Source organism: Parasteatoda tepidariorum, chromosome 3 (assembly GCF_982258835.1).
Source record: "Parasteatoda tepidariorum strain Cologne lab strain chromosome 3, Ptep-v5.0, whole genome shotgun sequence".
Taxonomy (NCBI): domain Eukaryota; kingdom Metazoa; phylum Arthropoda; class Arachnida; order Araneae; family Theridiidae; genus Parasteatoda; species Parasteatoda tepidariorum.
The window spans coordinates 91,460,681-91,532,769 of NC_141757.1; the positions used below are offsets into that span (position 1 = coordinate 91,460,681).

A 72,089-nucleotide genomic window follows, 5' to 3' on the forward strand; every position below is an offset into this window, starting at 1 on the left:
ATTATATATAATGTTTTTATTTATGCAGAGCAAATGTTTCATTTGTTTATTTTTAATACTAAATCTGGCTCGCGTGTTATAACGTTGTTTTACTGCTAGTTTTGTGTTTGTAAGAATAAAACCGTTCTTTTTTAAGATAAATTGTCTTTTTTGTGCTCGGCAAGTTTTGCAAATTTTCATTATATAACACGGAATAAAGCTTTAAAGTATTTATAAAATATATTTATGACATCATTGGATATACTTAAATAAGACGAAATAAAATACCATAGGATTTTACATTATTTTACACTGAGTAATTTGTACAACTACAAATAGAGGCTCTCAAAAATAATAAAAACTTGTATTTTTATCTTTTATTTTAGCTCTATTTATTTACCATTCAAATCAGAAAATCGAATTATTTATAAAAAAATGCATTATATATATATATATATATATATATATATATATATATATACAAAAACTCAGAAATTCTACCCGTCCCAAAGGACGGCTTGTCCAACATTGTACCCCGTCCTCCTTTGAAACTAACCCGTAGCTTCTAAATAAATAAAAATATAATTTTATCTTACTGCTACAAACATTTATATAAATTGCACAATGAATTAGTAGTTACTAGGATTACAAATGATAGAATTACAATATACAGTAATAAAAGAAATACTAGGTTACTAATAGTAACCTAGTATGTCTTTTATGAAATAATTTAAATGACAAAGGTCAATTTATACGAGGGTTCTGCGTTTTTTAAATGAATTAAATATAACGTTTGGCAGTTCCACAATCAAGCCAATGATTTACAGAGGTTTCGACACAGAAATCTGAAAGGGGTTTTCCATTTAGGTAGACGTTCATAATTGCGTTTAACGCTTCTTGTTTAAGACCAGTACGTAATGCGTTTCTTTTGTAAGTTCATTGCTGAAAAGCCCCTTTCCACCGCAGCAGTACTCCTAGACCGAGAAAACATCAATTCCACCATGCGCAGTATGTTGCTGTATTTCTAGATTAGAGGGTTATTTTAGAAGTGAGGCGCTAGACTCTTGTAAGATAACAAAAATTGAAAATGTATCACGAACATTAACTGGAAAATGGTCGTCCGCGCGGACGTCGGATTCGAGAAATTCGTTGTTCGCGGGGAATTTACGACCGCTGAGGACGGGCAGTTTTTCGAACCCTGTATACATATATATATATATATATATATATATATATATATATATATATATATATATATATATATATATATATATATATATATATATATATATATATATATATATATATATATATATACATATATGTAAGGTTCGCATAAGCCCAATTTTATTATAGCAGAGAATAGTTTAACTTTCGTATAAAAAGGTGGCAACATTCAAAGATGTAAATAGAACGCTTCGTAGAAACATATATTTCGCTGTTATTATTTTTCATTAAATACTTTTATAAAATATATCTTCGCTTATTTACTGCATTGCATATTAATTAAATTCCTTCTCATTCAACTTTATCTTATATGGCGCAGCCGTCTTTTGAAAAAAGAACCTTTTTACAACTTCTTCTTTGAACATCGAACTTCTTCTATCGCTACATTTTAAATTCTTTCCATGAAATTTTGACTGCCAACGAAGCAAAAAAGTATTCATCATTGGCTGAAACTCGCCCAGGTAAACCTATTTTGACAAAAAATAACATTTAACCGAAAAAAAATTTGAAAATTGGATTCCATTACATACTGATTTCTTCTCGCCAAACATACGTCGCCAAAACAGATTCGCTGCACTTTTCTCGCCAAGATGTCAACAGACGTGAATTCTGTTTTGAATGTGGAACGACTGACTCATTTAACTGTCGCCCAGTTAAAATCAGACTTGCGTTTAAGAAATCTTTCGCCCAATGGAAATAAAAATGACTTAATATCGCGTATAGTTAATGATAATATAAAAAGAACAGATGATGGAACTTTAGATGAACTTTTAACTCTTCGCATGCAATCGCCAAATAATGTCAACAATACACAATATTCCGAAGAAAATTGCTGCGATAACTCAGAATTATTGACTAAAATTGAATCACTTCAGAAGCAAGTGGAATTTTTAAGCAATCAACATATTCGTCAACTCGCCCCTTCACCTCCTCTCTCTCAAACTGATTTCAATATTGCAGCAATTCTCGCTACATTTATGGAAACTCAAAAACAATTACTGGACAGACAAGTAAGTCAACCAAATATCATTCAAATTACATCCACTAATGATACCGCAAATTCCATTTCAATATTTAAAGGAGATGCTATTGATAATGCTTCTGAATGGATAAAAGAAGTAGATAGAATTGGGTATAATATGAAAAAAGCACAACTACTTCCACTTACTTGGAATAACATTTACCTTTTAGTTTAATTAATAAACTGAGTTTTAAATATGTTTACTAAATTCATAAACTTCGGTAAAACAACAATATAAATTATTTCCAAAGGAACTAGACTAATACAATTCCAACCTGGCGAGTAGCGACTTATAAACAAGACACTTCGTTTGATGCTTTTACTTGTTGCTAGAAATCAGGTTCGCAGAAAATGCTTTTTACTAGTTAAATTTAGTAGGAATAACACGATCTGTGACGTAGGCTATAGTATACCCAATTGCGACACTAGCTAATTGGTCAGATGATCTTAAGTTAACTAATGCTATTTCTCGCCTCGCTGGATCTGCAAAAAATTGGCAAATGACGCGAGGTGAAATTTATAATGGCTGGACTGAATGGAAAACTGCCCTCGCTGCCAGATTTAAAAGGCGTATTACAATGTTCAGGAGTAGCTTGTTGGTCGTTACACTTAGTGCAAACAGGGTAAACTCTTGAACCATTACTGAACAACTAAGCGTGCCTTAATACCAGTTACTATTGACAATAACACAGAAATTCAAGCCCTCTGTGATCCGTGTGCAGATATTACCGTTATTCAATATTCTTGCGTTCCTATTAATGCTGTTATTCACCCATGGACTGATGGACATTTTCAAGTCGTCGACCATTTAATAAACCCTATTGGATGGATTTCTTTAAACATAAAGGTTGGAAACATTGACCATCTAATGACCAAGGTTGGAATTTGCTCCGAACTTCCATTTTCGCTCATTTTGGGATTTGATTGGCTACACCAAGTGCAAGCTAGATGCACTTACGACTCTAATGGTTCACTATGTATTTCTACGCCGTCTGCAGTCCATCTATACGAATGTGTTCATTCTTCGAAACCTAGCATTAATTGCATTGCTTCTAGAGAGCTCTCAGTACCATCATTAGACGACGTTGTTAAACCAAGTAAACATCCTCCTCAAATTGAACTTATTCCAAAATCTGCAGGACTATCTGAGCTTCAGCAAACTCAACTTGATGCTATAATTGGACAATTTGCAGACATATTTTATTCTGACGATGACAATATTGGACTATGTCCGTATGTGGAATTCAAAATAGAATTGCAACATGACAAGCCTATCCGTTGTCGACCATATCGCCTCACAGAACCAGATCACCAATTTATGAACACTCAAATTCAAAAATGGTTGAAACAAGGAATTTGTAGTCTTTCTAACTCGCCTTACGCCGCCCATGCCTTCATCGTTGAGCAGCCCTTCCATGAAAGCACTCCATCAAGACGAGATGTTGTAGATTTCTCACGCACTATCAACTCCATCACCAAGATTGATCCGCACCCAATCGATCAGATGGAAGATGTGATTAAACGAACAGTAGAAAACGCTTTAATTCTAAAATGGATGTAAAATCCGCATTCAATACCATTCGTATCAGAGAATCTGACGTCTGCAAAACTGGTTTTGTAACAGCCGACGGACATTATGAATTTCTTCGAATACCATTTGGTGTCACTAACGGCCCATCTACAATGACTAGAGCAATAAAATGTGCATACGACCACCTTGCAGAACATAATGTAAATACATATATTGACGACATTTCAACTTCACATGATAATTTTGATTACCACCTTAAAGTTATTTACAATATTTTTCAAGCTACTCGTAAAGCCGGATTCAAGCTAAATCCAGGAAAGTCGCAATTTGCTGCATCAGAAATTTCTCTTTTTGCTCGAATTCTTTCCCACGATGGCGAACGCCCTGATCCAGAACGCACAGCAGCTGTTGAACGTTACTCTACTCTAAAAACAATTCATGAAGTCCGCAGTTTCCTAGGATTTGCCAATCAGTTTAGAAAGCACATTCGAAATTATGCTGTTGTTGCAAAACCGCTCACAAATATTCTTAAAGGATTAGAAAAGAAGACAAGTAATGCGACAATCACTTTAACTGATGACCAACATCGAATATTCAAGACTTTGAAAACCAAGATCACTACCGCTCCTATTCTTGCGTACTTCAAACAAGGACTACCAACCTTTGTAGAAACTGATGCATCTTATTCAGGACTAGGTGCTTGTTTATCTAAAGAGCAAAATGGAAAACGATGTATCATTGAATATGCATCACGGACTTTAAAAGATGCTGAAACACGCTACCACAGCAATGAGCTGCTATACACTGGGCACTTACTGAAAAATTTCGTCTATATCTTATTGGTCACAAATTTCAGCTGATAACATACAACTATACGACAGCATATGTTGCTACGAAATCATCTCTCAATCAGAAATTCGCTCGATATTTGGTGGATTTTGCACAATTTAACCTTACAACTATTCATCGACCTGGAAAAGAAAATGTTATTGCCGATCATCTCTCACGTTATCCGAAACCAGCTATTTGTGTAACTGTTACTGCAAGCCGTGAATCTGAGATTTGTGAAAAACAGAATAGAGATGCCTTTTGTCAGTACATTTTTCGCCTACTCAAAGAAAATGACCCTAATAAAAAGACTTTGTCACTTATATCCTATTACAAGATTGAGAACAATACGCTTGTAAGACTTAAGGACAATGGATTGAAATCTGTTGTTGTAATACCGAAATCCATGAAAGACAGAACATTGATTGCTTGCCATGATGATGTCGGACATATGGATGCAAAGAAAACCCTTTACAACTTACAGCAGCGCTATTGGTGGCCACAAATGCGAAAGGATACCAAATTATATGTTCGAAGTTGTCATAAATGTCAAACTGTTAATCGTCGAACTGCCTGCGCTTATGGCTTATTACAGCAATTTCCGATTCCTACAACACCATGGAAAATTGTGTCTGTTGATCACATAATTTGCTTACCGCAATCCAAATCTGGTAACACCAACATGCTCGTTCAGATTGACCATGCCACACGTTATGTTATTGCGACACCTTCTGCTTCTCTCGCAGCACATACAGTGACTGACGCACTATATCACAATATCATACTTCGATATGGGCCGCCCAGCATGTATTTATCAGACAGAGGAACTGCGTTTACAGCGCGCCACACTCAGCGCTTTTTACAAAAGTATGGAATACAACAGTCCATGACACCACCATATTCACCACAAGCTAATAGCATTGTTGAACGCGCCAATGGTGTCATTGCATCAACTTTGAGAAAAATAATTGATGGACATCCAGAAAAATGGGATGAATTATTACCCAACGCTTTACTAGCAATCAACACCACACGACAAAATTCAACTAAAAGATCCCCATTTTATTTGCTTCATGGATATAAACCACGCCTTCCACGTGAATTGCACATTGCAAGTTTCATCGATGACACGCCACGTGAAGATCAACTTGACCTTCTTGCTTTAGCCAGGGCCGAAGCCGTAAATAATATATACGAAAAACATCTAGATAATAAGCGCAGATTCGATCTTCACCGTCGATCTCATTCGTTTAAGACAGGGGATCTCGTCTTGCACGACTGGCCTAAACAAGGGGATCATAAACTTTCTCCCATTTATAGAGAACCGTTTCTGATTGTTCGTCCAGTCGGGGCCGTATGCTACGAGATCAAGTCTATGGATCAAAGAAAGAATCTTTTGAAAGTTGTTCACATACAACATCTTCGTCCATATCACATGCGAGATACGCCAGTCACCCAGGAAGAAGAGAACTCGGAAGAAGAGGAAGAATCAGTTTCCGAATTACATCCAGTAGAAAACATCCAGGATTCTGAAAATTACTCGAACATCATATCGAGCCGCTACGATCTGCGACGCAATCGACGCCCGCCTGAAAGACTTATTAGACAAAATCTGTCCTAGAACCTTAATGTTTACGCTTCAATGTAACTATCTACATTTAGCATTGAGCGGGGCCGAATGTAAGGTTCGCATAAGTCTAATTTTATTATAGCAGAGAATAGTTTAACTTTCATATAAAAAGATGGCAACATTCAGAGATGTAAATAAAACGCTTCGTAAAAACATATATTTCGCTGCTATTATTTTTCATTAAATACTTTTATAAAATATCTCTTCGCTTACTTACTGTATTGCATATTAATTAAATTCCTTGTCATTCAACTTTATCTTATATATATATATATATATATATATATATATATATATATATATATATATATATATATATATATATATATATATATATATATATATATATATATATATATATATATATATATATAAAAGAAATACAGTACTATGCTTACTTTGCAACCTTATTAACTATGCATCTAATTTGAATGCCATTTCATGAAATTATTTAAAGCATATCAGCTCTAATTAAAACCATAATCAGAAAAACTATTGAATTTATACTTTCCAAATGAACATTGTTGATTATGAACTGAAAATGTTTAAAGTATAACCCCATGGTTTGTGTAACCTTACCAGATTTTTTCATCTAGGAATCATGCTTAAAATAGTTTTAAATATGTTAAGGACTTGCATTAAGGATACATACTGTGTGAAAAAAAATAAGATAGCAACAGCCCCATTCATTGAAACTCCCTGGCATTGAAGGTGACCAGTTGCCTTTATTGATTAACTGTTTGTTTTTCAACATTTACTTAACATTTTAAAATTCTGGTATTTATGTAAATTTAGAAATCTGGCATTATTAGTATGGAAATTAGTAATTATATTTGAATGCACAGTGAGCAAAATGAAAAAGGACCACCCTGAAGAGCTTTTGATCAAATGATTAAATATTTGAGTTCTAGAAGTCAATCTCAAAGGTTCGAATGGGTAGCCTTAAGTACGCTAATTATTTAGAGCAGACGATATTTTAGGTAATGAAATTAGACACAAAAACATATTTTTTCAGAATAAACATGTTTTTTTTTTTTACAACTTCAGATTTCTCACCCTTAAAATACAGGAGGTAGCGAAAATCTGCAAAAAATGGTCTCAATAGTTTGGCCAGGATAAAGGGCCATAGTTTGGACCCCTTAATGTTAATTTTACTTTATTTCGCCGTATACCGTTATCCCACCGTATACCGTTATACCGCCCTATACCGTTATACCGCCCTATACCGTTCGCCGTATACGCCGTTATGCGTATTTCGCCGTATACCGGGATCTTTTTTTTAAGAGAAAAGAATTATTTTTGCACACAATTATAAAATTTATGAATCGAACGATAATAGGAATGCAACTTTTAGAAAAGATTCATCATTTTCTTTTGTAATTTATATTAAAATAATATTTTGAAATATTTTGAAATATTTCGAAAATATTTTGAATTGTATGGTATGCAATTTTTTACATCATTTAAAAAAATGCTATTTTAAAAGGCAAAATAGAAAACTTGTGCGGAATTGGCTGAATAGTTCGTTAAAATCGAGTTTTAAAAATACGGTTTTTAAAAATTTGTCATTAGTAATTAATTACCGTATTTGAAGTCAACTCCTCGAACAGTTATGATTGAGTTCAAAAACGCGAAAATTCGATTATTAAATCAAAAGTTATTTAGGGTGGTATGTTTATTTTTGAGTACTGTACAATAATATAAATTATCAAACTTAACGTCAAGATTGAGTGGTCCATTTATTATTGAATACAGTGCCTTACACCAGAGTAATTTTTAAACTTAACAAGTGACGAGTGCAACTGAGATATTTATCTCTAAGAATTGCTATACAGTAGCAATACTTAGAACTATGTGCAATACAGTAGCAAATTCATTGTCGCTTAGTATTATGAAAAAAGTACTTTAAGAAAGATAAAAAGTTCGAATATAATAATCATCGAAACCCAAATAAATATATTTTTATTGAAATACGAAAAAAAAAGAATTATATTTTAAAAAAAGAGAGAAACTTAATTTAACAAAATGCATTATTCTTCACATCGCTCACATCGAAAAATACAATCGACAGAAGATGACATTTATATGCAGTATACGCAACACATATGAAACTCAAAGAAGTGTTTCTTGTTTATGTATGGGTAGTCTTGCACGCACAAATAAGTTTTCCTCTATGCGAAACCCTTCTCAAATGCAATATGCTAAAGTTAGAAAAGAAAATTTCTTTGGTTAAAGTAACCAATCCCCACTTGATGCATATTTTAGAGATTTCATTTCATGAAGGAAAAAAAACATAAATGTGTTAGGATAGTTGTAGATTTTTTTCCTGAAACATTCTTTTAAAGTACAGAATTTTTAAGAATATTTTAATACTGTAGAGTACAAAATTATTTTGAAAAACCTTGATAGCAAAATATTTCAGGGATGGTTTAAAAAAAAAGTTACAATTTATTTAATTTGATTCATCTTAACGCAGATGCAATAATAATGAATTTTATAATATAATTTTTTTTTAAAAATTTACCGCCATTATTTTATAACATTTAATTTCAAAATAAATATGGGAAATTATATTAGATTGTGCGGAATTTTTTTATTATTTTCATATGGAGGAATTCTCCATCTTTTTTTTAACTGAATACAATACTTTCTTTTAGAAACCAAATATATTTTAAAATAGTTCAAAGGAAGTTTGACTTAAAGAACAGATTCCAAATATGAGACACTATTTTTAAATTAATATAGTAAAATAACAAGTATTACGATGTTTATCATCGAAATATATTGTGAGCATTCAATCAGTTGTATATATATGTATATATATATATTTATATATATATATATATATATATATATGTATATATATATATTTATATATATATATATATATATATATATGTATATATATATATTTATATATATATATATATATATATATATATATATATATATATATATATATATATATATATATATATATATATATATATATATATATATATATATATATATATATATATATCGTTGCAAATTCCTCTTCAGAATTTATCGTAAGGATCCCATTTCGATGAAAAAATGGATTGCTATTTGAAGTTTGAAAATTGAGAGCTAGATAGTTCTTTGTTAGACACTATTCATGGGCCTATAATTTATATCATCTACACTGTAAAAAAAACTGATCAATTTTAGGTGAAATCCATTTTATCCATATACCTTAATTTTTACAGTAATAATTTCTGAACCATTCTAATTAAATAAATATTACTGTAAAAATGATGGTATAATATTTTACCATAAAAATTGATTTCACTGTAAAATGGATTTTTACGAATGAGGAACTCAAAGTGCTGGCTTTACATATTTTAAACCGGATTTTTTATCATGAAAATAATCTCATATCTCATATCGGTATCATGAAAATAAAATTATTTAAATTTGAAATAAGTCACTCAGCGATAAAAATTTTTATTACTCAAGTTTACCTGCTAACCTCAAATTGATATTTTTTATATAAAATCAAATAAATTACCTTTAAAAACTAGATAGTCTAAAATTTATAACATTAAAATTTCTAGTCAGACGAATTTCAATTTTGCGATAAAAATGAATAATATTCAAATGTTATGATATATGTCCATGGTTATAAATGGTTTTTTCCCCACAGTTTTAATCCAAATCAAAATTATTGTTATAACTTTATCAAAAACTGTTCATATTAAATTCGCAATAACTGATGCCAAAAAACTGAAACGATAAGAGTTTATTGGTTCACTTCATTCACTTCAAGAATACACAAATTGAAAATAATTTTCAATTTATATATTTTAGACACAAATCAAGTTTTCAATGAAGTAACATTGTTAATATGTAATTGTATACTTAAGTTCATATAGTTTAAAGCATAGGTGATTGTTTCAAAATTCAAATTAGGAGGAAAGTTATACCTTTCTATTTAATGAATATAGAATGATGTGGCAATCAGTGTTAATCTTAGTTAAGTGTATTTAATGTTAGTGTAGGTAGATGTTCCTTTGGGTAACAAGACCATTAAAGACTCGGGATTACACTTTGCTAAAGCTCGAAGTAATCGAATCATGAGCTATAAGATCTTGCCTAATTACCTGCTGGACAGCGCTTCGGCTATATACTCACGGAGCATCTGATGTATATCCATTCTCTTAAATTGTTCGAATTACATCGTTTTAATTAATCACTAAGCATTCTAGTACTCTAGTTCAACGCTACATTAAGCAGCTAATGTCTCGCGTCTAAAACGTCTGTTTCATGCTGCATCAGCTTTATAAACTCTCAGTTACATTAGATGCAGATGCTAAGTAAGCAACTATTACAAACTATTTCGAAGTTGTTGACGATTTTTTTTTTGTCAACTGGTCATTCCTATATACATGTGTAAAATTCAGCTGATTGCAGCAATACCATCAAACGTCATTCAAAGTAAATGAAAAAAAGCTAAACATATGAAAAATAAGATTAATTATTGAAAAAAATGCTTTTTTTTATACTTATTTATAGTTTAAAAAATAGAAATTAGGTATTTAGTTGTGGTTTGACGTTTAGTTTTAGTAATTTGTACAATATCAATAAAATTTATGAAAAAGAATCAAATTAAGGAATGAAAATATTATTTAAGAATATTATTTAAGAAATGTTATTTAAAAAAATTTTAAAATAAATCGATGAAAATGAGTTTTTAAAAAGCCATTTTATTTTTGTCGAATTTTGTAATAATTATTTTCGCTGAATTTTTGTAATAATATAATTTCAAATGATGAAATCATTGTAATAACATCTGCAGTTTAATTTGTTATAATGCCATATCCTAAGAGTGAGAAAACTTTATTTTTTAAATGCCCCTTACGAAAAAACATAAAAATTTTAGATCAATTTCCAGGATCTTGAACTAAAATTGTCCCGATCACCAAATGAATCGTTATCAGAATTTTAACACAGATAGTTCTAGAATTGTAGGAGAGGTTCAATGTCAAACTCAACCTTTTTTATAACAGATTTTTTACTATCACGAAGAATATATTTAGTATTTAAATAAATAAACTAATATTATAATTAGTATAATCCTCCAGATTTCACAGTTTAATTATATAGTATGTCGAGATAACCATCTTAAACATTCCAGGAGACATAATCGTGATTGTTCTGTAAGCTCTATTCATTAACTATTCTTCATCTCCTTCAGTTCTACTTTCGAAAGTTCCTTGAGTTAATATTAAAAACTCATACGCTGGAAACTCAAAACACATTAAAAAAAGATACCCAAAAATAATGTATATACTTTTACATATAAAAACAATTTCATTTTTTAGTTACAAATTACATTTTGCATTCTTACATTTAAAATTTTCAATAGTCCATTCAAACTATTGGCAACCTCATTCTGTGTCATTTAAAACTATTTTAATAGATCTTTGCTCATTATACACTCATTGTCATTAAGACATAGCCCGCTTAGAAAGAATTGTCAAAATAAAACAGAATTTTATCTTAATAACAGCGTTTAAATAAATTAGATACTATAAAAATCAAAGCAACGTGGCATTTTATTGCTGGAAAAAATACAAATGAATGGATGTTTTATAACCCTCTTGGGCCATCTCCAGGGAGAATAAAGGATGCAATGCAATAAGAGTTGAGGTATACTAGTTATTTACGATGCTATGCAACATCTCGTCCTACAATTGCTGCAAAAACACTACTAAATCTACTGAACTCGGAACTCGGTTAAACTTAACGTCCCAGATATGCTCCTTCGGTGACAAATCTGAGATTCGAGCTGGCAAGGGAAAAGTGTTAATGATACAGCGACATTCTCGTACACCTTTACTATGTGTGACCAAACATTGCTTGTTGAAAAAGGGCAAATGGATGCATTATCATCGCATGTGACTGAAGGATGAAATAAACGTACCGTTGGGAATCCATAACTCATTAAACAATATTAGGGGTAACCGTATGGCGTATGCAATGCCCCCATACTATCTCACTATAGAAGTGGTGTGCAGATGTACAGCGTAGGCAGGATTGACAAAAATCTCAAGTTGGAACCAGATCTTTCTCAGTGACGAATCCAGACTTATTTTGGACAGTGATGACTATTGTGTACATGTGTGTGGGCACTGTTGTAAATGTCTCAATCCTGTTTTTGCAGCTGGTTTAATAGTATAGAATGCCTTCACATACCGCACACGGTTATCTCCAATATTCATCCAAGGTGGCATGACCGCCAGTGGTACATTCGTGACATCCTTAAATCACACATATTGCCTCTCATGTGCTGGACTCCTAAGAACCATTTTTAACTAGGTAATACTTGGCCACGGCCACACTCAGCAATGGTCTTGCAGAAATGTCTCCGCTACATTGCCACCTCTCTCTGGCCAGTTCGATCACCAGGTTTTTGTCCGAACGAGCATATTTGGGAACACTTGGGACGGTAAGTTGGCACAGCTCCAGGATTTAGTCGATTTAGAAGTTTTTACAACATTTGTGGAATACCCTTCCGCAAGACATCATAGAAGACTTGTAGTTCACATTCAGCATTCGTGCTCGAAGAAGCCCAAGAGCGTATTAAAACCTACACTCATTTGTATTTTTCCCTGCAATATATGATCATTTTACTTTATTCTTCAATCACTTACTTAGATCATTGCTGTATTTGCATAGGTAAAATTTCTTTTCGTTATGACAACTATTCATAGATAATTTTTATGGCAATGATAGTATATTGTTGGTGGGATTTATGCTTGCATTTTTTCTAATTTTTAAGCAATAAATATTTAATTTATGTTTCTAACTTTAAAATAATTATGAACTTAACATTTACTGCATTAAAAATTTAATTTTAATACTGTGCATTAAATCAATTCGTGCTGGACATTTTAAAGGTTTTCAATGTATTTAGAGATTGATTTTTACAATAAATAAAAGATTTAAATAAACATTTATGCATTGTTGAAGTTAATTATAATCATAATTGATCAAAGGTTAATGTTTGTAACAATTGGCATCTAACTAATTATGGATTTTAATTATTACTCTATTAAAATTTTACATTTTTCTTTAAAATAAAGGAAATTCTTGTGTACTTTGACGTTATTCTGAAACACGCCTTCTGGTAGGGTAAACTCTACTGTAACTTTCTAAGCAGTTGCTTAGTTATTGATTTTTATAAATAATTAAAGATTTAAATTAACATTTTTCACTTTTATTCTTAATATATGGCATTTTAAACATTAGCATAGACTAGAGGGAGTTTTTTAAAACAGGGAAATATTAGAGGTTTAAAGTTCCATGTCCTCAAAATATGTCTTCAACTTTTCAATTTTGAACCCTATACTAAGTATGTGAAAAAATTTCTTTCACAGAGGAGAGTTTAGAGTAAGATTTAAAGAACTTTTCTGGTGTAACATGAAATTATCTTCATGTCTCAACTGAAAAGCTTTTCAAAACAGATGTTAGTTTTCTCATAATTTTCATTGAGTAAACTTTCTTTTATCCCATGCAAACTTTTAAGAGTATAAAACTTTTATTACCATACATTATGAGCTTGAATAATTCTAATTTATTTGTCTTTATATTGCTAAAGAACTACTTTTTCAGCTGGGAAGGTTTTCAAATATTCAAATTTCATTATGAGGATTTAATTTTTTTCATTAAGTTAGTGTTTGAAATGAAAATATTTTTAAAGAACAAAATATTTTTATTATAAAAGCAATTTATAAAAATTAAAATGATACATCATTTATTAAAAAACATTGACATAATACATTAAACTTGTATAATAAAACATTGAACATATTTTTTATAAAATTAATATCAAAATCTATTCCATGCTGAATTTATTTTTTCCAGCAATTTACAATAAAATTTCGCAGTTTTTTAATTCATGAATTTTTAGTTAGTTATGCATTAAGTTCTTTATTGAAATGATACAAAGTCTAGGAAGTTTATTTATAAAACAGATTAATATTAGTTAAAATCTTACGACTTTTATGCATGTTTTTATACAGATCACGATTTTTATATAAGTGTCTTTTTTTGTAGAATTGTACGTGTTTGTTACAAACACTAGATGTTTAATATTTATAAGATTTTTTAATAATGATATGTTCTTCTATGCGGGGATTTAAATTTTCATTGATGTTCAAAAAATTACTTTTTTTAAATTATCACTTTTAAATTTTTGATGATTAATTTGGAAAATGCAAAAAAATTTTTTATTCGATAAAATAAAAAAACTTCTGAGTATATATATATATATTTAAAAATCTGTTTTGTTCTAGAAAACAGGATTTAATAAACCAAGAGCCAATACAAATACTTTAAAGAGTAACCTAAAATATAGTATTAATTAATATTAAGTATCCAAAAGTAGTAATTAATGTTAACTATCCACCCAAATTTTTTTTAATTATCAGATATATAATACAAAATACAAATGACGAATTTTCTTCTTTTATAACAATAATTTTGCTGCAGGCGATTGGTTGTGTAAAAAAATATGACGAAATTTTATGATGCGGTCAAATGTGCATGGTACAAAGCTAAACACAAAGTAGTTTTTCTACATAAACGTCGCTTTTTCAGACTTTCGATTATCAAATTATTGGGGATAGTCGTAACGAAAATTCATTATCCCATTATTTTATTCAGGAGAGCAGTCGAAATTTTGGCCCTTTATGTTAATTATCCTTCTTGCCATATCACAGGAAGATTTGATAGGAATAAAAAAAATATTTACCCACAATATTTAAATCTTTTATCCAAAGATAATTTTTTATAAAAAATAATAAATTTTTATTACTTTAGAAATATATTACTTTTTAAAAAATTTTAATATATTTAATTTTAATTTTTAATAATTAATAATTGTTTAATAATTATTTTTATAATTATAATTTACTTTATTATAATAATTAATAATTATTTTTTTTATAATTATTAACTATTTTAATACTATTTTAATATGCATACTATTCCTAATACTATTTTAATAATAAAATAAGTATTAAAAATAATCAATAAATATTATTTTTTAATAAATATTTATTATTTTTAAAACTTATTTTAATAATTATTTTTAATTATTTTTAATACTGTATTTAATAAATATTTGAATAGTAAATATTACCAACTTTTATATTATTTTAAATTGCATGATTTGAAATGGCAAAACAAAAAATTTAAAAGACATTAATCAAATAGTTTATAGGTGAAAAAACCACATCAGAGCTCATGAACTCTTCAACGAATTTTACTTAAAATATTGTACTTTGTTATTTTAAATTACACAGTTGAAAATGAAGGAAAACCTTTCTGCAAAGCACAATTTAAAAATGTCTTCGAATATTATAAATAAAAAAATAAATTATTTTTAAACATTTTTAACTAGAGATTTTAAAACATGGCTGTTATCTTTGTATAACACAAATCGTTGGAATTCTTCTTCTTCACTTGAAAATAAATTTAGATATAACAAAATACGTAAAAAAGTGAAATTAACATTAAAGGACCTAAAATTTCAAAATGAAGATAAAACAAAGGAAAATTACAGACATATGAAAAAAGGGGGGAAAGAAACAAATAATTGAAAAAAAAATAAGTAACAAACAACTGGGTTTTTTTTTTTTTTTGAAAATCCAGAAAATAAAAGATATATCTTTTCATTAGCCCACACGAACTTATGTTTTGTTTATGTTGTAGATATGAAACTTATTGTTTTTCTTAATTTTCTTCGAGTTTTTTTGTATTTATTTATTTTGTTATATATATATATATATATATATATATATATATATATATATATATATATATATATATATATATATATATATATATATATATATATATATATATATATATATATATATATGCATGCTAACTATACAAAACAGCTGTTTAGTATAATCAAAACGTAAAGCAGAAAGGATGGGATAAAAAATCCCCAAAAAGCTCTTTCTATCAAATAAGAGTTTAACGAAAATGCCTATGTTAAGTTCATAAACAAAAGTGTCCCTTCATGTTGTGATATTTCAACTTTGTTGTTATTTTCCTGTGGTTTGTATGGTGACCCGTAAGGTATTTTTTCCCAGACATTTAACATTTAACAGTTCCTGAACTAATTATAGAATGTTATTTTTTTATTCCATTGTTTTCTGTGTACATTTGCCTGTAATTTCGTCATTTCAAATGCATTAATACATTTTTTGAAGCAAAACTATTATACTTATTTTTTAATATAGCGAGAAATTATGCTCCAGAAACGTATTTTTGAAACACAGCTAGCTTCATAATTATTGTATACAATAACTGATTTATGCTGCATAGATTAATATGTGAGAGGTTCATAATAAGTCATAATAATTGCATGTAGAGTGTTCAATACCTTTCATTGATGAAATACATCTGAATGAGAAAGAAGAGTTTTTGCTTTGAAAATATGTTTCAATGCACTACAGATCTGGGTACTTTACAGCAAAAAATGTTTGTTTTTGGCAGTACGATATCTGAAATATGAAATTTATTTTTTTGTAAACCCTTTGACAAAACAATGGTGTATTTAAGTTTGCAATGTAGGCTAGAAAAACTCCATTGCAATCCAAAATTGCTGAACTAAATATATTTTCCCTCTTAATAAATCACGCCCTAAACTGGAAATTTTTCTAATTGAAAAGAAAAAGAAACACTTAATTTAAAATGAATAATTTATTGTCAAAAATTATTAAGATTGCCCAATTTATTTTTTAAGTTCAGAACATTTAAGGAAATTTCACATTTTTTTAATACCTATAATCATTCTATTTTTAATATTTTTCAAGCGTTTATTTATTTCAATCTTCTGAATCCAACACAAAACAAATATCTCATCAGAAAAAAAGATCAGTGCAGTCAGTTGCTTATGCATTGAACAAAATATTTTCTATAACAAACTTTCTGAAACAGTTAAAGAAAAAAAAACAGTTGAAAAAATCGCACTGCAGTAATACACTTTAAATTACTTAATAATTGTTAAAATACTTATTCAGAGCATAGTTTTATGAAATCTGTCAATCAGAATGTCGAAAGGTTTACTTATAATTACTATATTTCTAGAATTCTTAATAACATGCAAACTTAGAAATGTCTATTAATGGAAAAAGGACTTTTTTTGGAAAAAAAAATTCTTATATTTTACCTTCATTTACTCTAAATGCTTAAACTGTTTAACTTTTTAACCAAAGATAAATTTTCTATTTGTGTGTTTGGAAGTGGAGTTTTTAATTAAAAAAAAAAACAATTTTGATATTTTGGAAATTTTCTGGGTAGGTTTCTCCTTTAAAAATTAAATATAATTTAGTTTCCTTTTTTTTTATAAAAAAAATCTGAATGACTATTTATTTTGAATCATATGTGTTCCGAGTATCACATGTGACAGTGTTGTCACAAAATTTTCAGCCAATCTTTGAAAATCTAATACTTAAATACTTCATATTATATTTTTATTTTTAAATATTTTATTTTGTAAATAGATATTCGAATACAAAATTACATAAGACAAAAAAAATCATTTAAACATATTAAGAGTTTTTCTCAGTGAATTTGTTGATACATGACTAGAGAAAGATATCTCAATGCATTATAACGTTTGCATTGTAAATTATTTTAATTTGTGTATTTCTTTTCATTAGATCATTGTGAGTTTTTTTGTTACATTTCGTAGTTATTACATATACTATTTTTATTGCTTGTATATTTTAATTTTGAGAAACAAAAAATACTTTCTTGTCTTTGTTTTAAATTGAATAATCGTTCTGGGCAAAAAACAATAATTCTAATATTGTGCTTTAAAAAACTTCCGAATAAAACTATTGATAAGTAAAACACTATTAATAAGGTTTTAAACTTCACACACGCAACTACTTGTAAAAAAAAAATTCGGAGCCTATAAATATCGTTTGCTTATTGGTATCACGCAAACGTCAAGAAAAGAAAATTAATGATCGGTACAACAGTTATAAACGATTGGATTAGATAATACTGAAAGTTAACATTGTATTTTTCCATAAAGTAATATGTATTGTTCAAATATTTGCAAACATTTAACCTACTGCTTCATCTAAAGTTTATAATTTTATTTTATAAAGTCTACGGGAAATGCATTTTATATAAGTTGCATTTTATTTTAAATATATTTTGAAGGAAACAGAAAAATTATTTTCTCTATAAAAGTCATATAGAGCAATATTTAAACCATAAGGAATTACTTCTAAGGAAATAACATTTTAGTTATGATATTCATTTAGACTTCAAAATAATTTCATCATATTTTTATAGACGCATGTAAAAAAAACACATTAAAGCTACACTGTAAAAAAACTTAGTGGATCTCACCGCCAAAATTGATGCCTGATGTGAAATGCTATATATAACTCTTGAAATTATTGTTTCACTACGCCAATATTCTCTTCACACCTTGATGTATTGAAACCACCACTAATTTTGTTATTCGATAACATTAAAATGTATAATTATAGTAAAATATGTTATACATAAGAGTTAGTAAGGTAATTTTTAATTGAGAATCATTAATTGAGAATGCATGGATACACTAATTCCTAAAATAAAATTAGTTTATAAATCAAACTTCCACGTAGCACAGAGAGAATCTTAAGACAAATTTGAGCTAAACTTAAATGAACGGAAGTGGATAAAAAATTATACATTATAAAATCAGTTAATAGACTTCTCAGAGATTTAAAAATTTAACTATAATTATCCTTTATTGCACAACTAAACACATAAATACAGATTTTTAACGGCACATAGCCGAAAAGACTCAAAAACTCGTTATTGTAAAGAATTACAGACAAAATCAAAACATGCCAACATTGAAATTTTCGGAAATGGAAACATTTAGTGCATGGTGTAAAGAGGATTGATCTTAGTGTAAACGTTTAGAGCTATTATGCAGCCTATAAATTGTTTATTAAAGCTGGATTACGTGGTGAATTTTTGTTTCTGGTGAGAAAAATCGACGTTGAAAATTACTATAAACTCTTGCCTGCTAAACAAATTACTCACTTGGCGTTTCTCGATATTAAAAGTTCTCCAAGTGCCAACGTTGGCTTTGTGAAGTTAAAATATTTCTCGTATGGTGTTAAATTATGAAAGTTTTATGTAAGATTATTCAATTTTGAGTGTTTAGTTTTCAATTACACCCTTTAAATCTCACTTGAACACTCGATTTGGTGTTATCTCGGAATAAAGTGTTCCACCACAAAATTGTTTGGAATATTCAGTAACATATTTGGAGAGATATTATACCACAGTTTTTACAGTGTAAGTATTGAAAGTTACTAATTATTTATTTATTTACATTTTGGCATAAAGTTTGTTTGAAACTTTTTCTATGTCATGTTAACACCAAGAATTCATCTATAAACGTTAATGAATTTTGTTATTAATTGCTTGCAAAACAATGAAAAAAAGTGAAATAAAATAAACTTTTCATTAGAAAAACATAAAATGTAATTTCTGCTTCCGTAATTCTTATTTTCTTTTTTAAGATAAGATTTTTTTCTAAATAATTTATTTATCTTTACTCTTATGATTTTAAGCGTAAAATGCCTCATATATTTAAACCAATACCTTCAATTTAATTTCCTGGAGCAAGTTCTGTAAATAAAAAATATAAAGCGACCTCATAAAAAGTTACTTACAAGCCAGCAATTAACTTTCACTTAATTAAGTTTTTAATTAATCTAGCAATTCTTGTAATTATTCTGAAACAAGTTGTACATGGTACACAAAACAAAATAAACATCAGTAAAATAATTAGCCTCAATTCAACTTACGGTCCACATTCATTTTTTTCTTGCTGTACTCTAATTAGACAGGCTGTCTTCAGGTTTCTCCCCAAGGTGTCAGTGGTCCGCCAATTGCCCTATAAAAAACGAGAACGATATATTATCTTGACTGACCAAATGAATGTTTACCAGGGGAATTCTTTAAGTTTGTTTTTATCGTCAAGCTAAATAAGGCATTCGTTTTTCCTTTGCCATACAATCTTTCAACTTATAAGAGAATGAAAAAGGTTTATTTGGTGAAATAGTTTCAAATTAATTGAATTTTTTAATAACAGTGCTCATTTCAACTTGTTAAAATCTAACAAAATAATAAATTTATGTAGGCTAATTGGATTTAACCACTCCATTTTGATTGTTAATAAATGATGTATAACATGTGCTTATAGTTTAAAATAAAGGGTGTTTCAAAATCATGAGCAAAAACTTAAGGGATGATATAAAACATTTAAACAAGCGATTTCCACCGTATTGTATGGATGGAGAGCAAACGGTGAATCACAAAACGGGCTTCGATGAAAAGTATAAAGTGCAAGTTTTCGTACACATTGTCATTTCTACCATCATTATTAAATGGCAGAAATGTGTTTTTTTATTGCACTTATATAAAAAACCTCTTCATTAGATTAATAATTAAAGAGGTATAAAGTTAGCATGTTTGCAGAGCTCGAAGATTGGTGCTAACTTTTACGATACTAACTCGTGTAAAAAAACAGAACAAGAAGTAATGAAAAACACAGGTGTGAAGGAAAAGAAGAAAGTAAATAAGTGGGGAGAAAAAATCAAAACGGTGTCAACAAAATTAAACACAAATCCTTTAAATATACCATTAGTATTGTTAATCCCTGTGGTTTTTCCTCAACTATGATATCTCGGCTATCATGGGAAAACTGGTCGCTCAGTATAACTTAGATTAAAGGAACCAGTCATGAATTATTTATTGTTTCAAAATTTGGGATTCTAGGACTATTAATCAGAATTGCTTCGAGGAAACTCAAACTCTTTTAGCTTCCCTTTTCTCTTTGTTTTGGTTTTTGGTCTTGTTTAATTCCTTTCTTTATTCCTCTCTACTCCTTCATTTTGTATGAAAATATATGTTTTAACCTGATTTGTTAGCTTAGAATATCACCCTTTTCTCGCACACCAGTTCTTCCATTATTATTTTTTTCAGTTGGGGCAATTACGCATTTTCATATTTCTAATCTCTTCTATTCATCATAAGTATTGTTGTTTTGAGAATGAGCATTGTGTTTGAGCACTCGTAACTTTTTCAACTCGACATTTTTTTCTACTTTAATTATGAAGCCATTTAAATTCATATTTGCCATCTTTCCGCTACAGTTTCATGAAATTATTCGTTTCCATGTTTTATTGAATCTTTGAAAATCGAATTCCGAACAATACTTTCAAAGTTTATATCAATTTAGGTACAAAAAATAGCGCAATTTAAAGTAATTATAGAAAAAAAGTATTTAAAATTCCCAGAGAAAGCGTTTCCTTAATGCTTTTAGAATATTACGTTCGAATTTTTTAACGCTATCACTTTAAGTCCAAAACAATATTATTTAAACAAATCGCCATTTTTTTTCAACACTAACAATAATTAAATGCTGCAAATTAATGTATATGGTTATGTGATATAATTTTTGGTTTTAATTTAATTCTTAACGTCGAATCAAAATATTTTAAAGTTTCATTAACTATAGGCAATGGTCTAGGATTCCTCGATAATTGTGTTCCTGAGACAATTTTAGATCGAAGATCAAATGGTGGTAGTATATACCTGGCCTTCACATTACTCTCCCTAATCTTATTATCATGCATGGAACCAATAGAAAATTTAAATGAAGAAAACAAGGAAAAATAATGAAAAATATAATAATGACAAAACGATGCTGACGTCATCACGGGGTATCAGCCCCGTCATAAAAACACAAAACCTTTTCTATCGAGAGAGCATGTCAATATCTAAAATTTGCTCTCCCTGTACCCCAAAGGTTTTGTAAAAAGTACAGGAAGAGAGAAAAAGAGAATAAAATACAAAAGATTATGTATTTTACTTTAGTATTTTGTTTATATATTCTCTTTTTGTCTCTTCCTGGGCTTCTTACAAAACCTTTGGAGAGCAAATTTTAGACATTTATCGAACTCTCTCGATATAAAAGGTTATCGAAAATCGACTTTATACCTGATCCTCTTTTTTATTGTGCATAAATATATGTACGTTTTAGCAAATCCATTTCTCTTAGGAAAATTAAATGAAAAAATTTAGTTCAAAAGATATTCCACCACTTCTATAGTAACTTCAGTCTCAGTTTCATTAATAACGGATTAAGATTACAAAGAAGAATGTAAGCAAACTTTACATATTTATATTATTTAGTTCCTTGTAAATCAACTATTTTCTAAAGTCAAAAGAAAAAGTAATTTCAAAATTTTCTAATCCTCTCTTTAAAGTTGACTTATACGCAGTTGGATACAACAAAACTTTAATTTCACTCAATGCTAACTCAAACAATAATCTTCTATCTAAGAAAAAAGTATTCGTTTTCCAAAAGATGTTCTTAATTGGTTTTTATTAAAAATAGTTAAAAATCAAAAAAAGTCATGGTTCTTAAGAGATATAATGTTTTCTATTACAAGTCAAGGATTTAGCTCCGGCTTTTTATAACCGTTTTTGAAAGTATTAAATTTCCAACGTAGTAAAAAATTTTCTTTTGGTTTGAATATCAGATTACTTAAGATTATAGTTCGTTTCCTTATAATAGAAGATTTCTTACTGTTTTTAAATTTCGAGTTCAACTAAATACTAAGCAATTGCAGTTTTTCTACTTAAATTCTATGTATTTTATGAAACATAAATATCCTTGTCTAATCCTAAACGTTATTAAATTTTAATGATGACCAGAGTAAGATACACACATTTAAACTATAGTAACCCTTTTTTCCAGTTCGTTTAATCTTACATTATTTAAAAAACTAACTTAGATTAAAAAATTATTATTAAAAGATGTTTATAAAAACTTACATTTTTGTGGCTTTTATAATTTTTTTCCTTAAGTTCATTTTCTTTTTGCCGATTGGGCCAAATAGTAAATACAATTTTATTTGCTACAATTCTTTATATATTGGAATTATTTATAAAGTGTTTTAGAATCACCAAGCTTAATAAGTATTTTTAGAACCATTATCAAATATGGTGTAAAAAATTTACACATTAAATGCTCCAAATTTGCTTTTATTCTTTGTCAGAAAAAAAAATCAAACTCTTAGAAACTTTAAAAAATATCTCAGAAGTATTTATTGTTAAAATATATATATAAATATGTATGTTATATGTAATATGTTAAAATATATATATATATATATATATATATATATATATATATATATATATATATATATATAAATGAATCAATTCTTAAAGAGTTAGATTCAATGCTTTAGATCAGGAGAAGTGTTAATTAAAAAAAAAAATATTAAAATGAGAAACATTTGAAGAGTTGGAAAAAAAATTGCCCTTGATCAAGCCAAGTCATAATTTTCAAAACATTATAATAATGAATTAAACTTTTGAATAGTTGTACAAATATTTTTGACCAGTTGAAGTGTTAAATGTCAAAAAAATATTATAAAAAGAATCAAACTCTTCAATAGGTATAAAAGTATATTTGATTCATGTTAATTGTTTACAGAAAATATAAAAATTAAGCAAACCCTTGAAATATTTGGATAAATAGTTTTGAATAATAGTAGTGTTAATTAAGAAAAAATATACAGATAACAATTCCAGACAATCCGGGGCATAAACTTTAATAATATTGGCCAACATCAATGCTATGCTAACCTGACTTGTAGAAATATCATAAAAAAGATTATTAAGCAAACTTTAGAGGATGTAGGGGACGGTCTTTAATGTCTCGGAACTTGTTCCTTCCAGCTTTGGTGTCTCATTTTTTTACTATGTCTTTTATAAACTCTTCTTCTTTTACTTGCTCCAATTTTATTGTTATTTACTTTTGTACTATTTAATTGGTTTTAAAAGTAACGTTTTTAAATGTTTTACAATATTGATCTCTTGTAAATTTTGCGCGTTTATCTTTTAAATTGCTCTTTTAAATTATTCTTTTAATTGACACTTTTAATGTATTGCTGTTTTAATGTTTATCACCTTACATGATTTTAGCTGTTCTACGCCCGCCATGTTCATGGGCTGTTGCCATTTCTGATGTGTATTTTATGTAATTTATGTTTGTACTGTTCTCTGGATTTTTATTTTTATTTTAATAAACATTTACCCGTATGCCCTAAAAAAGGGCGGGTCGGGGTAAATTCTTCCATACAGATAACAAAGTGTAAAACAAATATTCTATTCTTAAACCTCTAGTGGTATGCAAAATAAAGGACAAGAGCTTATGTAAAATATTGAAAGATTATGCAAGGGAAATAAATACCTTGCTTGTAAAGAAAAAACTATATTTCTTTCAAAATTAAAAAGTAGAGAAAAAAATCTCAAGTGTTAAAAATAATTCCCTCATTTTTAAAACTCACCAGGAGTAAATAATATAAGCAAAAGATATTTTGAAAAGAAAATTGATAGTTTCTTCTGATAATTTGAAGAGGGAAATAATGGGAGAAAATAGAAGCGTAGAGCTGGTGTCAATTAACTGAAAAATAACTTTCAGATGAATGAAACAAGATTCCTGAACCTCTATTTTCTCACCTAGTTCTGAGCATTTATGTGCAGTTGGTCTTGAAATGTGCAGTTGGTCTTTTTCTTTCAATGTAATATCTATATAGCGCTGAAATGTCAAATTGGAACAGATAAAATATGAATGAAATGTTTGGTTTCACTGTATATCTGACATATTTCTTAAAATTCGATTAAAAAAAAATATTAATTGGAAAAAAAAGCTAAACTGAAATTTAACGCAATTCAAAAGAGACTGCGAAGGAAGTTCGGAGGCTGATGAGCACAATAAGGAAGAGATAGGTCTAACAGTATTATATTAAACACTAATGCGTAAGTTATTAAAAAAAGACGCGAATTTTCGTTTAGCGTTGGCAACTGTAATGAAAAATCTATGGCATTTTGTGAAAATTGAAATTGATGGATTTTTTTTTTATTTCGGCAAAAATCAGCATTAATGGAAGTCAATGCTTCATGTAAAATTTGCAAACAAAAACTGGTAAAAACAAAATAAATTGCAGGAGAAAAAAACAGGTTGTTACGCAGAATAAAACTTTTTATTTCGTTAAATTATAATAATAATTAGCTGAAGCTGTAAAACAAAGAGGATATCTTATCCACAATAGAGACAAGCCATGGGAAGCAAAATCTCCCACGACCTGCCTAATGATAAGCCAACTCAAAATGCAAGAATTTAATCAACGATTTTGGAGCAAAAGATAGATCCATTGTAGGCACGTAATCGAAAAAAGAACACTGCCAATTCAGCCAACATATATCATATTAACTTGCGAATAGTTTGACTACAAATTTAAGGCCAAAAAGTTAGTTGGAAAAAATTAAAGTAAACCTAATAACGTATATGCTGAAGTTTAATGGAGTTGAAGAAGGAAGGTTAAAAATAGATTTCGATGCTCAGTTGTCATGCCATTGAATAATAATTAGTTATACATATGCATTGAAAAAAAATTTCTGCATTTCTGCATTAAAATGAACTGATTTATTTATTTAAACAGAGATTAATATATTTAAATTTATGAAAAAAAGGAAGATTAAAATCTTGGAAATGTCATTACAGCGACAAAGAAATAAAAGCTGAATTCTAAAGCGAAGGAGCTGTCATAAGCAGGAAAAAAGCAACTTTTGTAAAAGAACTGCAAATATGTATAGCTAAATAGCATTATCAGTGAAGTTTCAGACAAAATGAAATAATTTTTAATTTCTCAGTAATAATTGCAGTAAAACTTTGTACCATGCTGCTTTTTTCCGAAACTGGTTAGAGTAGAAGTGTACGGCGTCATCCTCAAGACTATGCTAATTTTGTTCCTTAATTAATGCCTCGCTACTTATAAGCATGTAGATATTTGTATCCCCACAAAGATTATAATTAGGTAGGCCTTATTAAAAATTTATATATTTCTTTTTAACCTAGAGCAATTAGCAATAAAAGTCCGCATGAATTCAATGCATTCTTATTAAAACAAAACTCATTAAAAGAATTTTTTAGACGAATGTTATCATTAGATATTACTTAATAACTAACAAAGTCCTTTTTTATGATGTAAATCTACCTCCAATAATGTGCAATTAAGCTAACGAATGTACAAAATAAATTCGGAAAATTTAATTACATTTTCCTTTAGCTACTAAATAACATGAAATGTATCATTTGCTTTAATATCTTAATCAGCCTGAAGGTATAAAGTTAGCAGCATTCCTCGATATGAAGTAAATTGAGCAAAGAATAATTAAAACAACCGTCTAAGAGACATAAGCGCGTGCATCAGCGAAGATAAGATATGAAAGGAAGCCTAATTAAATGTTCAATTAAGAAATCAAGTTGGAAAACTTTGTTTGAAGAAACCATTGGTTAATCAGACCCTTGATGGAATATCGACAAATTGATACTTAATGGTACGCATCCAAAATACAGTTTTCTGACTCAATAATTTTATTTCAGATTTTACTCAGTAATTTAATTTCTTTAAATTCTCAAGAGACAACGAAAGTTGTTTTCCAATTACTGGTATTTCTATTTATTGAATAAAATAATTAGAGAAAGTATTCGTATTTAGTTATTATGTGTGCAGAGATATTTGTTTCTCAGAATATTTTTTGTATCATATTAGTATAACTTTAAGTAGATAAGCTACAAAAAAAATGTGGTGTATTATCTTAATATGATGTTGAATAACCTAAAAAAAATTGTGTGAAGGAACACTTTAGAGTCCGAGTTAGCAACAAAACAAGAGTTCATAAGCAATTTGATAGGTGTAATTCGTCTTAATATTCTCTCTGTGTTACGCGTTTGTTTGCAAACTAATTTTATTGTAAGAATCAGTGTATGAGTGCATCCTAAATTAATGATTCTTACTTCATATTATATTGTAAAAATAACTTTACTAACTCTTTTTTGTGTGTCGTATCATACAGTAATCATAAATTTTAAGGTTTTTAAATAATAAAAAAATTGACGGCTACTGATCACCTGGTAATTTAAAGGAACATTGGTGTAGTGAAGTATAGTAAGTTGTTAGTTCATGTATCCAAGAGTTGCGTGTGGCGTTTCACTACATAGCTTAAGTGTAAAGCAGTTGCCACTATTTTTAAATTGGAAATACCCTAAGATTTTTCAATGCGTATTTTAAAACATTTTTAGAAACTAATTATTCTCCTTAAGTAATGTAATTAGAATTCTTTATTTTATAAATTCACGCAGTCTACTATTCCACTGAATTCTAATATCAAATTACATAATGAATTTTGGCTCTGATACAGATACTACGTGTTTACCCAGTCCTACTTGTGGATATAAGAATGTGACTCATCAGCTTAACTATATCAAATCTCCTATTTTTTTCTTTTGTTTATTAATATTAATCAGTTATTAATATTCAAAATTCTGGTTCGAGAAAATTTTAATATTCTACCCACTGGCAATTAAATAGAGATATTTTAAGTACGAAGAACATCGTAAAACTAGGCTCCCCCATCAGCGCCATAAATTTAACAGCAATTGCTCTTAAATATAACCTTGTTTTGTTCTTGTGCATTAAAGTAAATTGTATATCACCTCAAAATAGCAACAATAAAGCTTAAGTTAGAATTAAATTACACCATCTTATTTCACTATTGCGAGCAATTTCTAATTATTTTCGAATTGCTTCAGATAGCGTTGATTCTTAAATAATGTAAAAATATGTTTGTTCACATGAGAGACATTTGCAAAATCAAAACAAAATTTCAAAGTTTCTTACAAACAAAGATCGTGTTCGTTAAAATCGTTAAAATTTATTGCGGTTTTGCAGATTAACATTTCTGAGCTCAAAACAAAAAAAGGCTTATTTTTCAAAACATACTTCGTTAAATACAAAATAATTATTTTATTTTTTTCATTTTTCGTTGATTTGTAATTTTTAAGACAACTAATTTATATTTAATCAAGAACAATATTTCTTGTTAAGCTAATAGATTTAAAATAATGTTCAAAGATAGACTTATTTGAGCAGGCATCTTGAAATACAAAACCTAAAATACATGTTAATTTTAAACGAAATAAACATAATTAATTACTGTCATGTCCAACGCTTTGCTCTGAAATTTTATCGCTGCAATCGCTATGACTTATGCATAATTCTATTCTTAACTTACTGAAAAGCTGTATCGTTTGGAAGAATATATCTGACAATGTCGCCTAATTGGTAAAGTTACAAATTATACATGCATATGTTCTGAAAAGGTTAGCATTTTGCACATAAAAGCAGCGTCGAAGAAGATTTAATCTCTTTAGAACTTCTAGATATTTAAACAGGTAAACCTACACTTAGAAAATTTTCTCAAGGAATTTAGATACGAAATTCTAAAGCAAATCCACTCTTTACATTAAGACTAGAGGCATGTCGTGGAATTCGTTTCTCGAAAATTTCTCCAGAAATTTGATCCGAACATGGTTGGCTTAAACCCTCATGTTTTCCTAAACAAAGCTTCGAATGCATAATGAATTGGAAAGAAATCGAAAAGCTTTAAAAGTAATAAGAGCTGAACTTCGTAAACATCATTTGCGTTTGCAGGATGTAATTAGATTTCGTCTTTGAATTATACAGATGAACTATTATTTCCTATATTTGTTTTTGGCTTTTCCAAGTAATTGAAATATAAGCGCTTTTTTTATTTTAGCTAAAATATTAATTTCTTAAGTGAATTAACGATTGCTTAAATATCATTTCTAAAGAAAACTGAAAACTAAGTCTGTATTCTACCAAAATTTATTAATTATAAGTCTCAAATATTATGTTTCACAAATTATATTATTATGAATAACATAATATAAAAAATGTTTAGGATATGTTTTTTTTATCAATTCATTTAATGTTTAAGTTTTTTACTTTATTTTTATTATAAAATCTATAAAATAACAAAACTCTTACCTCAGAATAACATCTCTTTCAATCTAAACTAATCTTATCTCATTTTATCTCAGAAAAACATATAACCTTATAATTATAACTTCTATAGAATATCGTTAATAATTATTAATACACTGACATACATGATTTTTGGGTTGAAAAAAATATTATTTGCAACAGAGTTTCCAAATTTTTCCAAGTTTTACACTCTTTTACCAGATTCAAAATTATCTCACGGTACTTGGTCATAATTGGTGATAATTAATTGGTTATAATGTAATTGGTTATAAGGTAATTGGTTATAATTAATTACTTAGCTATCAAATATGTTTACGTTTCATATGTCTTAGACAATGAAAAAGAAACTGCGAAAGAAATTGCAAAGAATGTAAACATGGTCTAGTCTACGCAAGTATTGTAATTGTATATAAAAAGGTATTAATGTCAGTATGTTGTTGATGTTTCTAATGATACTTGGGTAACAGACTTGGAGACAAGCTCGACAGTTATTGGCCTTTTGCGAATTAAGTCAGGAATTGGCCATTTGCGAATTAAGTGTGATCCTATTGTTTGACAAGAGAGTACCTCAAGGTTGAAAGTACGTCTTAGCTCTGAACCCCACGGTGCATGAATGGCGGAAAATTTCTGCAAATTTTGCGGTCAGAAATTTTCTACAATATAATAATTTTAATAGTGTGTAATTTGTAACAAACCGTACATAATCTTGCTAGTATAATATTTAAGAAAATTATAAGTATAAATTATATTTAAAATAATTATATATAAATTATATATAAAATTATATGTAAGAATATTAAGTTAAGAAATAATGTTTTCTTTATTGCGTTTTTTTTTCATAGTTAAAGAATAATATAATCAAAATCATAATTTTTTTTTTAAAAAAATAGTAAGTATTTGAATGTAACTTTTTCAGTGGAATTTCTAAATAATACCAGAAAAGACATTTTGCTCAAAACTATACTGTTTAAATTTAATCTGCCTGGCAATACATAACATTTAAATTATATTGCTTGCATTTTCTGTCAAAATTACATAAATGGAATCTTTTAAAACATTTTTACAGTTGATAAATGGTCTGCTTCTATAATGTTTACTAAGAAGAAAAATCCGTACAATGCGTAAATAATAAAAAAAGCATAGTTTAAAATTTGCTGAAGCGAGTTTAAGGCATGCAATATGTAAACATGCAACATTTCCATTATATCCTTACCCACATTTTCCTAAATCCCATCTGCAACGTAAGAGAATACTCATCTTTTTTGAGAAAAAAACTAGATCATGCTAAAGAATGCAGAAAGATTTATGATCATTCTGTAAAGTGTAAAATGAGTGGTAAATAGACGAAACTTAGGAAAATGAGATTAAAAAAATGAATAAAGAAAAAAACTATATTCATCCTAATAAAATCTCTAATTTCTTAAAAATGTCACGCACTTTCCTTTTTATGATTACATCTTTAAACTATTTTAAGCAATTATTTTACTCATATTCATGCAAAAAATATAAATACAGGGCTTATTTTTGAGAAAATTATATTTACAATAGTGCAGTCAATCCTTTTCAAGCAACAAATTCTTAATTTGAAAAAATACTTTAAAGTATGCATAAAAGTATGCTTTTATAATTGAATTCTTATTTTCACATACATGAGAACCAACACGCTCTATTCCATATCATGACAAAATAATTAAAAAAGAAAAATAAATTATTTTTTCTAAATGCATCGTATTTTTATTGCACATACCTTATCTACAATAATGGAAGAAATACTTTTTTTTTAAATTTCGCAAGAAATACTTAAAGGATTATTTTGTAACTTTAGAGTTGTTTAGTTCATGCGATTTTTCAATATTAATGTTAGTTTAAATAATCATACAGAATAATCTTTAAAATATCAATGTTTTTTTTAAATTTTATCACCATTTTCTCATATCGTAAATGCATCATAATGTCACAAAATGGTGTAATGTATGTTGAGTTCAACACTTCTAATTGTTATTTAGTTTCTAGAAAAGTAATTCTAATACCAATTTACAATAAGACAAAAATAACAGTAATATTGAATAAAGAATATTATTAACGCACTAAAAACATTATAATTGTATACGAATATCATATTTATTGTTTGATAATACATCAATTTTTATAGATTATGACCTAGCATTTTGAAAAATGTCCTGTGAAATAAATAAGCAATTTTCTATGTAATAAATTTGATGTGATGTTTAATATAATGAAGTCAGTGACTGTTCCTCAGAGCATTGGCTAATACGCGGTAAAGAACTGGAGTCTTAAGACACTTTTTAATAGATAGATCCCAGCTTATCTTAGAAATAAAGACAATCAGTGCTCAATGTTGATCACTTTAATAATATTTGGGTGATTCTCACAAAACATGACATTCACTGTCCATTGCTCCAAGATCTAATACTATAATACTACAAGCTCTTTTTTTTTAAAAAAAAATTAATAAATAGCATTGCTGTTAGCATTTTAAAATGACTTTGCACTAGCATTGACTGTTTTGTATACGTAAAAAATTTAATTGAATATCAAAGTGTCATTATCCTGGCATGTCCCAAACAATATTTCCAATAATAACTAGCTTCAAAACTTCCCATACATTTTTCAAAATCTAATTTTTTTTATCTTATCCTATGTAAGCATATCTAGAATATACGCAGAGGGTATTGTTTACTAATTTTTTCAGACAATAATTTGTTTGTCCCATGACAATCTGTCATTTTCCTGGCTACTTTTATTTAGTGATTTATAACCAAAATAGATAGCGCCAGGAATCAATATCTTATGTTAATAGATTGATTAGATACCCTCCTATCTGAACATGTCTTGTTGCATGAATAAAAAACCAATTTTCTGGCTCAAAATCTACTTCAAAAATTTTTTCAAGGTGAGTAAGTTTTTATACTGTCATTTTCCTGGCTTCTTGAAATCATTAATAACAGAAACTACATAGATTTATCTGAGTTATTTTAAGAAATACTGTTGTTTTCTGCAGAATATAAACGTCTTTGGCCAAAATATTAAATTAAAGTAAAGTTATATGCTATAAAATGGCGAATTTATCATTATTCTGGCTGTCATTTTCCTGGCTTATGAATGCCAGGACATTGAAGTGTTACCAGAATATCTTTTTAACTGCTAATACTGTAAAGGGGGAAAGCAAATATAAAACAAATACCAAGTTTATGTATGATTTTAATATGCTTGGATGTAATCAAAGTTATTCATTTATTTAATGATTGATTATTATACACAAATTTATTCTGCACATATCAGCAACAAAAATTTTTTGTTTCATTCTAAAGTGGATAAAAAGAATTAATTTAAGCTATTTATGATCCATCTAACATAAAGGCGTAAGTTGAGTTACTTATTATTAACTTAAAATGACTGTTTTTTAAACTTCTAAGGCAGCGGTTCTCAACCTTTCAGTATTCGTGGCCCAGTTTTCAATCATAATTTTCATCGCGCCCCCCACTTACAGTAAAATGTATACAACAATAATGTATATTGAGTATTTCGAATTCTGTCTTTAAAATATTTTTAACTAACTGCCAAAACAAAAGTAAAGTAAAAGCCAGCAGCAATTGAGATTGCAGAAATTATGTTTGGAGTTAATTTTTCAAAAGAATTACCGTCCTCTTTCAAACGATACTGTTGCTCCTCGAATTGGTGATACAGCTGAAAATGTAGTGTCAGCTTTTCTCAATGTTGCGTGACAAAATGTTTTAAATACAGTTTGATGAAGCATAATAAAGATGCTCATTTAATTGTCTATGTTTGATTTTGTGATAATATGTCAGTAGTGAAACTACTTTTCTGCAAATCAATAGAACTCAAAACAACAGCGCTAGCATTATTTGCTATTTCAAATGAAGTTATGAATGAGGCAAACATAGAATGCAAAAATTGCATCGGAATATGCACCGATGGTGCTCGTTCAATATCCGGAAGGTTCGAAAGTATACAAGCACTTGTAAACTTGTAAAAAATCGCCGCCATGCATCTGGACACATTGCATGATCCACAGAGAAGCTTTGGCTTCAAAAGAAATGCGTCCCTGGTTTTAATATTGTGTTAACTATGGTTGTAACGATTGCAAATTATATAAAAATGAGAACCCTGAGATAAAGAATCTTTTCCGCTCTTTGGGCCCAAGGAAGTCACTAAAAATTATTAATTTCTTTTTTAAATTTAGTATGCTTTGATTAAGTAAGGTGGGTAAGCCAAAGGTGGTCAGTGCTCCTAACGTAGCCCACCCCCCAAAGTAAAATTAAATTTATTTTGAATCATAAGACGTCCCTGCTGCATTGTAAATCTTGTATCTGAGGTGCACGAGGCTGAATTGGAAGATATTTCCTTGAATGGCCTCCACTCTATGAAGTGATTTAATTTTTTGCAGTTGTTCTAATTTCCGTGTGAGAAGATATTGTAATTTATATGTGTTCAAATTCTTAGAACTTTGAATGCTTATTTCTTTTTCTTTAACCACATTACTTTAATTATAATTAATCTATCAGATTAATAGTTTTAAGTCGTGCAAATGGTGACCATATGCATGTTTCCAAGGTGGCCCGACACCGGTGCCATCTTGGGGACACATTGACCACCTTCGGAAACAAACGTGAAATCTATAAAAGAGTTCATTATAAATCATTACGTAGCATATTATTTCTCAAAGAGGAATGATTGAATTCAGTGCCAATTGATTTATTTCATTTTAAGCAAATATGGAACTTTGGTATTTTTTAAACTTTTATAATATTTTGCCGTTCTCTGCATTTTAGCAGAAATTGCGATATTTCGTTACAAGTTTTTTGTATTGTTTGCATTTCAAAGTAATTTTTCAGGTATTTTTTTCTGGTAATTATGAGTGTTTTTGTGGTCGATTCTGGTATTTTCCTGTAAATATGGGTATTTTTATACTAGTTATGGGTTAGGTTAGTTAACTCTAGTATGGTTATTTAATTCTTGTTAGTTAATTCTTTTGAAAAAATTAACTCAGTAATAAAGATTAAAAGAATCGCTAGTGACTTCACACAAGAACTATCAATGTAAAATCAATAAACAAATTATACGCTCTGAAAAAACAAATATCTTTTTCAAAATCGGGAAACTTGTTCCTACCAACAAGACACTTAAAGTGCCTTTTTAAAAGACGTTTGTCAGTCTAAATGTTTGTTCTAAGGATAATTTGAGTAAGTGAAAAAGTGATTTCAATATATGGCTCACCATTGGAACCTGTGGGAAACTTTAGGCGCAGAAGCTACAATTTTGAAATTGTACTATAAAATAAATGAAATTTTATTTTACAATTAAAAGTATATGTGATATATATTAGAGATAGGTGTAAGATGTTACAAAAAAAATTTCAGCCACACAGACCTAACCAGAAAATTAGGAAAAATCCTCAAAGCAAAGCCATTTTTGGCTCCCTACCTTAAGTTTTGATTCAATAAGTTGTTTCACTTTAATAAGTTATTAAATATGTCGAAATGTATTTTGTTTTCTATGTGTTTGTGCGCTTTCCTTTCATACAGTTAATCAATTTTTTTTAAATATTATTTTCTCTTGAATATTCTCGCCCCACCCCTCTAGTGTGCTCGTGCCCTCCTAGGGGGGGGCGCCCCACAGGTTGAGAATCCCTGTTCTATGGTAATATGTCATTTTCCTGGCATTCAAGATTTGGTGAATTTCCATTTTATTTTTTTTCTCGAGCAAATGCCAATAAACTACACTGCTGTCTATAAGACATTATTACGTGTGGCTAAAGAAGTATACAAAAAACATTTCAGATTATTTTGAGGACTTTAAATTTGACGAAATTGTTTGATCCGAATTGTCATGTTTCGTGAGAATCATCCATATATCACTAAATTGTGGAGCCTTAATATTCATGGGCCTTAATATATGTGGGCATTTGGCTCACAGGGGGCTGTTGGTTGAATGCTTTCTTTCTTTTTTGTTGCTTTTTCTTAATAAAAAGCTTTGCAAATGAGTATTAATTTCTTTGATCTAGAGATAATTTTTTTAACTTTAAAACTTAATGGATCCGTTTTATAACATTTCTTTAAACGTAATTAATAAACTAATATGTTTTACTCTTCTAAAAAATCTATAAGACTGTCATGCTCCTTGCTTGATTAAATTCTGTTCTGCTCTTTTCCTATTAAAAGTACAATAACACAAAGAAAAGAAATAAAGGATATCTTAAAAAATCTTTTGATTAAAATATTTCCTTCAAAAGAATTTATTTTTATTCAACTCGTATTTATTAAAATCTATTGTTGTATAAAATAACTATAGTATTAAAGAAAAACTTTAAATAAGCTTCGAGAAGATTTTTAGTTTTTTAATTTTTGATTAAGATAGTGCTATGTTACTTTAACGTTGGATAAGGATAAAGACATATTAATGAAAAGAAGAAGACAAAGCATACTAGGTCTAAAAATAAGACTAAAATGAGAACTAAAATAACTAAAAATAAGAATAAATTGAGCAAGAGATTAATATAAATAAGTATATATGTATACATCAATTTTTTAATGTACTTTCAATTTGAAATAGTAATTTCTAGTCGATTAATTTTCGAATGCAGTTTTTAATAAATTATCTCCTAATGAAAAATTCTTAAATTAAGACTATATATTAGATTTCTATTGAAGCCATTTTATTGAATTTAAATCCTTATTTTTGATGGAAAATATTTTTTATATCCTTTTTTTACTTGCATTAGTTTTTTCAAGGAGAAATTTTTTATGCAGCAATAAATTATATGCACAGTTAAACAAATACATATTTCTTCAGTATCATATAATATTTTCTTTTATTTGCACGACTATTAATCGACTAAGTATATGGGTGCAGTTAATGAACTTATTTTGCATGCTCGTTGAATATTTAAACTCTGGCGAAGTTAAAACTGCTTGAGATTTTGTAATTTTTAACAATTTTCCTTAGAACAAAGTAATTTCAATTTCCACTCAAGAGTAATAATAGCAGTGCAGAAACTTGTTTTAATTCATGAAATTAAAGCAAACATTTAAACGGTTTTAAACGTGAATAATTTGCTAAATATTTTGATGAGTTTTGGACAAAAAGTTTGTAATTATAGTTCTAAATTCATTTTAAAAATGAAAGTCTTAGCAGATATAAAGTTTTCCGTAACAAGGTAAAATTTTTCTGAATGCAAAGATTATAAACGCAAGAATATTTAAAATGCTTTCAAATTATTTTCGTAGAAATAAGAAAACATTTGTAATGTTAGTGAATTTCCAAACAGGCTCGTTTAATAGAAAATGCAAGAACTTCGTTTAACATTTTTGTTTTAATCATAACCTGTGTAACCTTTCTTATTCTCTATCTATAAAATCGTATTTTTTTAAATTTATTTGTTGAAAAAAAATATATCCTTTTCAAAAATTCTATGACCAGATGATTATGAAGATTTTTTTAGAGCTTTAAATTTTGATGAAATTATATAAATATTTGTTTTAAATATCAACGCAATATTTTAATGCTCTCAAATTTTAAAAATATTATGTTGACAAATTTAAACAGTTAATTACATTACATTTAAGATATTTTGTTAGATTTTAATTAAAGGAAATATGGGCTGATTTTAATGAATTTCTCTTAGAAATTGAAGGAAAAATATTGACTAAATACGTACAACCCCTTCAGAATTAGCATTTGTAATGTTAAATGTAGGAAAATATAAAATATGGCAGTACGTACTAAGCTAGATTTGTCTTTTTACTCATGAATTTATTTAAATCGACTATTAGGTAATAATGATGAATAAAAAATATTAAAATATTTTTTCTGTGAAAATAATACCAATTGGAAGATAAGGAAATGCCTCACTTCAACTCATTTTAAAAAATATATATATGGCAGTACGTACTAAGCCAGCTTTGTCTTTTTATTTATGAATTTATTTTAATAGATTATTAGGTAATAATGATGAATAAAAAATATAAATATTTTTTTTGTGAAAATAATACCAATTGGAGGAAAAGGAAATGCCTCACTTGAACTCATTTTATAAAATATAAATATGGCAGTACGTACTAAGCCACATTTGTCTCTTTATTTATGAATTTATTTTAATAGACTATTAGGTAATAATGATGAATAAAAAATGTAAATATTTTTTTGTGAAAATAATACCAATTGGAAGAAAAGGATATGCCTCACTTCAACTCATTTCATAAAATATAAATATGGCAGTACGTACTAAGCCAGATTTGTCTTTTTATTTATGAATTAATTTTAATAGACTATTAGGTAATAATGATGAATAAAAAGTATTAAAATATTTATTTTTGTGAAAATAATACCAATTAGAAGATATGGAAATGCCTCACTTCAGCTCATTTTCAAAAATTCTATAAGTGCTTAGCCTCCAACCAATTACAATGCATCATATAATATACGTGTTCTATACCAAAAGAACAAATGTCGTTAAAAAATAAAAATAAAAGAATTTTGAAATGCAGTCTTTTATTTTAATAATTTGTTGAATAACTAAAAACTCAATTTATACATTCCTAATTGGAAGAATTCCCAAAATGTGATATTTGTATGGTATATTTAGTAGCTTACCCATTTAATGGTAAATGTCACTTTTCCATCTAGTTTAGTAATTAAAATTGACGCTACGTTTTCACAGTCATTAGTGAAACAAGTTTATGCTATTTACTCATGCATTTTCAGTAATAATTAACTTTATAAAGTATAATGACCAATGTAGAAAGTTATATCATTATGTAAATGATATACTTGCATTATTTAGTAATTTGTCTCTTAAGTAAAGAGTATCGTTTTTACCTTAATATCCATGAATAAAGTCAAAGCATTTTGTAAAATTGAAATTTCTGTATATAGAAAAGAAGTGTAAAGAATTTTTATGTTATGTTCTATAATATATAAAAAACTTAATGGATTTTTATTATTATTACTTATAATAACGTATTACGTATTTTCGCGTATTATTATTATTATTATTATTACATATAATTACGCATGAAGTTCATATTCAAGAGATACCACAAAATAAGAGCTCACGAAATTCGAAATTTAAAAATGATTAAGATTGATCTGAAATTTAAAATCATAATATGCTTTGCATGCGTTAAATAAGGTAGCGATATCGGAAAGTTTTCCCTTCTTTTTCTATACATTTAAAACTTATTGTTAAGAACTGCCACGAGGCGGCGCTCATATCATATGACACATTATTATTCAGTTGCCATTCAACTCTAGAACAGGGAACATCCCCCTGTCACTCAAAATGATCTTGTCAATTTTATGTTATTAAGTTTGTAAATAAATGTTTATGTTTGTTACAGTCCGCTACTTTATAGCTCAATATATCACGAACACTAAACAAAAAGTGGTCATCGCCGAGCACGAAGACAAACCGAACGCTTGTGGAAATTGAGTACGAAATCGAAACGAACAATGGCTTTGGAGCAAATAACAGTATTTAACCGAAAACGGGGTTATATACGAGGACAATTGACAAGGATTGAAAATGCACTTCAACAAAATACTGATTTACCTGTGGACAATACGGACATCACTCAAAAATTATCAACTTTGGATAAACTTAGAACAAAGTTAGAGGATCTACGCAGCGAATGCTATTCTACTTTGTCGGATGAGGATTTGCCAGATTTTGAAGAAAGTTTAGATGGGCTGCAAATTGACCTCGAAACATGCGAGGTAAGCTTTCAAAAACTTTTAAATCCAAATTCTAATTCAAATGAAAATAGTTCGTCCTCTGGTAACTGTAAACTAAAATTACCGTCAATTAATCTTCCCGAATTTTCAGGTTTATATGTCGAATGGTTGTCATTCAAAACGCAATTTATGTCTTTAATTGACGATAACAAACAGTTGTCAGAACAACAAAAATTGTTTTACCTTCAGTCGGCACTTAAGGGTAACGCTAAACAATTAATTACGGTAAATGATACGTACAACAGTTTATTCGAAGCATTGAAAAAACGATTTGAAAATACACGGTTGCTAATTATGAGTCATATTGGTGAAATATTTAATTTTTCTAAAGTTAAATGTGAATCTGCGTCTAGTTTAAGACAGATGCTCGATAAAATTGAAAGTAATTTGCGATCATTAAAACAACTAGAATTAGAAACGAACCCTCTTTGCGAAGCAATATTAATTTATATAATTATTCAAAGAATTGATATTGACTCACGTAAATTATACGAAATGGAATTGGGTTCGGAATTACCGAGTTGGGAAAAATTTACGGAATTCCTAACTAAAAGATGTCAAGCACTAGAAAATGTAAACAGAAATTCAGGCGAATTTAAACGGGAACCAACCCCGAAATTCAAAACTCTAATGGTGAAAAACGAAAACAAAAATAATTGTTTATTAGGATGCATGGAATCCCACCCTATTTTCAGATGTAAAAAGTTTATCGATTCGAACGCAGATGATAGATTAAAATGTGTTGTAAGGAATAAATTATGCTTTAATTGTCTCGGATTTCACACAATGTCTAAATGTAAGAAAATTCATTTAAAATGTAAATCTTGTAACAAGAATCATAGTACAATGTTACACGGAGCGAACTTTTTCTTCGATAGACAAAATCAAAACAAAAATGAGGGTGTGGCGCCAATGAGCAGTAAAGAAAGAAATAATTCAGTTTCGGAACAAGAAGTTACGCAATCACAAATGCCAGATGGAATTAATAACAGACCGCAAGAGGCACCATGTTTATATTCTTTTAATGTAAATAAAAACGTTCTTCTTTCTACAGTGAAAGTTAAAATATTGCAATCGAACGGAAAATATTTGCATTTGACAGGGCTATGCGATTCTGGAAGTATGAAATCTCTTATTACAGAAGAGGCAGCTAATTTATTGGGTTTAAAAAGATCGCGTTGTAGGTCAAATTTAATTGGATTGAAAAATACAGTATTTCCGATCACTGAGAAGATTTATTCGCGTATAAGTAATGATGAGGAATCATTTAGTAAGGAACTCGAATTGTTAATTTTGCCAGAAATAGCCGGAAATGTTCCTTCGGAAGAAATAAATATTTCTAATTTGAATTTACCCGAAAACGTTAAGTACGCTAATCCTAATTTTTATTTACCGCAAAAAATATCGATTCTTTTAGGAGGAGACGTATTTTATGAATTGTTAAAAGGAAATCAAATTCGATTAAGGGGTAATTCTATTATTTTAATTGAAACAGTTTTCGGGTGGATGGTTACAGGTTCGATCCCCTCTACACACCCACATGATTCCAAATGTTATTTCATACAGGACAATGTTGATGAAGGGTTACATAAATTTTGGGAATTAGAGTCAATTGGGATAGTTCCAAATGATAATACAGATGAGGAAAGTACTGCTTTAGCTCTCTTTAAAAATTCTGTAGATTACAAAGAAGGGAGGTATCAAGTTGGGCTACCATGGAAACATGATTTTAGGGAATTAAACGATAACTTAACTGTAGCCAGAGGACGGCTAGATCATTTGATTAGAAAATTTGAGAGACGCTCAGAACTGTATGAAGATTATCGTGAAATTCTGAAAGACTATGAAAATCAAGGCATCATAGAGAAGGTCCCAAAAGACAAAGTACAAACAGATAAACCGCTATTTTATCTACCATTTTCCATGGTTTACAGAGAATCAGTCAGTTCTAGTAAACGAATAGTTTTTGATGCCAGCTCACACGAAGAAGGTGAACTTTCCTTAAATGACTGTTTATACGCAGGACTTAGCCTAAACCCCCTGATATTTAACATGCTCATATTTTTTCGTTTGAATGCTGTGGTGATCTTAGCAGATATCGAAAAAGCGTTCCTTCAAATATCGTTGAATGAGACAGATCGAAATGCAGTGAGATTTCTTTTTCCAAGTTCGAACCCGGCCATAAGTGAGCAGTATGACATAAATATTTTTAGATTTTGCAGAGTTCTTTTTGGTGTCAACGCTAGTCCCTTCTTGCTTTCTGCCACAATTAAGGAACATATCAAAAAATATCAAGAGTTGCATCCCGCTACAGCGAATATGCTCAATGAATGTCTATATGTCGACGACTTCATAGGAGCTCTCGACGACGTGAAATCTGCCTTTCAGATGTCGGACGAAGCCAAGAAAATTATGGCAGAAGCAAGCATGAATCTGTGTAAATGGAGTTCAAACAGCAAGGAACTGGTACAATTATGGAAGGATTGCGGGTTCGAAACCCATCCCATTCATTCGGAAGCCAATCCTACAGCCAATTTACACAAAGTTCTAGGACTGCCATGGCATGTGCATGAAGACTACATCTCTGTAGATCTGAAAGACTTGCTTAAATTCGATGGAAAAGAAAGCATTACTAAAAGAATTGTTTTAAGAACTATCGGGAAACTGTTCGACATATTGGGTTTTCTTAGTCCGTACACAATAAGACTCAAGTGTTTACTCCAAGATTTGTGGCTTAGAAAGTGTCCGTGGGATACGGAACTTCCACCGGACATTCGCCAACAATTTATTCAGTGGAGGTCTGAATTATCGGTCTTTTCAAAATTACAAGTTCCTAGAATGATTCTAGATTCCAGTCTAGATGATGCCAAGGTACTTCAAATTCATGTATTTTCGGATGCCAGCCAAAGAGCATACGGAACAGCAGTGTACCTTAGAGTGAAGTACAGTGACAAAATCACAGTTAATCTTATAGCATCAAAGAGTCGTGTTGCTCCATTAAAGAAACTGACTCTTCCAAAACTAGAACTAATGGGTGCATTACTTGCAACCAGACTCGCCAAAGAAATAGAACAGATTGTAAAACGAAAAGGATCCCCAACAGTTCATTTTTGGACAGATTCCCAGATCGCATTGTTCTGGATCAAAGGACCTCATCATAAATGGAAACAGTTTGTTTCCAATCGAGTGAAAGAGATTCAAGCCCTTAGCAATCCTGAATCTTGGTCACACGTTCCCGGTAAACTTAACATTGCTGACATTCTTACGAGAGGAGTTAGTGCAGAAGTTCATCTGAAAAATAAGGCCTGGTGGTCAGGTCCCGAGTTTTTAAGAAAAGATGAGATTTCAGTGTTTGAGTGCTCTAATTCCATTGCTGAAAACTCTTACCTTTCAGAGTTAAAAAAAGGTTCCTCTGTTGAAGAGGATATGTGTTTTGCTTTAACTAATCAAAATGTTATGTTTTATAATTACCTACTTAAACTTACCAATAATTTTTCTAAACTTGTTCGTATAGTTTCATATATTTTTAGATTTATCTATAACTGTAAAAATCCAAAGAACAAGGCAGGTAGGTATTTAGATTTTGAAGAATTGAACAAATCCGAAACTTTTCTCTTAAAATTTGCCCAAAGTGAATATTTAGAAGAATTGAATGCTTTAATGAAAGGTGAGAATGTGAAAGGTAAAAGTAAATTGTCTTCTCTTAATTGTTTTATTGATAAAAAGGGTCTTATACGTGTTGGAGGTCGAATTGTAAATTCAAGTGTTAATGATTGTACTAAACATCCAATTGTCCTTCCAGCAAAACATCCCTTAACCTATATGATTGTACATTATTTTCATTTGAAATATTTACATGTCGGAGCACAAACTTTGTTGTACTTAATACGTCAAAAATATTGGCCTGTGAACGGCAGAAATTTGTACAGGTTGGTAATACACAATTGTGTTACGTGCACAAAAAGCAAACCAGTTTTAGAGCAACAATTAATGGGTCAGTTACCTAAAGAACGAATCGAACCTTCTTCTCCATTTACCATAACAGGTATTGATTTTGTGGACCATTTTATATAAAATTTAAAGGACAAAGGAAAGGTGTTTTAAATAAGATATATGTTGCAATTTATGTATGTTTCTGTACTAAATCAATACATTTAGATTTTGTAAGTGACTTAACATCAACAGGGTTTATAGCTAGCTTGAAAAGATTTTTTTCTAGAAGAGGTAAGGCCTCTAAAATTTTCACTGACAATGGACGAAATTTCGTGGGTGCAGACGCTGAACTGAAACGGCTTTTTAAAATTATTAATTCACCAGATGAACCTTTGGCTCAATATTTTGCTGAGGAAAAAATTGATTGGCATTATAACCCCCCAAGATCACCAAATTTTGGAGGATTATATGAAGCCGGCGTTAAATCTTTTAAATTCCACCTAAAACGGATAGCGGGAAACTCCAATTTTACTTTGGAAGAATTCATTACAGTTTTAGCAGAGATTGAAGGAGTATTAAACTCCAGGCCATTGACTCCATTGTCAGCTGATTTCGAAAACTTTGATACCCTAACACCTGGGCATTTTCTTATTGGGAGACCCATCACTTCCATTACAGAACCCCAACTTGCAGATATCAATGAAAATAGACTCAGTAAATGGGAAAAGATTTCTAAAATTTCTCAAAAAATTTGGAGACTTTGGAAGAGAGATTATTTAAGTAATCTCCAAGAACGCCACAAATGGCAGTTCAGTAAAGATAATGTTAAAATTGGAACTTTAGTGTTGGTGAAAGAAGAGAATTTGCCAGCAACTAAATGGTTAACAGGAAGAATTGAGGAAATATTTAAGGGAAGTGATGGGAAGGTAAGAGTTGTAAATATACGTTTGCCACAAGGCAATATACTTAAAAGATCAGTACGCAACATTTGTATTTTACCTATATATTAATTCTTGTGTTAAAATTTTCATTATAATTGTAAAGTTGAAATTACGTGAATGTATATTTGATGTTTTGTATGAATATTGTCAATTTTTCATTTTATTTTATTATGTAATAAGCATTGTAATTAATAATGATTGGATTTAAACATCCAATCGGCGGGGAGTGTTAAGAACTGCCACGAGGCGGCGCTCATATCATATGACACATTATTATTCAGTTGCCATTCAACTCTAGAACAGGGAACATCCCCCTGTCACTCAAAATGATCTTGTCAATTTTATGTTATTAAGTTTGTAAATAAATGTTTATGTTTGTTACAGTCCGCTACTTTATAGCTCAATATATCACGAACACTAAACACTTATTTCAACGACATTAAGTTCATGAAAGGAAATGCCATAAAAATACCCTTAAAAAATGCGTTTTTGAAACAAAGCTTAGTTACTCCTATTTGTTGGATTATAATGCATGACACGTGAAACCAATATAGAATATAGAATGTTGTTTAACAATTTGGAATATAGAATGTTGTTTAACAATAAAAACAAAAGATCTGTTTAAAATATTTAATAATATTTCTGAGCTGTAGTTGCTTTACGAATAAATATTAATTTAAAGTTAGAATTATCGTTCCATATTTATATAAACAAATTATACAGACAAATTATACCTATGTTATTATATCATATAAACAAATTATACTTGTGTTAATATATTATATAAACAAATTATAATTATGTTAATATATTATATAAACACATTAAAATTATAATGAAATTAATAAAATTGATGCTTCGTAGTTTTTAATGGTATTAAATGTAGTATTAATTCGTAGTTTTTAATGGTATTTAAATTATTCACTTCAAGCCGTTCAAATATTTACTTAATAAAATTTTATTCAAATTATTCACTTAAAGTAATCAAAATATGACAATCTCAGTTCTATATGGCTACTTGCTATTATATTTTCGTTATTTGTTTTTATAAGAAAAACTGTAAACTGTTTACTCAAACTAAAAACATTTTCAGTTCTGTGGTATTTGTAAGGTTATTTAAGGGGTTAAGAATGTATCGATAAAAAAAGTCTTATCAAAATATATTTGAAGCTGAAGAGCAAACATGCAACACTGTTCAAATGACTTACATGGATATAATTTTTTAAAAAAAATAAATACATATTTTTTTGTACACTTTAAAATATCGTTGACAAAGTAACAAATTTCTAAATGCTTCAAATAATAGTAAAAATCTTTTTGTCTAAGATGAAAATAAATCCGTTTATTTTTTTTAAATCTAAGGGCTATTTTTCTACCTATACCAATAGAAAACTAACAAAGATGTATTTATCTAAGTTTCTTTCCTTTATTCTTTTGTTTCTTGAAAAACCTATTTTCATAGAGCTCATTAACCTTAATTACTTTACGATTGCGTCTTGTTTTCTAAAAGCATGCTTCCATTCTTGGATACTTAACCCCATTTAAACATTTTTTTTCAGTTAAACAAACTACAGTACTAGAGTTATCATTTACTTTTATCTGTTATACTATTTGATTTTCTAAATAAAAAGTATTAAGATGGTAATAAGAAAAATTAATTTTAAATTATATATTTTGAGAAACAGTTGTCATAATTAAGCTCAATGGTGTTAGAGTTTATTTCATTAACGGAGAGTGTTTTACAATTAATGTAGTTATTTTTAGAATACTTAACCGATTAAATGCTATCCATAATCTCAATATTTTCGAATTTTCTTCGAAACTTTCACATAACAATATTAAAACTAAGCACATATATATTAAACGCTGATTTATAAGGAAAATGCTAAGGAAATTTTTGCTTGACTGAAAATATTAAAGCAGTAAAATGAACTTTTCTGATTTTTGATTAAATTATTTTTGCGCAAGAAACATTCTACATTTTTGATGATATAGATGCTTTATTTTTTTTATTTATTCAGTCGTTTTATAATTTATACTAGCTAAATACTCGTTCTTCCTACGAAGTGGATGAGAAGTAAACAATAAACCAGTTCTGAACAACAATATGAATTACTGCAGAAAACTAAAAGACATATACAGACATAACTAATGAAGCTTATGATGCTTAAAAAACTTTGATTGATGTAGTTATTATTACTTCTTGCCCTTGCAGGTGGCTTTGCATTCTTGAGAAAAGCACTTATGATAATCAAAATTTATCATATCTAAGCAAACTTTTCGACACTTTTGGGGGTCCAAAGTTTTCATTAAAAATATACTATCTCAGTGCAGTTTTAATTAATAATACTTAAAAGAAAATAAAATTAATATAATACTTTGTACCAATATTAGAACCTTTGGTTTTTAGTTAAAACTGTACCAATTGCCATAATGTCAGAAATATCTACTACAAAAATAAATTAAACATTATTGGCGTCTATTTTTCTATTAAATTCCACTTTTCATTTATTTTGTTTAATAGAACGTGATTTAAGTTGACAAGTACCTATCATAAATGCAATAATTTCAAGTATTACCAGTTGATCATCGAATCATAATTAATAAAAATAACTTAACGAGCGTGACATATACTTTTTTTACTAATAAGAGCTATACGCTGGCATACAACAATCATGTCAGAGTTCAAATATTTAAGAAAACATAGTCGTTTGTAGTTTTATTTGTATCAATGCCTAGTTCTAAACTAATGACGAAATTTCATTTTTCAAACGTCTCTCACTAAAGTACTAAAAAAGATTTTTAAATGAGTTTTACGATCGGAAGTTAAATTTGTTCTATGCTGCCACTGCCAAATTTCAGAATGTTAGAGCAAACAACTCTGAAATTATAAGACTCTGGATGACACACAAACTCTTGATGTTATTATTATAGATTTCTTTCAATCAGTTTGTGGCAACATAAGTAATTTGGTGTATTTTATGAACAAGGTGTCACTTCATCAATTAATAATCAAATAGGTGATAGCACTTTTTTTTAAAAATTTTTTAATCAATTAGGGTAAACCAACCAGTGAAGGAACACTGCCCAGTAAAGGAACATTTCATATATATTGATTAAAAATAAGAATTTGAAAGTTTTTCTTCAGATTGATTGGTAACAATAGCTTACTGCCCAAACAATAGGAAGTCATCTACCAATGTTTTGGATTACCTGGTCAAATAGACTTCACTGGAAAAATTTTTGAATTTACTATTATCTCTGCAACACCTTGTTTCTTTGAAAAAATTAAAAGGTGAGTGTTTGTAATTATATGTTTGAAGTGGAATTAATTGCATGTAATAGTTTTATTTTTCTCACTGTGAAAAAGAGAATTCAGAATATAGTTATTGAAGTTGCGTTTTATTTTTTTTAAGCATCATAGCGTAATAAAGTACTGAGATAAGGGGGTGTTTATTCACTGGATCACCAAACGATGAAAAGCCAGTGAAGGAACAAGTGTTCCTTTACTGGAGTTTTTCTAAGTTAATGAAAAAAAAGATGAACTTTAATTTTCTTGTGCCTTTAGTGATGTTCCGCATCAAAAGTATGTTAAAAATTCGAAAAACAACTTCTAACCAGTGAGGTGTCTTTAAATATTTGCATGGCTTATAAATTCATAAAGAGCATTAAAAAATAACCAAAATTAAGTGTTCCTTTACTGGGTGCTCATTCACTGGTAAGAGCTGTCTCTTCAGTTGGTTACTTTCTACTTGTTATTTGAACCTCCAAAACTTTAAAACAATATTATGTAAGTTCTCCACAATTTTTTTTACATAATTTGCAATTAGTAACAAATATGTTGACATTGAACTAAAATTACGAATTTTGATATTAATATGATTTTTCAAAAGGCAAGTGAAGCTTAAGTGTTCCTTCACTGGTTAGTCTACCCTATATGTATTTTTTTCAGATTATACAGGTGCAGTTTCTAGACAATGAAATTTGCAAATTCCATGCTATGATTAATTATGAAAAATCAAAATGTTTGGTTTTTTATTAATTGGTGATTTTTCTTTAAGACCATATCATCTCTTTCAATGAACTTGACACAAAAGTATGCGTTAAAATATGTGCATAGTGCGCAATAAAAAGCTCATCGATGATTTGAAATTAAAGTTGTTTTGAAACGAAATGTGTGTGAAATTACATATCTTTATCAAACGTCTTGAATACATATGCTTATTTTAATATAAGTAATACATTTAAAAGTATTATTGGTATTCCTAATTTCAGTAGAGTTCACTGACTTTTTCAGATCACTAAAAAGCTTTATTTAATCATGTGGAACTCAACAATATAATAATACTTATAAACAAGAGGACATATTTTAAACCTAATACTTTATTTATTAAAACTTATAATCTTCCCTAAACTTAAAAGGATCAATGAATTCTTTGTCATGACACCCTTTGTCATTGAAAAAGAATTCCCTCTCTTACTTAATCTCTAATTTATTGAATTTATACCACATCTTATTTTATAATACTTGGAGTTCACTGACTTTTTCAGATCAATTGAAAGCTTATTTTAATCATGTGGGACTTAAAGATATAAACAAGTTGACATGTTCTTAAACTAGTACTTTATAAGATCCCTAAATAATGGTTGGATAAATTCCAAGATTTTTTTTCTTTTTAGTTTTCAGCAGAGAAGAATCTATACTTTCGTGGTAATAGCTATTTTTAGAACAACGACCCATTTTGAATAGGGAGAATTTTTCTCAGAAAAATAAGCAAAGAGTTTTTTTAGGGAAAGTAAAACACTTAACGTTCATTCTAACTACTCAAACAAAAATGTATTAGATACCGCTCAGGATGATCTAAAATTATTACTGTTTCATTAAATAATGAGGCTTATATATATATATATATATATATATATATATATATATATATATATATATATATATATATATATATATATATATATATATATATATATATTATACGATGCTGAAATAGCCTTAAATATAACTCAGAATTTTGTGTAGACATGAGTAAATCTTAATATTTTTTAAGTTTAAGCATAGAATAACAACTAGTGTTTTTTTCAAAGATAAGAGTCGTTTTCTGATAATATGATATGATTAATAATATGATCAATCATGTATGATATATAATCATCTATATATAATATATAATCATCTATAATATATAATCATCTATAATATGAGCAATAGCATATAATATAGCAATCACATATTCAAATTAATTTTCTCCCTTTGCTAAATGCATAAATGATTAACAAACTAGTTTTATTTTACGAAATATTGTATATATGTTTTCTAAATTAATGATTCTTACTTTACTTTCTGTCGTAAAAATATTTTTACTGACACTGTGCACCATCACTGTGTATCATATCTTAATGTTATTATAACTTTTTGCGTCACTAAATAGTAAAAATGGTAAGGGCTTCTTCACAGCAAGTAGTGTAAAAAGACATTCTTTGTGTTTGCTGCACATGGAATTATCATGGGTTCTTAGTGAAGCGAAATACCGATTCGATGCAAAGTATTTGCCACGACTACTTTAGTCGTGTTTAGATACACTAAAAATGCTTCCTGTTTAATTAAGAATTTAACGACCGATTATTTATTTGAAATTATAAAACTACAGAAAATCATCTCCGATCATATATCACTCATGTAATAGGATAAGTTTTAGAAAATTGAAATTAATAACAGAATACTACAATCTTAAATATGTCCAGAACAATTTCATTTCTAGTTTAGATATAAATGCAGTTGGTAACTCATTTCTAAAATTAAACATCTGCAGGCTATATGAATCACAAATTAATGAAATTCATTTACGAAAATCTCCTGCAGTGCCAGAAAGCGTGATACGGTAATTTGATAAGTATTTAAATTTTGAGTTACGATTTAATTCTGGAGAGTAAATTATTATGCCACATATTTGTGGGAATAGAAGCATTAAACTAAGAAGATCACAGAAAATTAGAAATTTTTTCCAATTGATGTCAGACAATATTTTTATTCAATTTATATATTTTTCATTTATGAAACCTTATTAAAGCTCCGAGGTATTTGAACATTAACTGAAAAATATGCACTGTAATATCATTCAGATTTTGTTGTTCAACAAACCGAAATTTAAAGTAAGAGAACACCAAAGTCTTAAGTTTAGCACTAAATCGCAAGTTCATACAAGGTGTCATAAAAAAAAGTTTAGAGTGCGTTGCTAAATAAAAAAAACCAATAGAGGAGAATGCTTACACCAAACTGACTTGCATTAACATGATTCATTGTACGAGATTTCAGCTTAAAGGTATCGTTAATAGATTACTGGCAATCGAATTCGAAAGGGCGTGAATGTATTGAATAACTATACGCTGCTTTACGTATACAGAAAAAAAGTTCGCCTTTAAAAATGTATGAAAATTTTAGGTAATAACCATAATAACATTTCAATTTTTAAATTTATGTCAATTGAATTTTGAAAAAAATTAATCATTTAATTTCTATCCACTTCTATTCTTTTAAGCCGAATTCAAAGCTATAATACTGTCATCGCTGTGTTTGATTTACGAACTAATTTTATTTTACGAATACTATGTCTATAATTCTTAAACCAACTAATGTTATTGTTAATTCTATTGTAAAGATAAGTTTACTGGCATTTAATGCGTATTATAAACTTATAATGTAATAAACTTTAGAGTTTCGGAACACCAAAAATGGTGGCAACAACTATACACAGAGAGTAATGTGAAGAGCCATTCCAAGAACTTTCGTTGGTATTTTATTACACCAAGAGTTATCGGGTATTTCACTTCACCGTTTTTAGTATTTAGTTATTGCACCAATTTTTGAAGCAAAGATATGCAGATGTTTTTTACAGAGCATGTTAGAACAAAAAGTTATTTTATCTTCACATATCACCTATTATTATCATTTTACTACATTAATGTATGTATTACAAAAATTTAAATAATCATTAATTAAAAAATCTTTATTTTTTAAAGGAAAAAAGTACTAGAAATACAGGCGAACATACAGAACAAGTTCGCCTGTTGACCTGGCCAGCACGTTCTCCTGATCTCTTACCAATTGAAAACGTCTGGTCAATGGTTGCTGAACGACTGTCTCGCCACCACTCGTCAGGCACTATTGTCGATGAATAATGGCATAATATTGAAGCTGCATGAAATGCTTTACCCGTCCATGCTATACAATCTCTGTTCGACTCGATGCCTGGAGAATAATTGCTGTTATTGTTGTCAGGGGAGGCTGCTCTGAGTACTGATTCCTCAGGATCTGTACATCCAAATATCCTGAAAATTTAATCACTTGATCTTCCAACTACAATGTATGTTCCCGAACTATGAGTTTTTTTAGGTCAAGTGCCATTGCCCGGTATATCCTACACTGATGTTTTTTTAAGGTTTAGTGCCACTGCCCGGTATACATTAGCCCGGTATACCCTTCACTGATATTTTTTAAAGGTCAAGTATTATTGCCCGGTATATATTTGACCGATACTCCAAACACTGATGTCTCTTCTAATCTATCGTCAGTAAGTATTAAAATATCGAATAAATGTAATTATATCCACGAATAAATTAATATCAAATCGGATGTAAAAAATATTTCGGACATTCACCAAAGCGACTATGTGATTGTCAACATTCACCGGAGAAAGTCAACAACCATCGATTTCGGTCATTCACAGTAACATGCACATCATTTACATAATAACCTCATCAGGACGTTTATTTCATACTTTGTCTAAATAGCATCCGGCATTATATAGAATGCCTAGGCAATGTGTGAAATATAAATTATTTCATACTTTGCCGGCTGGTTTTAGGCATTATATACAATGCCAGATTTCATACTTTGCCGGCTAGTTTAAGCATTATATATAATGCCGGATTTCATACTTTGCCGGTAACATATATATATATATATATATACTCGTATATATATATATATATATATATATATATATATATATATATATATATATATATATATATATATATATATATAGATATAGATATAGATATATATATATATATATATATATATATATATATATATATATATATATATATATATATATATATATATATATATATATATATATATGCACAAAGAGAGAGAGAAAGAGAGAGAAATAACAATAAACAACAGATTATTGTAAATATCGAAAAAAAGGTATTCCATAAAATGCCTCGAATAAGTGATGGTAAAAATATTTTACTTTTTGACGTTATATTACGCATTAAAATTAACTGAAATCAATCCCTCTGCATTATTTTTTAAATCAAATAAACAAAACATCAAACTTTGAAAGTGCAGTGAATTGTAGAAAACATTAATGAAATCTAAATGTACCTGATATATATTTCTATAATTATATTTTGAACGATAATTATTAAACTCAAATTAAACGCCCCAAAAGTAAGTCAATTATCTTCACGTGCCTTTCTTACTATTACTATCTACCCGATTAACCTTCTTTCGGACACTTTAAAAAAGCTTGTTTTAAAACGAATTTGGATATTATAAAAAAAAAGATGTCATCTAAATGCAAAGAAATTTGTTATTTATATTGCTTGAATATAAAATAAATGTAAACAAAGTATTTCTAAAAGGATTTCTACTTTTGTTATACTTTTATTGTGTTGTTAACTTTTCTATCTAAATTTTTGACTTACATAACTTTTCCAAAAAGTATTATATTTTATTACCTGGCATTAATAATTAGAATGCCTCTGGCTGACTTTTTCCTATCATGGAAATTTTTAATATTTTTGCTAATCTTTTCTTAACAAATCATTGAACTGAATACTTGAGTTTTTACAATGATATTTATTTTGTTATAAAGTTGCAAATAAATATATGGAGTAGATTTTTTTCAAAGTTGTCTATTTAGTTTCCACATTGTTGATACGGAAAAAGGAGGAATTTAAAATACAGTTTATGTTGATTTGAAAAGCCTATCTATAGTGTATATATAATAAAAGTAAAATACAATATTTATGTATATTTTACCTAAATTCCTTATAATACAAAAAATTAAATGTTTATGTCAGAATAACTTAAACTTTACTTAAATTATTACATTAATATGAGGCTATATAAATATATGAGGCTATTCCTTTCCTCAGTTTAGATGGCCAAGTACACAAAAGTATAAAAGCAGTTCTAATCTAACAGTGGGACAAATGGAATGCCGCTAACACAAAGGGAGCTTGGTGACTCAGGGGATAGAATGTTCCCTTTCCAATGAGTACGAATCCCAGCGATGGGCTGGTTGATACGAATTCCGCACCTGGCTCGCACTGACCACATTGCTGACGTATAATATATTCAGTGGTAGACAGATCATTGCTTAAAGTCCTCTTGCCATCAGGCAAACCGTGGGAGGTTTTCGTGGTTATCCTCTCCATGTAACGCAAATCAGGGATAGTTCCATCAAAAAGATCTCCACGAAGACTAATGTCTCCCGATACTTGATCCAGGATTTCTCTTATATTCTGGATTGGGATAAAAATTAGAATTCTACGTAGTCGAACATTGATGGTAGGCGTAAACTCAAAACTTGGCCGGCTGTCCATTAAGCGCCAAGTCTCCCATTTTGGGAACCTTTGTTTAAAAAAAATTTTCTCGCTGAGTAATTCACATGCATATTTTTTATATTTTTTTTATCGACTGTTGAAAGTTTTTAGTTTTATTAGAAATTTTCACTGAATTTTCGAAATGTAAATTGTTTGTTTAGAAATTGCCTAAATGTAATCAAAATCGCTTTTTTTACTTCAAATGAAAATAATTTCAGGAAAAAAAAACAATTTTTCAAGTCGAGAAATTTAAAAATATTGAATATACAAAACAATTATTCTGTCTTCATATAATCGCAAACAAAATTTAAAAAAATTGATTTAGACCGATTTTACAAATGTTTATTTAAAGAGGTCCCAAAATGGGAGACTTGGCATTCTGCGACTAACACCATCCTCAACACATTTAGATAAAGCCAAATATTTGTGGATTCTTTTTCGTCATACTTAGTACCCTCTCTTTTGTTGTTGAAGGTCAAATATTATCAGTGCAGGTGTTGAATTGCTCATTGTGACCCCTCCCATTATCCATTCTGTCACATAGAATGTTTCAAACTGTAAGATAAAAAAAAAAATTTCTCAGTATTTTGATCTAATCGTTCGGTGAGTGTGGTTCTTTTTTTCTAAGGAACTTTTTAAAAGTGGCTCGCAGGTTTTTAACTGTGCAGCAAGCATTGATTATATGGAAACATTAGATACTGATAAATTCTCAGGTCATAAATGTAGTTTTACGTGCTTGTAGTATTATGTCTGCGTTACAACAAAGAGTATTAGTGTTGTAAAATGGATAGACAATAAAATTGTATTCCTGGCATAAAATTTTAAGGGAATTGAACCAATAGGACGCGTAAAACGTTGGTGCCAAAAGTCCAGGAAGAAAACTGATTTACCTCAACCTGGAATAGTTGCCTCATATAATCAGAACATGGGTGGTGTTGATATTCTTGACCGATTTCAGTTCTTACAGACCAAAAATAAATTGTATAAAGTGGTGGTGGCTCCTTTTTTACCAACATTCTTAACATAGCAGTGGTAACAGCATGTATAATATTTATTTTATCAAGCCTTTAGGTTGCGTTATTCAGTAGTGATATCCTGTCCGTAATTATAATGATTTTCCAAATTTGTCCTTTTTTATCTATTTATTAAACATAACAATAGGAACACTAAACATAAACACAAATAAACATAAAATTTTCCTGATTATGCATTATATATTCAAATCGGATTTTTCCGATTCCGCGAGATGTTTATCTCGCCAGTTCAAGTTTCATTCTGATTGAATTCTCCCTCGGTTAGGGAAGACGCCTAGTAGAAATCCCTTTTGTGGGGATTTAACCTTATTCGTGGCTTGAGTTGCCACATCCTCCCGCCCCGAAAAGAGAGTTCAAAAACAATTTACAAATAGAATTTAAAATTATACTAATACTAATTCTACATTAAACTACCAAATTAACAATTCACGACATAAATAATGAATCATACAAAAATTTATGAAAACAATATCAGCAAAAAAAAAACCATAAGTTCGAATTAGAATAAAAACAGTCACTTATTCATAATCAACTTGTAATTTGTTACTCACTCATTTGATGCAATTTCTAAATTATACAATAACTGTACTGGGCGTCTTATGACCCCTGAAGACGTTTTCACAGAGACTGATCTTACCTTGCCATCTCGACCCTTGTGGCATTCAAGAATTCTTCCTAACTTCCAAAGTTGTCTTGGTATTTTCTCGTCACCTATTAAAACTATATCATTTACATTAAATTCAATGTTTACATTTACATGTTTGTTGAAATTTGCACCTTTTAACAGAAGAAGATATTCCCTTTTCCATCTTTTCCGAAAATTATTTAGAATCTTTTCCCTATACAAAAATCTTTTTATCAAATCCCTTTTACCTTTAAATAATTCAAAATTTGCATTACCTGACCAATTAGGTAAGGCTGTTAATCTTCTTCCAGTTAAAAAGTTAGCAGGATTGAGAGGGAATGGTTCATTAGGTTCGTTATAAACATACGTTAATGGACGCGAATTAATTATAGCTTCAATTTCTGCCAAAATAGTTTGCAATTCTTCAAATGAAACAAATGATTTCCCTAAAATTTTCTTTAATGCGATTTTTGTTACTCGAACCATTCTCTCCCAGTATCCTCCCCACCATGCAGCACGTTCAACAATGTACTGCCACTCTATACCCCTTTTGCTAAAATAGTTCTGAACTTCGAGTTCATTAATGTTCATGTATAGTCTCTTGAGTTCAATGTCAGCACTTTTAAAAGTTAAAGCATTATCAGAGTTTACAATCCGGCAAATGCCTCTTCTGGAGATAAATCGTCTGAATGACAAAAGAAAATGTTCTGTACTTAAATTCGACACAACTTCTAGGTGTACTGCTCGCGTTACAGCACATGTAAATAATGCGATGTAAATTTTATCATGGTCCTTTGAGTACACAGGACCAGCAAAGTCGATGCCTACAACTTCAAATGGATTGGCTTCACAAGTTCTATTTGCAGGTAATGGAGCAACTACCTGAATTCCATGTTTAACTTTAAATCGTCTACACTTAAGGCACTTATTCAAACAAGTTTTTACAGCTTGCCTCCCTCGGATTATCCAAAATCGTTCTCTCAATTGTGTAAGTGTATCCGAAATACCAGAGTGACACAAGTTTTTATGTTCTTTAAATATTAAGAGTTCCGTAAATTTTGTCTTATTTGGGATGATAATTGGGTGCTTTGATTGAACATCGAAATCTGAATTTTGTAACCTTCCTTTTAAGGCTATTAAATCATCAGCTGACAAAATTGGATTTAAATCGTATAATTTCGAATTTGGATGTATGGGACTATTGTTTTTTAAATCCAGGTATTCCCTTTCAAATTCAATTCGTTGCACAACTTTAATCCAGTAAGTTTCAGCGTTGGTTAGTTCACTCGCTGTGATTGCTCCTATTCTCTTTTCGTGTGCTGCCTTACAGTTATGAATGAAACGAAATTTGTATCCTGTATATCTGAAAACTTTGTTTAGGTCACTATAATTATCAAGATTCAGTAACGGCTGAATAGATACAGTTTTTAAAAGTAAAGTTACAACTTTTCGTTTCTCTCCTACAACATTATGCAAGTCAGGACAAGAGGCGCTTTCATCGTATGGGATATTCCTTTCTTTTAGCCATGGAGGTCCCGATAACCAAACAGTATCGTTTAAAAGAGCTTGTGCATTCATTCCTCGTGTAAGTTTATCTGCAGGGTTATCTTTTCCGCTACAATGATGCCAATGATCCGGATTGGTTTTTTCCTTTATTTCTATCACTCTGTTTCTAACAAACTGCTTCCAATCATCGGATTGTCCCTTGATCCAGTGTAGGCAAATTGTAGAGTCTGTCCAGTAAAATATTCTTTTCTCATTTAACTTAGAGAAAGTGTCTTTAAGATAACTTCCAATTCTTGCGGAAATTAATGCTCCCATCAGCTCTAACCTCGGCAAAGTAAGCTTCTTTAAAGGGGCTAGGCGAGATTTAGACATTATAAAGCTCGTAATATTGTTCATCCGGAAATAAGCTACAGCTCCATAACATTTAGGACTTGCATCGGAAAAAATATGAATCTCTAATGACTCCCAATCCAGTTCTTCGAAATATTGCCTAGGTATTTCCAAGTTTCGAATTATCTTTAATTCGTTATACCAATCAAGAAATGTGTCCTTTATTTCAGTGGGAATACACTCATCCCATGAAATGCCTTTTTCCCAAATCTGTTGTAACAAAAGCTTTATTCTAATACTGAAGGGGTTCATTAGTCCAATGGGATCAAAAAGCATACCGCCTGCTGCCAAGATAATTCGTTTAGTTATCGCCTTGCACAATCTCAGTTTTTCAAACTGTCGAATGTCGAATCTAATGTTGTCCTCAACATTGTTCCAGATAAGTCCCAAAATCTTTAAAGGTACGCCTAGTTCTTGAGATGTTTCTCGGCAATCTATAAAAGCTTGTTTCCATGCTTCGCCAAGAATCGGAGAATTTGTTGTCCATCTACGTAGATTCATGCTAGCTTGTCCAAGAATAAATATCATCTCCTTACTCAAACGAAGGGCATCCTGCACGTCAGAAGTTCCGTCGATCATATCATCTGCATGGAGTTCATGGAGCATTTCACACGCTTCACCATAGTCTTTGCGATATTTCTCTATGTGTAATCTTATTGTTGCTGACAACAAAAATGAACTACACTTAACTCCAAATGTAACCCTTTTGTATCGAAGAGTTTGGATATTGTGATTGCTGAGATCGAGATTAGGACCCTTTTCTTTTATCCACAAAAATTTTAAAAAATCTCTATCTTGTTCTGCGATCCCTACTTCCAAATATGCACGCTGAATGTCAGCGCAAATCGCAATTTTGTGCAATCTGAACCTCAAAATAATTTTTAGTAAATCCGGGTTTAAGTTTGGACCGCAATCTAAACAATCGTTTAATGACAATTCCCCTTTACCCTTTGAAGATCCATCGAAGACTACCCTAACCTTTGTACTGTCCTTTTGTTCGCGTACTACCGCGTGATGTGGGAGAAAATAACCTGTATTTATATTTTTATCTAAATCCATTTCTACCCTTTCAACAATTCCTTCCCGTACGTGCTCATTTATGATCTCATCGTATTTTAAATATAATCCCTTATTCCTCTCGAATGTTTTGTTTAAACTAAATAAACGACGTTTTGCAATTTCATAATTACTATTCAATTCTCTATTATCCGCCCTCCATAATAATCGAGTTTCGTATCTTTTATTTGAATATGTCGTATTTTGTTCAAACGATTCCAAAATTTCTTTATCTGACGGAGATCGTTCTTTATCTGCATTTATCCCGATTGCTTCCAATGACCACAAATTCTTAATCCTATCACAATCTAATTCTTCATTTTCAACAAGTAAATGATTGACTGGCACCTCCGGTGAATTGGATTCCTTATCCTGTCCTTGTAGTAAAGCTCCAAAAATACTATCCACTGCGATCAATCTTTTACTAATTCTTATGTTCCTTTCACCTAAAATTTGTGATATGTAATCCGAACCAATTAAAACATGTATTTTATTGGAGGTACTAACATCAGCTAATTCAATCCCCATTTCTATAGCAATATTTCTAACCCATTGTGACGGAATGTTAATTTGTGCCGAAGTAATCGAGTCGATTACCACCGCTTGTATTTTTATCTTTCGATTTGAACCTTTTATACTTTGTAATGTTAATTCGACCACATCATATGTGCGCTTTTCTGCGATTTCATTTCCGAATGTATAAATAATTAATGATTCTTTATTAATCACTTCTAAATTTAATGACTCAGCTATTTCTCTTAAAACGAAAGATTTGTTCGCCCCTCCGTCTAACATACAACGCAATTGAATATTGACTCCTTGTTTTGTTTTGCTTTCCGCCGAAAAAGTTTGCAATAAGATCGAATTAGAAGCGCTCCTCTTTATTTTATTTTCTTTAGAAGAAAGAGAAATCATAGACGATATAGCATTTTGAGTTTCTGGGATTCCCCCTTTCCCCCCTTGCACGGCGTCAACCGCTGGCGCCGAAACATTTTTTCTTTCATTATGTTCGTTCCCATTACAAATTAAAGAGTTATGAGAAGAAGAATTACACTGTTTGCATTTTTGATAATTCCGATCACAAAATTTACTTAAATGATTTTGAAAACATATAAAACATAAGCCCTTAGACATTAAAGCTTTCTTCTTCTCAAACACATTTAACAAGCAATCGTGACTCATATGATTTTTAGAACAGAAAATGCATTTTAAATTATTCACATGTCTATCAGAATAGGAAGTATTAAAGTTTCGCTTTGAATTGTAATTTGTTTTCGCGTAAGAGTCAAATTTATGAGGGTGTGAATATCGTTCTTCAACGTGTGTAGCTAAAACTGCGGCGCTAGATTTATTGCCTAAATAATCATTCCTTTTAGAGTTCGAATAATAAGGCCTATTAGGGTAACTTTGATCTGTTTTATTTTTAAATGAATAATCTCTAACAGTTGCATTTTTAGGATTCGCTAATAATAATGCTGCTTCTCTGCAATTTACCTCATCTTTAATAAATTGAAGCAACAAAGAAATATCGAATAATTCACCTGTTTTACGTTGCCGATTAAAATTTAAATTCAATTCCTCGGGTAATTTTTGTAGAATTACTGGGCATAGGAGATTACTATAAGTTCCTGCAGCTACTCCTAATGATTGTAAAGATCTAATTTGGATTTCTATTGCGTCATACATTTTTCTTAATCCAACAATATTATTACAAGATTTAACAGGATCTATTAATAACAGTTTATGCATATGTGTTGATATTATAATATCAGTTCGCCCAAATCTATCTTTCAGCAATTGTATTGACGCGTCATAATTTTGATCCGTAAGTGAAAATCCCGATACTGCACTTAATGCAACTCCTCCTAGATAGGATTTTAGATATGTAAACTTTTCTATTTTCGATAATGAAGTATTATTGTGTATTGCAACTTCAAAAGAATTCCAAAAATCTAAAAAATAACTACAATCACAGTAAAAAGTTTGAATATTTAGTTTCGGGAGTTTGACAATATTTTCAGTTTCGTTTTGAACGTTAGAAGTATTTTGCACGTTATGTGGTACAAACTGAACAGAGTTATTTACATTTGCCGCGACATTTGTCTCGCTTATCTGAATTACACCTTGTGGTTTAACAATTAAATTTTCTAAATTCCTTTCTATTTTCGATTTCGCTTCAATACCCTTATCTTTATATTCTTCACTTAAATCTATTTCAGCTGCCATATCTTCTATTTCAATTTTTAACTGCACTTCATCATCAGCTTTAATTAAATCATTTAATTTTTCTGTGAGCTGAGATTTTAAGCTCAAAAGCTCATTCACTTTCATTTCTTTCGTATATTCATTCGAAATTTCAATTCCTATCGTATTTTCTATCTTAGTTAAATGCTTACTAAATGAAATTCTTAACCTTTTTCGTTTTTCCTTAATTCGTTCTAAATCCATTTTATATATCAATAAATTGGAACAAAGAAAAATGGACCTACCTCAAATCTCAGCGTTTCACTATCTGAAGATATTTTCATCGACAATATTTATTCCGTGCCTTTCAATGAATGTTCGTAATTCATAGATTCCTCGTAATAGTTTCATAGATTCGTAATTTATAAATTACCACAATTTCCTAATTCCATACTAGATAACGTCCGTTGGTCACCATATAATATTTATTTTATCAAGCCTTTAGGTTGCGTTATTCAGTAGTGATATCCTGTCCGTAATTGTAATGATTTTCCAAATTTGTCCTTTTTTATCTATTTATTAAACATAACAATAGGAACACTAAACATAAACACAAATAAACATAAAATTTTCCTGATTATGCATTATATATTCAAATCGGATTTTTCCGATTCCGCGAGATGTTTATCTCGCCAGTTCAAGTTTCATTCTGATTGAATTCTCCCTCGGTTAGGGAAGACGCCTAGTAGAAATCCCTTTTGTGGGGATTTAACCTTATTCGTGGCTTGAGTTGCCACAGCATGGAGGGTTCATCGTGAGGTTAATGTACAGATGTCAAAATTAACATTTCTTCGCGATGTAGTCATGGGACGGACCGGAGACTTTGCCTAATGGACTTGGACCACATGGGCAAGTAAATGCCAACATTCGATTTGATGGAGTTAATCACTTAATTACACAGGCAGTCAAAATATAAGTTGTGCAAAAAGAACACTCCTATGTGTTGTGAAAAATGTAAAGTAATGCTTCACAAAAAGTGTACAATTTTGTTTCATACAAAAATGTAGAACAGGCAAATTTGAAGAATAATAATAAAACTTGGGAAAAATATGTATGAACTATTTTGCTTCTTCGTTCAAGCATATTTATTTCAAATTTAGCTTTATTGATCCCATTAAAATAGATTTGGAAATTTTTATCAAAATATATACAAGTAATGAAACTAAACGCTTAACTTGTAGCGTAGGGTGTAAGTGAGCTATGTTAGTCCCATTAAACGCCAAGTCTCCCATTTTGGGACCCTATTATATCTTTTAACCAATTAATTTTTTTTTTAAATTTAAAGCTCATATGATTAGAAATGTCTATTACACCTTAAAACATACCAAAATTCCAATTTTTTATCAAGGGTTTATATGGCGGCGTTTAATGGGTAAGGTGAGAAAATAATCCTTTTTGAAATTTTGAGTACTTATCTTTTGAAACTTATTGGATTGTTGTTTTTGAGAAAAATGATGCTAACTTTGTAATTTGAAATGAGTTTCAAAGGAATTTCGCATTGCAAATTTCACAAAGTGCCCTCCATTATGTTTACTATATATGGGTGATTCGTTCTAAACATGACAATGCGGACCAAAGCATTTCTTCAAATTTAAAGTCTTCAAAATAATCTAAAAAAATTTTTTGTATACTTCTTTAGCTACACTTATTAATATCTTACAAGCAGCAGTGTAGTTTATTGACATTTGCTCGAGAAAAAAAATAAAATAGGAATTCACCAAATCGTGAATGCCAGGAAAATGACATATTAGCTTAGAAGTTTAAAAAACAGTCCTTTTAAGTTAATAGTAAGTAACTCAACTTATGTCTTTATGTTAGATGGACCATAAATAGCTTAAATTAATTCTTTTCATCCACTGTAGAAAGAAACAAAAAAAAATTGTTGCTGATATGTGCAGAATAAAATTGCGTGTAATAATCAATCATTAAATAAATAAACAACTTTGATTACATCCAAGCGTAATACAATCATTCATAAACTTGGTATTAGGTTAATATTTGCTTTCCCTCCTTACAATATTAGCAGTTAAAAAAATTCTGCTAACACTTCAATGCTCTGGCATTCCTAAGTCAGGAAAATGACAGACAAATGCGTCATTTTATAGCATATAACTTTAATTTAATATTTCAGCCTAAGACGTTTATATTCTGAAGAAAGCAACTGAATTTCTTAAAATAACTCAGATAAATCAATGTAGCTTATGTTATTAACGATTTTAAGAAGCCAGGAAAATAACAACACAGAAACCTACTCACCTTGAAAAAATTTTTCAAATAGATTTTGAAACAGAAAATTGATTCTTTATTCATGCAACAAGACATGTTCATATAGGAGGGCATCTATTCAATCTATTAACATAAGATATTGATTGCTGGCTCTATCTATTTTGGTTATTAACCACTAAATAAAAGTAGCCAGGAAAATGACAGATTTTTTAGGGACAAAAAAATTACTGACAGAAAAAAAAATTTTGAACGAAGTTCTTGTAAATAATATCCTCTGCGCATATTCTAAAAATGCTTACACCGGTTGAAATAAAAAAAAAATAGGTATTGAAAATTTTATGGGAAGTTTTGAAACTAGTTATTATTGGAAACATTGTTTGGGATATACCAAGAAAATGAAATTTTGAAGTTTAATTATATATTTTTAACTATACGAAACAGTCAATGCTAGTGGAAAGTCATTTTAAAATGCTAACAGCAATGCTATTTATTAATTTTTTTTAAAAAAAAAGTTCTTTCAGTATTAGATAATAGATCTAATACTATCTTTCGTATTAGATAGTATTAAATCTTGGAGCAAGGGACAGTGAATTGTTATATTTCGTGAGAATCACCCATATATGCTTTTAACGTAGCTTGGTTTGGACTAAACAAATGAATCTTAAAAAGTTTAAGTATTTATTTCTTCTGATCTATGGCGATTGAAGAAAAATTTTACATGGGATAACCACTTAAACATGGGATTTCTGTCGAAACGATTGATATAGATTACAAAACGTCTTTGCCATTTGTGGGTCATTTCAGTGAACTCTAAGAGTTCATTTTTCTTCTGATTTAAACCCATTTGTACCATGGCGGGATGGTATAAGGGCTAGAGCATTAGAATGCTAAGCATATTGTAAACTCATTCTCAAATATATATATATATATATATATATATATATATATATATATATATATATATATATATATATATATATATATATATATATATATATATATATATATAAAATAATATGCCTTTGAAGGCTAGATAATTCAAGAGACTAAGGCTGATTCTACAAACAGGCATTTTATTAATTTATATCGATTTATTTAAAACAGTGTTTGTTGGAGTTTGGCACAGATTTATCTAGCCATAAAAATATAAAAAAGCCACGAATTTTCGCTGTTCCTGATATTTAAAAGTGAATTCTGAAAGGGAATTGGCTGCAAGAATATCCTTATCTTAATGAAACGTCATTCAAATTGAAAAATTTAGAGATTTTGATTTGCTGAAAGGATGGCGCCATTCTGACGCGGGGGAATTTTTGGGACTTTCCTAATGCGTACTTCTCTAAGAATTATTGCCCATTAACTTCAGAAAATAATCTTTGAATCGGCCTCTTGACTTTTTATAGCTCTTTGTGAGAGAACGATTCCCACATCTTAAAATTGATAAGAGACATCTGTTTTAAGCCTATCATTTAATATAGAAAGACTCGTATGAGGCATTCAACATTATATATATATATATATAAATCAGTGAGCGACGAAAACAAAGAATATTGTGTGTACTTAAAGTATAATTCTTTTATTTAATATTAAACTCTAGCATAGAGAATATACAACTGTTAATATATTTATCTGGTTATAAAAATACATATTTTCAAAAATGCAGATTTCTTAAAAGAAGCATTCAATTTTCGCCAAAGCGATACATTTTAAACATCTGCTAGCAAAAAGAGAAACTTAGATTTAACTTTTTTTTCCACTTGTATATTTATGCATTTTTCATCAGTTTCCTTCAATCGATTTGTCACATTAAACATATTTCTTTTTCGACAAAATTCATCACATCAACCAAGTGAAGATCTCATATCTCAATTTGGCGAAATGTTTTTGGAAGCACTTCCCAACAATGGTTGCATCAAAAACAAAGTATATTTAAATAACTTCTAGCATCAGCTTTTACAATGTTTTAAAGAAGCTCTTATTAATCAAAATTATATTCGCTACAAATACATTTTAGCGTAAAATAAAACATTTAAATGTGATTAAATTTATGTGGTTACAAAAATAAATATTTTATATATTTTCAAAAATATTGATTTAAAATAAAAAACATGCATACACGTAATTTTCCACAAAGCGATAAATTTTAAACATCTGTTAACAACACGACAAACCTAGATTTAATTTTGCATCTACTTGCAAATTACAACTTTTAATTTTTTCTACTTATTTATTGCTTAAAATTTTTTTCCGAAATCAGCAGAAATTACTTTAGAAGGAATTAAACTTGAAATAAGATAGAAAAAATTTACTCGAGAACTTTTGCTAATGAAATTCAATGTTCCGACTTTTGATCTTTCTGGACAAGTCATCTGTAAAATTTTTGTTCGCATCAATGATTAAATTAATTAAATTAGAGTTACATACGCTTTCGTTTATAACAAGCATATCCAATTCTGCTAGGAAAAAAAATACTCTTTCATGTGAAAAATATTCTGAAGTTTGACTTGTGTCGTAGTTTATTATTTTGCTGAGCATACATAACTTTTTATTTCTTTAGTTCATCACTAGAAATAATTGTACTATAGCGTAGGGTATTTTGAATACTATTCAAAGTACATCAGTACTTTCGTAAATAAATTGAAATTGCCATAAAATAAAAAAAATGCCTCAACTATTGAAAATTTAAAAAATATGTTTCACCTATTAATAAAATTAAGTACTTCATTGCGAAAGTTAATTCTTATTAATAATTCCTACAATTAGCATTAATAATCATGTTATCAATGACTTACTAACAGTAAAATCTTTTTGTAGTTAGTTTGCAAATTATATTACTTTACACTCGAATGTGTTATCTTTTCATCGTATTACTTTCAAATTACTTCAGTTTAGTATATATGGGATTGTTAGGATCCTACATGGAGAAAAATTTTGGTCAAATTTCACTACTGCGTGATAATGACTTTTCTCGTAAAAAATTTCTTTTTTGTAATACTGAAATATATGGTATTTAAACCATTCATTTAATTATTTTTCCGTTTATATAGTATCGGCTAACCGAAAATTCTATTTTCCAAAATTATATCTCTCATAACCACACGTTTAGAAAAGGTACCAAAATTAGAAAATAAATTGAACTAAATAAATGATTTTTATGACAGGATCTTAGGTATCATGATAAAATTACCTAATTAAACCACAATTACCAAACCTTTATCCCATATAATAACGCCATATTTATTGTTATTTTACTGAACTCATTACCAAAGCACTTAGGTAAAAATTACTGAGCATTTTGGTGTTCCCATAGAGCCAGAAACATGGTAAATTTTACCATATCCAGGTAGTTATACTATACTTCTTATCTCAGGAGAAAAAGAATTAAAAATTAATGGAATGCATTTTAATACAACATTTTTTCCTGCGTTCAATTTAAAATATGCAATTTAAATACATTTTATGGACATCTGTGTAGTCATGCTAACATGAAAACTTAATGTAACGATGTCTACTTATATAATACTAATTTCAGATTTTTCAAGAACTTAAAAAAGAGAGCAGGGATGAAATTTTTTATATACGGTATTATTTTAGTTACCAAGAAATCATTACAACAGAAAAAATTATAAATTGTCTAATAAATGATTGGTTAACATGCTTATTTCAGAATTAGTTAATTACCACATAACTTCTTATCACTTCAACTTATTACTGATTTTTTATGAATGCAAACAAACAAGGACTCTCATACTTTTTTTTAACTTAAAAACTATGTGTCAGCCACTTAACTGCTACAAAGCGAAAAAGGAAATTTTTTTTATTAGTTCTCGTTACTTTGCCGACAGGAATCCTAATAATATCAGTAACAGTAACTGCTATTATTTCTGTAAGAAATATCGGCAGCAATTTAGAATTGTACCATGAGATTGTTGGAAAAAAGATTTCAAAATAATGAGGAGGTAATTTAATGGTTAATGTGCACCGTAAAACAGTTTAAGAAAATGTTTCGTATTAAGAAGTTTACTAGCTTAAGCTTTCCATTTAATGTAGGAGCTATTATTGACATAAAATGAACTATGTAGTAGCTAACAATTTAGACCAAATCTATTTTTCTGTGAGTATGATGTGTATACTAGTTGAGCTGAATAAAACGTTATGCTTGACAAACAAACTTGAACTTTCAATGAAATACAATTAGAATATTATATCGTAGTATGTTTCCTTTTTAATAAAAAAAGAGAAGCTAAGTATTTTATATTATACTAGTGGGCTGCGCCCCCTGCTCGCTGACGCTCGCAAACCCCCGAAAATTGCTACGCAATCTTACATGGTTTGCTTCGCAAGCCAAGCTCGCTTCGCTCGTTACTAACATAGGTACATTGCAAATGTACAAAATTCTAAGAATTCAAAACAATCATTCAAATCCATATAACAACAATTTTTTTTAAAAAATTACATACTTTTAGTAAATAGTAAGTCATTAAAATAATTTGGAATTCAAATAAATGACATGTAATTCGTTAAACCTATTAGAAATGTGCTATAGTATAAAATCTTAAGATAAAATTTCCAAAACTGATATCTCTTTAAAAAGGTTGAAATTTTTGTTATAATTAAGTCTATTAAAAATTGAAATAAACAAAGGAATTCTAGTAAAACAAATAAATTCGTGATATAAATCAAAAATCGTCAAATAAATTTGCAATATATAAATTCGTGAAAAAAGCGCTTTCGACAAAATACTAAAATAGAGATCTATCGACAAAGACTACTCACTTTTGCCAAGCTTATTAGTATGAGATTTCCGCAGCTGAATTGATATTTCAGTTTCCGTTTTTAAAAGCGCTATATCTTGAGCCACCTCAGCTAGATTTGGCATGTGATATTTATAGCGGCAATCATTGGTCGATTTTCTAGCGTCGCCATTCTGGGAGTTGTAATGAGGCTTTCTTTTGTTACCGTGTAAGAGAAATATATATAGAGATTGTTTCGGTGAGGGGAAGTGGCCCAAACGAATAACATGGTGAGCGAGCGTTAATTTGCGTAAAAATGCATAAACCAATAGCACGGTTAATACTGCCCGGAAATTTTTTTTAAAATTAATTTATTATATGATAATAACATTTCTGGTAAAAAAACATAACTCTCTTAATAAAACAAAAATAAACGATTTTTAAACCATTCATTTGTTAATTTTCCTGTTCACATTGTAACAGTTTACCGAAAATTATGGTTTTCAAAATAATAGTTCTTATTACCATTAGTATTACTATCAATAGTTACTATTAGTTACATATTTAGAACAAAATACAAAGCTGAAAACTAAATTTGAACGAATAAATCGAATTTATTCCATGCTCTAAAGTATCATGATAAAATTACCAAATTGTACACCGCATGAAAAAATATTTTATTATTATTTTTACCAAAAGCATCACCAAAGCGCTCCGGTAAAAATTACTCCGAGTTAGTCGGTATTCCTATAGGGCCAAAAATACGGTAAATGTTACCATATGTCTAGTAGTTTTAACCCTACTTTTTTCTCAGTGTGACTCTTTGCTGTACGAGATCGGGTCATAGACAATCTTGAATCGTATGTAAGAATCTGAACAATTCGAAAGAGGTTTCCTCTTTCTTCCTTGCCTTTGCATCACTTTATTTTTACGTTGTATCGTATGTATTTTATTATTTTTGCAAATTTTTTTATAAGTTCTAAACAATAAAACCTTTTTAGAAATGAATTCTTTTCGTTTAAATACAATTGTAATCCTTTATTGTTTTTCGCAAAACTTATTACAGATACATTCGCCCAGCGTTTGACGTGTATACACATGTCCGACCCGCTCCATGATTTTAATTCCACTACATGTGGGGGATTACAAGTTAGCTGGATTAACCCCGGGATTTACCGCTGGCTTAGCTGGATTAACCGTACTTAATTGGTTAAAGACAGAGGTACGAAATAAAGATAAACTATTTATATAAATTCATGTCATTTAAACACAATCAAAACATAAATTTTGACCATATTTTTATTTTTTTAATCCATGGCGCAATCGTATTGTCAGTTTGAAAACTATGAGGGTTCTCGCCATAAATATTCCTCTGAACAATTTCAAAATGTGGCTTATCATTATATTCCTTTGATTCTAGTAATTATCTATTTTGTGTGATACATTCAAAAGTGCAACTAAAATTTTTCCATTATAATATTACCAAACACATTAAATATTGGTGATAAAAAACGAAAATAAAATATTTTTATTAAATCAACACACATTTTCAAAGCTATTAGTTAGTAATTGAGTATAAATTTGTTTAATAAGATTTCAATATTATTGGAATAATAATAATAATAATATATTACGTGTCAAATAAATTTGTATTTAAAAATAGTTCGCATAAATATTCATTAGTAAAGTATAATAACGAAAGATAAAAAATGAAAATCAATTAAGTTTATCGCTTTTTTTTAATTTTGTTTTTGAAATTCTTCTCTACGACATATTTACAAAAATGGCACTAACTCTTTAGGCATAAATAGATTTACAAGTATTTTTATGAGGCATAAAATTATCGTAAGAATTCAATTTTTCGAAAAGCAATTATAATTAATATTACTTGCAGGAAATGGTAGTTCATTGGAAGGAAAAAGCAAAAGCAATAATTATTTTTTAAAACCAATACTTCACTTAAAAATGAAATGTAAAAAATATTTTTTTATTATTTTATGTCTGCAGCTTTCAATTATATTAGGAGTCATAAATAAATGCATAAAACAATTTTATGGGGAGAAAAAGAGATGAGAAAAAAATGTAACTATATACTAATTTCATAAAAATGTTATGATGGTATTATAGGAAAACCTGGTATTTAATGACTCCAAAGAAATAATTTAACAAAACCCAATATTGATTTTTTTTTCAAATAATTGTATAGGAAAAATAGAATATTTTGAGGCCCCATTTTTTTTTCAATCATTAACAACGAACATGGATGTGATAATGAGAAAAAAAAACATTCAGTTTGCTCTTTTTGTTGCTGTGAATTAAAATTATTAGCAAATCAATAAACTAATTTTAATTAAAAGGTTTAAAGATGTTTAAACATGATTAAGTTTTAAAAAATACTTTTCAAGTATTTTTTATCGCAATTTCTATTAGATTCACATCTTTCATTCTAATTAGATATTTTTTTCTTTTGAAATCAAATTTCATTAATATAGTTAAAAATATAATTGGATATATAAATTGCTTTTTTATTAATCTATACAAAGCTTTTAATTTGCATTCATTTATTATAGAGATATTTCCTTTATTTTAACATTTTACTTTTAATTTGAATTAAATAATTAAATTACTTTACCACTTTTTTTTATGTTTCATTGGAATTCCAAGTTTTTTTTATTTCCAGATACATTAGGTTATAAAGGTTGCATACTCGTCTTTTTTATTACATATGTTCTTCATTTAATGTATCAATAAAATGTTTTTATCTGCTTTTATTTTTATTTTCCCTTGATATAATTTAAAACAAATGCCACAATATAGAAACTACTTAACAATGTCAAGGTATTGCTAATTAAATGCAGTTAACGTGAGAAACATTAGATTATTATGGCATACAACTTAAACTATTAAATATTTAATACTAATAAATAATTCAGCTAATAAATAATTCAACTAATAAAAATTTATGCTGATGTATACAACATATGACAATGCATATTTATATAAATGATTTAAAATCTATAATAGAGTAATTTAAATTACGACTGCAAACGTTACTAACATCATCATGCTCAATTAAGAACTATGACTATTTATCGACTGAACCACACGTACTTGATATTATTATTTTATCATTCACTTATTACGTTTAAAACAGTAATAATATTTATGAAACTTTAAACAGAAGAAATGCGCAAATGTTTATAAATTCCAACTTAGATTACAAGTAGATCTCGATTTATCATGTCTATGATCATCAAGAAACTCAATATTTCTATTTTGACACATGGGTAATACACACAAAAATAAATTCCAATTAGCATTGTGTTCAATGTTAATAAAATTGTGAGAAAAAACAGTTGTAGAACAAACATTTAGTTTTTTTTATATTTTTGCTTCTATTATGAATATTTATAATCATTATTTTAATATTTCATTGAATATTTAAATTCTGTTTCCATACTTAGAAACCTTTAATTAGCTTGAAATATTTTACTTAAAGTTAGCCCAAGTTTTATGAATTTCAAGAAATGTACTACAAGAACATATACTACAAATTTAATTTTCTTTGTTTGAAGGATTAGAAAGATTGAATAATACTAAGTAAAAAAAAACATTTTTTGAATAATTTTAATTTCTAAATCTTCTTTTTATTGTATAATGTGAAGTCACCGAGAAAACCGATGAAATATTGACAAATCATCCTGACCATCTATATAGGTTGTAGAAGGTTACAAAGAAGAGGAAAAAATTTTATGTTAAAGTCAAAAAATTAGAAAATGTATCCTTTATTAGCTTTAACTATTACAAAATAACAATTTTTAAAAATTTTAATTTCTTTGTAGAAAATCATTAAGAAGGTAATAAAATAGCGGATATTTTATAAAGATTATGAAATGATTCCGTTGTTAAAATAATTTATAATAATTTTCAACTGATAATTTTCTTTGCTCTGAATTTTATCTAATTTAAAGATAAAAAAGAAAAGGTGTTAAGGATGTTAAAAATATCGTAATTATATTTCTATTGACGTACATTTTAAAAAATTATACAATAATAAAATATTTTAATTTATTTCATGATAATACTGATCATTATTCTGGCCCTGAAGACCTTTCAGAATCCCTTTCACAATTTTGGACTAACCTTTTGTATTTGCGACATTTTCAGCAGTTACTATTTGTTCGTAATATTTTTTCATAGTAATATTTTCATGATCCAGTGGATCATGAATTATTCATGATCTGCATGGTAAAAAATGCTTCTCATTACAGTACAAAATAAATTTCCTTTTTTTCAAATAAGTTTTGTACTTTATGAACCAAACAGAACAAACATAGATTGTTAAAACTACGTTTTCTTAAAATTCTCTTTCCTTCTTTAAAAATGAGACTTTCTTGAAGTTTTAGAAAGCAATAAAAAATGAAGTACATAAGAAAAAAGGCGATACATTTTAAAAATCAACTTTAATCAAAAAATATTCTCTTAAACTCATTAAATACAATTTGTTTTTAAATCATAAAGTAATATTCAAAACAGCTTTAGCCTCTTGAAAACGATGCACATGTGTTTTTAAAAATGAGATTTAAGTTCTTTAACTTAAAGCTTTTCAAGTAAATTACAATCGAAAATGAACGCAACAATAAAAAACTCGATGATGCTATTTAAAACATTCCAGTTATTTCTAGCTTAAAAATAAACTCTAATTTCTCCAATGCACAACATAAAAACTGTTTTATACTTATTTTTTCCAACCATTTCGGAAGCTTTCATTTTAACAGAACTTACTAAAAGGA

At 29.0% G+C, this 72,089-nt stretch overlaps 2 protein-coding genes across 2 annotated transcripts; one reads left to right on the forward strand and one right to left on the reverse strand.

Annotated features, from left to right (window-relative positions):
* The first annotated feature begins 38,699 nt into the window (after window positions 1-38,699).
* Window positions 38,700-51,043, forward strand: LOC147813951 (uncharacterized). Its single transcript, XM_087160167.1, has 5 exons — window positions 38,700-38,963; window positions 40,548-42,409; window positions 42,512-43,026; window positions 43,140-43,840; window positions 50,885-51,043. Exons 1-5 carry the CDS (start codon window positions 38,700-38,702, stop codon window positions 51,041-51,043), a joined length of 3,501 nt encoding a protein of 1,166 aa, XP_087016293.1.
* A 2,889-nt stretch (window positions 51,044-53,932) lies between these two features.
* LOC147813952 (uncharacterized) lies at window positions 53,933-60,427 on the reverse strand. Its single transcript, XM_087160168.1, has 5 exons — window positions 60,280-60,427; window positions 56,243-60,048; window positions 55,420-56,026; window positions 55,157-55,230; window positions 53,933-54,040 (listed from the first exon to the last, which is right to left on the reverse strand). The coding sequence occupies exons 1-5, from the start codon at window positions 60,425-60,427 to the stop codon at window positions 53,933-53,935; spliced, it is 4,743 nt and encodes a 1,580-aa protein (XP_087016294.1).
* Window positions 60,428-72,089: the final 11,662 nt, after the last annotated feature.

Coding starts and splice junctions, on each gene's coding strand:
- LOC147813951 (XM_087160167.1), top strand. CDS start 38,700: ATGGCTTTGGAGCAAATAACAGTATTTAACCGAAAACGGGGTTATATA. Junction 38,964..40,547: donor TTGACCTCGAAACATGCGAG/GTAAGCTTTCAA, acceptor TATTTCATACAG/GACAATGTTGATGAAGGGTT. Junction 43,027..43,139: donor TTCTCCATTTACCATAACAG/GTATTGATTTTG, acceptor CAATACATTTAG/ATTTTGTAAGTGACTTAACA.
- LOC147813952 (XM_087160168.1), bottom strand. CDS start 60,427: ATGAAAGTGAATGAGCTTTTGAGCTTAAAATCTCAGCTCACAGAAAAA. Junction 60,049..60,279: donor TGAAGAATATAAAGATAAGG/GTATTGAAGCGA, acceptor GTTATTTTTTAG/ATTTTTGGAATTCTTTTGAA. Junction 54,041..55,156: donor ACAAGGGTCGAGATGGCAAG/GTAAGATCAGTC, acceptor TTTATCTTACAG/TTTGAAACATTCTATGTGAC.